Raw genomic sequence first — 72089 nt, 5'->3', positions numbered from 1 at the left:
GCTGAACAGTCTTCTGATTTCAAAGGTCGTATTGCGGCCGGGAATAAATCCTGCCTGATCGGCCAGCACCAGAGCGGGCATCAGCGGCATTAGTCTATTTGTGAGCACTTTTGCTAGGATTTTATTGTCGAGGTTGAGGAGAGATGTCTTTCATCGGGTCGAGCACTGTGTTCATATCTCCTCCCCAGATTATTTATGTCTGGTCTTGAGTGGAGAGGTGGGTCAACACCCAGTTGAAATTGTTGACGCCGTCTGCCTTGGGGCTGTAAGAATTGACGAAGGTAATTTTTTGGCCTGCCACGATACCACACACTGGAATGGATCTGCCTTCGGAGTCTTTCTCTGTGTGGACTAGACAGAAGTTGGTCTTTCTGTTCATTAGGATTGCAGTACCATACCATATTGGTGTTATTGTTGTAAAGCATCATGAACCGGACACATAAACAATAGTTACAAGAAACAATTCAATTCAATTATCACATATTGTATATAGGTAAAAATGCACACATCGCCACATATATAATATTTCACTTTTCAACAATTCAGCAATTCGCCATTGATTAAACCTTTTTATGATAAAAACAAAAAAGACAAAAAACAATGCGAAGACACGGGGTGTAGGCAACACAAAATGTAGATATTATTTGAAAACACTTTGTTTGAAACAAAATCCCACAGTCAGTGTAAATGGGTATTTCAGATGACTGTCAGCATGTTTCGGACATTTTTTGTTTCAGACACTATCTCTAGTGTCTTAACTTCTTTCTTTAAATCGGCCATCTTCAGGACAATATTTCTTCACAAAAAGTCAACAAAGACTTAGTACCCCAAGGGTTGATCAGCAAGACCAATCTGTTTCTGTTTTATATAAGGAGTATACAGGATTCCAGCATTGTTAAGTGCATATCTCAGAAGGTAAGGCACGGCTGAGTTGTTACACTTCTTCACATATTTTGTTTATGCATGTGGAAAGGGAAGGCGTAAATGTCCACAGTTCCCCTATTTGCATCCGCGATGCTCTCGAATTCTGGAAATGTGACGTTGGTCGCACAAATAGCAGTTGATTGAAGGGGTGTTCAACGCTGGTATCGTGCACACACCTCTCATCAGTGTCGTACGGTAAACGTTCCCTCGCAATATCAGTGAGTTTCGGGAGATACTTCTAAACAAGCCGCAATCCTGTGCACACCCCTATGCAAATAGGGGAACTGCGGACATTTACGCCTCCCCTTTCCACATGCATAAACAAAATAGGTGAAGAAGTGTAACCCAGCCATGACTTACCTTCTGATATATGCACTTAACAATGCTGGAATCCTATATACTCCTTATATAAAACAGAAACAGATTGGTCTTGCTGATCAACCCTTGGGGTACTAAGTCTTTTTTGACTTTTTGTGAAGAAATATTGTCCTGAAGATGGCCGATTTAAAGAAAGAAGTTAAAGACACTAGAGATAGTGTCTGAAACAAAAAATGGCCGAAACATGTCGACAATCATCTGAAATACCCATTTACAATGACTGTGGGATTTTGTTGCAAACAAAGTGTTTTCAAATAATATCTACATTTTGTGTTGCCTACACCCCGTGTCTTCTCATTGTTTTTTGTCTTTTTTTATCAAAAAAAGTTTTAATCAATGGCGAATTGCTGAATTGTTGAAAAGTGTAATATTATGTATGTGGCAATGTGTGCCTTTTTACCTATATACAATATGTGATAATTAAATTGAATTGTTTCTTGTAACTATTGTTTATGTGTCGGGTTCATGATGTTTTACAACAATAACATCAATATGGTACTTGTTTAATGGATAATTGTTGGTCATTTTGAAACATTTAGGTAAAGGAAAGGGGTAATTAGACTCACCTTATGTTTTTCTCAGAAATTCAGGGAGACATCATCTAAATAGTAATAACTTGCAAAAACTGACACCCACAACCCTATTTGCTATGTAACGAAGCTGTGTTGCCCAGAATGTGTAGAGTTCTTCTCCCTACCTCCTAGTTCCAGGCGCACATACTACACACACCAGTGGACACACTGTGCAGGCTCAGGGTGACTGTGATGCTGCAAGCACAGTTGCCAGGTGGGCAGAGGGGTTAGAGCAGCTCGTTAAATAGTGATTGATTGGGTACTTGCTGAGGGAGCTTAGAGGAAGTAGCAGAAGCTGAGGAGAGGGGTTACTCGGGCTTGGTTAATTGCAGCAAACTCATTGCAAAGCACTGAGAGGGAACCATAAAACGAGAGATAGCTTCTTGACAGGCCCTTGTCCACAGTAAATTACTGCCATTTTACAATGCGCCACCTCAACTGTGACAGAATTGCGGACACAATACCAACAGCTGTGATAGGACTGCGGTACAAATCGGCATGCACAACTGGCTTGCGTGGTAAACGCCCTACACGATGCCGCTGTTTGCCACGCAAAGCAGTGCCATTTTCGCAGCAAAGTGAATGAGGCATACGCTCAGCACTACCTTCTGATAATTGGAATCGTGACCTAAGGCTGGCACGCGCATACAAATGAAACATGCTACCCTTTGATAATCTGGCCCCTGGATACACAGACTAATTAGAGCATTATTCTTGCAAACAGCACCAGATAGGCGATTGACATGTGCAAAACTCTTGCACACACCACTTAAATCAAGAACACCTTGGAGATCGGAAACCAGTCTTGTCAGTAACTTATAAAATGCAACATAAGCCCTGAGGCATTATAATTCATTTTATTGTTCATTTATAACGCGCTTAATACCACAGAAAGTGGTTTCTAAGCGCAGGATTGGGATTCAAACCTGCATCGCGCCGCATTGCCTTGCTTCCAAGACAAACGCGTTGCCCCAGAGCTATCCTTACTCCCCATTTTGGCACCTAAGACTCTGACACCACACGCCACAATCGCTAGAAAATGGAACCCAGAACAGCAACAACACCTCTTCAAAATGTATAAGAACAAAAAGTGAAGTCTACTGACTAAGTATGACCCTCCAATTCTAATAGGACTCAGGTGCTCCAAAGCACCCGCCACTTCCCCGGCCTTTCAGTATATGAGCACCTTTAAACTACAAACAACGACTATAACACCCACAGCAGGTTTAGGCGTGCTAGCGCCATTCCAGCCACAGGAACCTTAGGGAGCAGCTTGGCGCTAAGCACACAACCTGCTACAAGATTTCCTCCATCCCTTACTCTGCTCTGCCAGGGGCTCTCCTATTGCTGGCCTCTACAAAAGTTTCTGTTTTTCTTTCTAACACCCCTCTTCTGTTTTAGCAAAACCATATGCCACAATGCCACCACAGGTTTCAGAGATGCACTACACAAGCCCAGTTTATATTATATTGCATTACTGTTAGTTTGGATAATTATAACACTTATTACAGCACTTAGATGAGGGTGGTGGCTGCAATGAAGCACTAGATAAAAATGAGCTGCTTATTATTGTTAAACTTGAAATAACGGAAAACTGTTAGGTTGCATATCGTTACAGTTTATCTGTACAAAATACTGGGTCGGCACATTAAGGAAGGCCATGTTGGCGCTGTAATATGTACGTTTGGCGAGGGAGCCAGTCTGTTAATTTGTTATGTACGTTTTCATTATATTTTTTAAAGCTAGAGCAGCAAATGATAAAATGTGTTCAATGAAATTCAGACAGTAAAAAACCTGTCATACTAAATGCCTTTGGGCGCGTTTTTGAGGGAATTTTTGCAATGTTGAACATGAGTATCTTTTTAGGGTGTGTATTACCTTGATTCAAAACTTTTATTATCCTAAATTTACTCCAAACTTTTTTAACCAGTTTAGTAAAGGAACCATTTACTTAGGTTGGCATGTTAGACTCTGATTTGATGTGCCATGTCCTTGGCCGCCTTGTTTTATGTGTGCCTCATTGTTTGCCAACGCCCTAATATTGATTTCTAGAGACGCCACTGATTGGGATGTAGAATTTTTGATTCAGTACTGTACCGCCTGCCGTTAAAAGCTGGACAATACGTGTCAAAAGATGAGGAATACGTGGGAGGACACAATCCATTCGAAGAACAAGTTACTTAGCCCTGAATTTGTAACATTCTCTTTCTTTTTCTTTTCAGCCAATAGGGGAGAGCTAATTTCCTTCACCAACATGGCTGCCACAAAACACCAGTAACACAGGCTACAACTGTGCACACATTAATAGAAAAAGAAACACCATGGAGGGGACTGTTGGATCACAGAAAAGTAAGTCTACACATATGATTTTGTGATTTGTGGGTTTTCTGTAAAGCTTGGCAAGCAGTTCCTAAGTCACCTTGGCACTGTATGTCTGGCAGGGACCTCCTGAACACACATAATAAGGCATGTGCCGGGGGTGGTTAACGCATGTGTTAAGTACAGGCCTCTTACATGGGATTGGCCTGCACTTAGACATTTCTAAGTCTGCGGCCAGCCAGTTTGACCCATAGGTTTGGTTTTGATCTTAAGAAAATTAAAGAACAACAGTGCTTTCCTGATTGAAATTCCACATTCTACATTTTGCAAAATGCACCCTTCTCTGGAGGGCTAGTGACCCCCCATGCCCATGATGAGAGAGGAATTGGGCACAGGAATGGCCAAGGTATTTGCTGGGATTGGGCTATTCGGGTTCAGGAATGCAACTGAGGTTTGATTGGCCTTCTCCCAGGCAGGGGCTGTGCTTGTCAGATGTGTGTGTGGCCTCCTTGAGGTGTACTGGTTGTCCCAGAGTTTCTTTACCCTCATGCCAGGCCTCCCTCCACAGCGATGGGATTCCTAATCTGTCACCTCACCTTCTACAGTCAAGGTTCTTTCTTTTTGCACTGGCAGTTCTAAACGGAAAGAAAAAAGAAAGAAAAGACAGAAATAAAGGAGAAAAGAAGGAACATTTTTACAAAACGGTTGCTAGCTAAGTATCAGAGCTTCTCGATTAAATACAACACAATGAAATACGACGTCACGTGCACTTTCATCGTCTTGTGCTGATGCCACGGACGCCCTTCAACTCAACATGTCCATGATGGCAACACCCTCCTGAGGCAGAGCCAGCTGCAGTTCACGAGGCGAGCTACCTTCTGACATCTTGGATGTGCTCTTTAACCTCCACAACATTGTCAAATAGTCTGCGACACGCAGGCACAGCCCAACGGTCTTTCAACAGAGACGGCCTGCCCACCCATTACTGAGGGGCTGAAATGATGTCCCCCGTCCACTATCACCCTGCCATGCCCCTCAGTGTTTTTAACCTCTTTCCACTTCGTGGCACTGTGGGCCGCCTTTCCTGATACTCGATGGAATACAGGTGTGTAATGAGGCGATATACAGCAAGGCGGCAGGCTGGCCCTGACGGTAACGAGCCAGTCCCTTAACATGGCCGACGGTGCCGTTCCCGGCAGGGTCGGTCCAAAGCCGAGGTGGTAATCGCCATTAGCACCCGTGAGCAACGCACGTGGGTGTTAAATGGTTTAACATAAATAAAACGTATTTACCTATAGTCATAACTGCGACGCTAACTGTGGAAGATGGGGTCGTTTTCTGTGTTGATCAACAAAGAAAACGACCCCCTCTCCCACAGATGAGTTGACTGAAGGTAAGTACGTTTCTTTTTAAAAAATTTTTTTAATTAAAGTTCCTTTTAGCACCTGCGTGTGTTTACTCAAGGTGCTGAAGGTGCCATTCGGAAGATGGGGAGAGCAAAGGAGGCACAGCACAAGGGGCATGCAGCCAATGGGGGAGCTCGGAACGTGGGCTTCTAACAGATCATATAGCCTGCGTTCTGAGCTCCCTGATTGGCGAGTGCCCCCACCCAGGGCGCTAATTGCACACCTGCAAGCTCGAATGCAGTGAGGCAGAGGTCGTTATTTTCTATCTAACAGACTTACTCTGCCAGTGGCGACTTTGGATGCTGAGGCTTGTGCCTCATCACTCCAAGTTCTCTTGGTGAGCATGCAGTCATGATTTTAAGGAACTTCTGGATTAGTGTTACTTTTGCACAGTTGAGTTGATTTCACAGGGGCAGCGCGGTGATGGGCCATGGGCCGCGGTGGAATGGATTTACAGAGAGGTCAGCAAGTTTCTTTATCAGAGATTCTGACCCATTTCCCAGCAGATCTTGTTGATGAGCTTTGTTAGATGTTCATCCAGCGTCCTGTGAAGGTCTCCCGGTCTTGTGAGCTGTGGATCATGAGCCACTATCATTAAGGCCTTGTTCTGCACTTTTTGAAGACATCACAGGCAGTTGCCCCACACTGCTGAGGTATATGTCTGGGTAGGTCTGATAATCCCCTTGATAAAGTACATTTTGGGAAAAGTCCAAAAAGACCAAATCCATTCGTACGAATGGTATAAAAGACCGAAAAAGGCCCGTACCATTCGTACGAATGGAAAAATATTGTGCATGAGGAGTGGGGGTTGCGGCGGTGTCCCCCACATAGGGGACACCCTCTAAATAAAAAAATAAAAAAAGAAGAAAAAAAAGAAAAAATAAAACAAAGAAAAGGACCCTGCGGCACTGGGTCACAGAGGGATGTTGGGGACAGCGGCACACAAGCAGGTAAGTAGGGGTGTGGGGGCAATGGCAAAGTCTGGAAAGTTCAGGGGAGAGAAGACCGAAAGTTATTTTCATAAAAATAATTTTCGGTCTTTTCTCTCTCGAACATTTAAGCTAACCCAATCCCAATTTTGCTCGTGATAGGGATGGTCTTTATCTTTGGCAGTGGATGCAATGCTGCCAGCTTAGCGGATGCCTTCTGTCTTCCCAATGTGCTTTCTCCAATTGAGCTTGCAATCTAGGACTACACCAAGCTAATAGCTACTGGTCTTCCACTTGATGGTCTTCCCCACTGAGGCTGATTTGCTGGTGCAGCATGATATTTGTAGCCCTGGCATTATTTGCGCAGTTGCCCAGTAGCTTGGACATCGCCACTAGACCAGGGTGGGTCTACTCTATGCCCCCTCTCCCACAGTCCAGCCAAAAGTAAAGCAAACATTAGGCAACGTGCAAAATGAAAGATGTTGTAGTTGTCATTCTATTACATGGGAGATGGGCTCTGTCCTGAGTTCTTCCTGGCCATACACTCCCAGTTGTTATCCTTGCGTGTAAAATGGCATCTGACACCAGGATTGGTGTTAAAGCCCAACCCGGGGCTTGTATTTGTTAGAAACATGACCTGTACAACGTATCACTTAAAACGAGATGCTCCCTGTTAGGAGGAATTCTCCGAAATGTACTAATTCCCTCCACCTTAGAGACCCCCAGCAACTTTGCTGGATTTTGAGGACTTGGTTTTTGTAACCTGGAGAGGGTGAGACCCTTTTTCCCACTCTCCCATGTATTTTAATATGATTTTTGAACTTTCTGTTTCTTTTGGTTATGGAGCCTGACAAACTCCATGGGCATAATCTTTTACATTGTGTCACACAGCACCTTCAGTGCAGTGGCACAGGGAAGTCTTCCAGGTTTTTCAAAGGTTTAAATAACTTCTCTGGGATAAATTGTTTCCCAGAGCAGTAAAGTGAAATTGAATTTACTTACATTTGTAACTTTCTAGACTCAGCAAACACTATTTTACAATAGGGTGCTGGAGGTGTTACTTAGTATCCCCTTTGTCTAGCTTCTCAAGTAGCATTTTTATGTTACCCCTTTCCTCACTGAATGGCTGGTGGCAGTGGTTTACTTTTAACTACCACAGTGTGCATATACTGCGTGCAGCGTTCGCAGCTGCAGTATAGCACCCAAGGGTGCCATTTTCGTTAAAATGACCCCGGTCTTCTTTTTTCACCATTTCTTTGTGGAAAGGTCCTTCTTGAGATTTACTCTGTGCACCAAACCAGGTTTGGTGACTTTGTTTGCTTTGCCTCTGGTGGGATTCACAATTGAAGCCTGCCTCTGGCTCCAGGGTGTCTGGCGGGGGCAGGAAGTGAGGGAGGTGCCCTAAACTCCCTGTGCTTAGTCTGCTAGTAGACCCAAATGCTCTCTGTGTTGATTGGCCAGCTGACTGCCCTGCTGGGTGACTGACAGCTGGGCTGGAATGAATTGGAGAAACCTGAATAAAAGGCAAGGCTTTTGGCTTGGAAGGCAGAGTCAACCACTGGACAAAGGAACCGAAGAAGAACCTGAAGAGGACGCCTGCTGCAACTCCTGGACCATTAGTTTGCCCAGTGAAGCCCTGCTACTGTGCTGAAACTCCAAATTCGTATCAACAGAGAAGCTCCTGCAAGGACAACTTTTCCCCTTGAGTTGGTGGGACCAATCAACTCCAAAGTAAACAACCTGGACATCATCTCGGTGCTGGTTGAATTTCCACAGAGTTGCTGCTGGAAACTTAATAGCCAGGGAGAGGATCACCAGATTATGTGCATTGCTTTTATGTTGGCCAAGAGCTCCAGGAAGATCCTCCGGACTCCCAGGAAGCAGGTCTGACCGATCAACAGAGTGTGGAACCCCAGAAGCAAGGAAAGCCGGGTACCGTGGTGTTGCTATTTGCGATACACGCGAGAAGCTGAAACACCAAAGTGCCACTTGTTTGAAGATTGCCGGTTGCGAGCGATGACCGTCCCATTGCAGTGCAGGAGTCCCCAGAAGTCCTCCCTCTTGTCCCCACAACTGAGGCCCAGGAACAGTGAGATCTGCAGAGCTGCAAAGGAACAGGAGTCATCTGCTGCACTTTTCTTCAATTCAAAGGTACTGTACAAAGTCTGAGAACTTACCTCTTGCTGTAGAGTTGTTTGCATCTTCTACCACTCACAAGTCTAACAGCTTGTGGCCCTGCATTGATTCTTCATTTCTTCAAAGGCTTCTAAAACATTGTGCAAATACTTTTCTACTTACCTACCAGAAGTGCTACAGCTCATATAGACTTTTGCCCATTGACTTTGGCTTAACCTGTTATACTGAATGACTCTGTTTAGGGGATCCAAAAGTATTTGCCTGCTTACGAATATTTGTGATCTCTTGTTTGTTCTAATAATCTTTTCCTTTGACCAATTCCTAAGAATGTTCTAAATGCTACAGTAAGATATTAATGTCACCAGCACCATAGCTATTGAAGTCACCTCACCTGAGGGTGTAGGTTGTGACTGTGGGCCATCCCAAAAGGTTCTTTACTGATTCAGAAACTAAGAGTGTGTAGTTTTGGAGTGTATTTGTGTGTTGCTTTTATATTGCGCCCTTCTGAAGAAGGCTTATTCTAACTGACTGATAAATACATTAATAATTGTTTATTCAAGAAACTTTGTGTTTAAGTGCTTATTTGAATATGTGTCACCGTGAATCTCTGTGTAACTCCCCTACAGCTCACATTGACCCCTTTTGAGATAATACTGGCTGCTCAACACACTACCAACCTGTGTAGTACAGACTTATACCAAAGGTTGGGTTCCTATTGCCAGGAGGTCAGGGTTGTTGTAGTGCACCCAAAGGTTACTGCATACAATCTTGTCTAACACTCTCGTAACCCTTCCAGCTGCAGCAGGCCCCTTCCCCGTGGTCCTGCTCCACCTACCCATGCCTGTGTCAGGAGAGAGTCAGAAATAGGACTCCCAGGGTGGGCAGCCAGCAGAGTCCCCCTTTTTCTGCCCCTCATAACACCTTCCCTCTTAAAAGTAGAGCAAGAGGGTAGCTCCTTTCAGGAGAACCCACAACTAAAGGGCCTTTGCTAGGCCACTCTTCACTTCTCTGCATCCCTCAACCATGCTACTTTACCAAGACCTTTACGGTCTGTCCCAAACACTCTGTCTTACCTGCTTCACAGGCCCTACAACATTAAGCTTTTACCCCTAATGTTCCTATGCATATAACTATTCTACAGGTGCACATCCTTGAAGCAATAACTGTAAACATATATGTACATTCAGTATTAACACATCTAATTAACCACTTCACTTAACTACCATTCAAATGCACCTACACAACTATGCATATAAGTATTCTTATGTGGCTGCTGCAAACCAAAACATGGCTCTTGTTCCTTCAGAGGGGCACAGGCAGCCCAATGCACATTACCTTGAATCTTTTATTTTCATTCTGTCCCCCTGGGGCTGGTCCGCATGCTCCCAGCAATCTCCTTGTCATTAAGACTCACTGCTGCGGCCCAGACATATCATGTGCTGTCGTCTGGGGCAGGTCCCACATATTTACTGCTGATTTTGAAGGGTGGTCTCCTCCCTGTGGGTGACCACAGCTGCTATCCTGATTTTGTTACCTCACTTTGTCCCCTTCACCTTCACCAGAGTGGCCAGGGGTGTCACCATCACGCCATTGACCTACAAAGACTCTCTATGACGTGTGTCCTTTGACCTGGTGGGGGCCTGCCTTCTCTGCCATGGCTAATGCCTTGTCTTCTTGCTGCACCCCTTGACCCAGGGTGTTGACGCCCATAGCCACCACCATGCCCTGGGCTGGTAGAATCATTGTCCACTCATGCCAGGAAACAGAGGAGTGGGTTCGTACCCACTCCTCATACTGAACCTGTGTGGGCCCACCCACTCCTCACGCTGAACCTGTGTGACGCGGTTGCCCCATTCTCCAGAGCACGATGTAGGTTGGGCAGCTGCCATGGCCACACACCCTCCTGGTCATATGGGCCACCCATGGAATGCGGCCCGGGTCTTAACACTTTACCGGATCACAAGGCTAGTCCTGCAGCGAACCAGCAGTGCCTGGCAGGCTGCAGCTTCCTATCTGGCGATGAGGCACATGCAGCCCCGGGGCGCCGGTCTACTGGGCCTGCCCTGACTGTCCATGGGCATGCCAATATGCCCACAGGCCACCACTTCACCCAGGCTGCATTGGTCGCGCTACACAGGACTTTGGATCCTCGCGGGGCAACTGGCATATGCAGCCGGGCTCCTTGGATCACTCCAGCCCTGTTGGACCATTCGAGGTGCCAGCCCCCCATTGAGTCCACCCATAGTGCATCTGCTCCTTCTTTCTGTCTCTCCCAACCTAACTTTTTTTAACTGTCTTTCTTTTTTGTCTCTTATCCCTTGAGGCCCGTCCATTCTCCCAGCCCAAAAAGTGGCCTGCCCATCAGTCCTTGGCCCAACACTCTAAGGCCTCCCCCATATGAAGGAGGTCTTGCTTTTTTCAGCACAAATGATAAGTGTTACAGGTAAGTGCGGGCCTCATTACTAGTTTGCCGGTCCGGAAACAACGGTACCGGTAAGCTTGCCAGTACCATTGTTTACGGACTGGCAAACTATGAGTTCTGTGAGCGGGTGCCTTTCAACCTTCCTGGACTGACCTGGCGGGCGAAACGGCACCCGCTCGCAGACCTTGAGGGATGCACCGGTACCATTCATGAATGGTGCTGGTGCATCCGTCCTCTCCATTCCAATTGAGTCCAAAGGGACTCAAATGGGAATGGGGAGTAATATTTTCCGACACCTGGGAATGGGCAATTAGCGGGTCCGCCGGAGCTGTAGTGCCCCGGGGTAATTGCCCATGAAAATTCATGACTCCGGCGGCAGCTCTGCCGGTATTTACCAGCACAGCTACCGCCAACCTCATAATGACCCCCATAGACACATATCCAATTAACTATTAGAAACGACCTGAGGTCCTGTGTTTTTATTTTAGAATCTACTCCCAGAGAGTATGTAACCTTACCTGACCGGGACCCGATTGGGCAAGGAGTTTCGTATTCATTTGTGGTCTTGCTAGTGTTCGATGCTATTTGCCAGTTGCTGTACCATGAAGCATGCTTAGCAAGGGACACTTGGAGGTTCTTAGCCACTTCTCTTTCACTGAAAGATCAATGCAGCATCATCTGCATAGAATGCCAAAACCATCTTGTTGAGATTTAGGTGGATGGCTGAAGTCATCTGCGAGGGTGTGAAAGTCCTAGATTTTTTTTTTGTATTGATATAAAATCATTGCAGGTCATTCTGTTTCTGAAAGTGAGTTCTGTTAATCAGACCACACTTTCAAAAATGCTCCATGCCAAACCTGTAATGCCCACATGTGCATTTGCTGAAACAGCTTTGTTGTGCCCTCAGCACCAGCTCTACAGTGGCACAGAGCAGGTCAAAGTTCACATGTGCATTCTGGCAACTGCACCTCTGATACAAAACGTAATAATAATTGTAAATCTGGCAGCACATACATCTTTCAATATAAGTCCTGCCTGTTTGTGGCATGGTGACTACTAAGAGCACAGAATTATACAGCCACAGCAATTTGATATTTCACTATTGTCAGATCTGTTATTGAATTGATATTGAATTAATATTTTATTTCTATCCCGCTCATACACAAGTGTTTCAGAGTGTGACAGAGCAAGGGAGGGGAACAGGGGAGAACAGAACAGCGATCTTACTAGGCCCAGTGACATTAAGAACGTGCAAGTGCATGTTAGCAGGCTATAACAGGACTGATGTGTATTGGTGCCTGGTATGACTGTCTCCACAACTACCATGTTGAACAATGGCCAGGATGCTGCCTCTTTGATCCCCTGGAGTAAGGCAGAGGAGAGCTCTGTCCCCTTAGCATAACCAGAGAACATTGATGGTGAACTGCTGTGGACCAATGTATCTCTGCTGGCTGCACTGGAACAATGATCCTATTCACTTAAGTTAGAGGATGCCCTGTATGTCCCAGCCAAGTCCCCTAGAGTGGTAGTGCAAAACAGGAGGTCCCATGTTGTCCTGGAGACCCTGAATTAGGCTTCCTTGCAAACTAGAAACAGATGGACTCTTGCTTCCCCACCTCGAGACACCCTTTAGCTAGATTGACCATGCTCAGCGCCATCAAGCTGCTAAAGGACCCACAGTGCTGCATTTGACACAAATTTGGAACTGCTTGCTGCACTTCTAGCCATCCAGATGCCAGTTCGAGCCATTGAAGCAGACCAACTTGTCTTGACCCGATCGTAGGCTTTGTGGGGGCAACTGACTTCAGCGCTGACTTGACAGCAGAAAGCCATCAAACTTGCCCATCTCCACCACCGACTCAACCCAGTAGAGCCATTGGCTTGCTGTCAACTTGACCGCTACCCCAAACAGTTGGAAGCCATCATCTTTTCATCTTGAATGCCGATTCGACCCATCGGGAAGTTACACCTCTAAACGGCCTCGATGCGACTGCCAGTGGTATACATAGATTTGAATATCTCAACAACAGCTCAACTGTAGCAAAAGTGCCTAGAAGCCAGGTTTAATGCTGTTAAGCACCAAAAACAAGAATGAAGGTACTGTGAAGAGGCCCTGTGTCCCTGGTCCAGTTTCCTATTGCCTGAATACCCCTGCTCATCTACCCAGAGTGACCTTTCATCAAAGTGTATTCTCTGTTTTTCTTTACAGGGGCAGGCTTTCCTGGTGCTGTCATGATGCCTACCCCCGGGCATCCGGACCCAGCCCAGCAGCCTCGGGAGCAGGCATCCAGACATTTATTGAGACCCCAGCAGCCCTGGCTGGGGGCTATCTGGGTTCAGTCCTGGCGCCTTAGGCACCAGACTCATAATAGACATCAGTCCTGGCGCCATAGGTGCCAGGCTCATAGTCATTACCTCCTGCAGACCATGCTGCAAATGAATCAAAGCCCATGTGAGGCCTGAATGGGACTATTTTATTACAGACTGTGGTTCTGGGGAACTTCTTACCTGGGACTACTTTGCAGGCTATTTAAACCACGCTGAACAGCAGCCCATGCTTCGCGTTATTCTGCACTTCAGCAGCGTGATGCTCACTGTGCCTGCAGCATCCAGTCCTCTGCCACGCCCGCCTTGAACCTGGACACCATCCTAGAAGAAAGAGAAGTAAGAACAAGAACGTACCTTTTAATCTTCATCTGTTCCCGAATTTGCCGCACTTCAGAATTGGAAAAGACACGTTGGAAATAAAAGCATTGCATCGCTAGCAGGCGTCGCGCCATACTTACCAGTCTGCATCTCCACGGTTCAGCGCTGCAGCCATCATTTTATCACTGCATCCGTGGAACCTGGAAGGGACAAAGAGAACAAGGTGAGCCGGGTGCTAACAAAGACAATCAAAGCAACCATATTATACTCACCAGAGTTATCGCTCCCCTAGGCATCTTTCATCGGCGTTCCACCTCTTTAACCCCGCACCTGTGGGAGGAAAGAACACTTGTTAAAGACATTTATTTCGCTTTTACCGGACAACGCTGGGTAATACAGACTCTTACCCACGCGCAACCGGCAGCACTTCAGGTGAACTCTTCTCAGATTAAGCTGCAATACAAAAGGGATAAAAACGAGTGAATAACAGACAATTGAACTCTATAGACACTATACTTACGGCTCCTTGCCATTTACCACGGAGACCAACACGTCTGGAACTCGCCCAAAATCTTCAAACCAGTGAAGCAACTGGGATTCTACGCGCCCCTGTGCTCGGTGCAGGTTGGAGAGCTCATCATTACAAACAATAAGGTGAGACAACAAAAGGGGAATATCGGGGTGCTTAGAGGGAACAAATTAAACAAGTGTTTCCTTGCATCCACTGGGTGGCTAATTCCCCTCCTTCTGCTTTTAGGAAACTACTTTTATGAATCAAGCAGACGAAGCTAGGAAGGCCGGTCCAGTCAGCTGTCTCTGCACTACGGATAACGCTGGTGGAGACCTTAGCAGTCCAGTTCCGATCGACGCCCCCATGAGAATCAGGTGAGCGTTACATTTCTCTGTTAAGTTGGTTGAAATTCATTAGAACCTCCATTTGATTGAACGCTCTTTAATTTTGGAGCCATTGTAGTTATCAGGGTTATTTTAAAACAAATGTTATGTACATGCAGAATCCACCACTCTCACCACTCCTCTCTCCTGGAGTGACCACTTACTCCTCTTCTCCCAGCTCACCCTCTCCATCCCTCAGGCCAAGCCACTTCCAGCACTGCCACCTACCTTCTCGGTTATCTGACCCATGAAGCGTTTGTCAGTTGAGGCTTTCACTGCCACCTTCTCACCCCCTCTCCATTTGGCTGACTTCCATACTGACACAGCCCTTTCTATGCTCCACTGTGCTTTATCTGATACTCTCGATGTTCTTGCCCCTGTCATGAGGATCCGCTTGAAGCACAAAGACAAGTGCAACTCCTGGTATGACTCATATCTCGTCACCCTTAAACGCAAGTGCAGGGTGGCTGAGAGGAAATGGCGTGCATCGGGCACATCCTCTGACAAAATGGCCTGTCGCCTGCTGCAAAGGCAATACCGGCTCTCTGTCCAAACCAAGAAGAGAGCCCACATCCAAGCCAGTGTCTCTGTGGCATCTAACAACTCAGCCAAACTCTTTACAATCTGCAAGGAGCTGCCCAATCCTGCTGCAGTCTCTACCTAGCCTGTCCCCTCCCAGGCCCTCTGCACAGCTCTGGCTTCTCACTGCATCTCTAAAACTCAGGACATCCTGTCCTCTCTCTCTTCCTCTGCACTCCTCCCTCTACCCCCTGCTCTTCCTCTGGCCCTTCTTCGACCACCTCTCCTCCCTCCTTCTCTGCCTTTCTTGTGTTCTCCCCAGACAAGGTTTCTAGACAAGTGCAATCTATGAGAGTCTCGTCAAAACAGGTTCACCCCTGTTCCTCCGAAACCCTCAAGGACCACATTGACACTCTGGCTGACTTCTCCAACCACTGCTTTGCCAATGGAATCTTCCTTTCCCCCCTGAAGCACCCCCTTGTGCACACTCTTCTTAAGAAACCTTCTGCTGACCCTTCTTGCCTGGCTATCACCCTTTCTCCATCATTCCTTTCCTGGGCAAATTCCTGGAAAAGCTGGCCATCTCCCAGCTTAATCTTCACACTGAATCTGTTGGTTGTCTCCATGGCCATCAGTCTGGCTTCAGAGCTGCCAGAAGCACGGAAACTGATCTCCTGAACATCCGTGAAGACCTGCTCTCAAACCTCGATTCCATCACCCCCTGTGTCCTCATCTTACATGATCTCTCTTCTGCCTTTGACAAGGTCAACCATGCCATCCTGCTCAATCATCTTCGTGATAGCCTGGGTATCACTAATCAGGCCCTGGCTTGGCTAACTTCTTTCCTCTCCGACTGAGCCTCCCAGGTACAACTTGGTTCCTTCCTCTCCCCCATCTCTAGCTCTACCTGTGGTGTTCCCCATGGGGTCTAACCTCTCTCCCTGGCCGTTTAACCAATACCTGGCACTTCTTGCCCACCGCATTGCCGCTCTCTGCCACAACTTTCAGTGCTATGCGGATGACACTCAGCTCATTTTCAGGCTCCCTTCAGCCACCTCTTCTCCTATTTCTGACTGTCTGTCTGCTATCCAGGAGTGATGTGCCGCCAATGATCTCTGCCTTAATGCCAGTAAGACTGAAATTATCCTCATCAGTACACCTGCTACCTCCTTTCCCGTCACTCTCTGGCTGGTCTCTCTTGGCCCTCCTCCTGCTTCCACCGGTGAGGCTAAAAACCTTGGGGTCATCTTCGTCTCTACACTCTCCTTCGCTCCTCACATCTCTGATATCTCCAAGAAGTCACACTGCCAGCTGCACCTCCTCAGAGGTATTCTTCATTTATTCTCCTTCCCACAGAAGCTCATTGTCTCCACAGCTCTGGTTCTCTCTAGGCTGGACTACCGCAATAGCCAGCTTCTTTCTAAATCTGCCTGCCTCTACTCTCTGCCCTCTGCAACTCATCCAAAACAGGACTGCAAGACTTGTCCTTGGCCTCAAGCCCAGGGATCGTATCTCTCCAGGACTGAAATCTCTGCACTGACTCCCAGTGGCTGCGAGGATTAAATTCAAAACACTCTGCATTGCCTACAAGGCCTTCTGGGGCCTAGGACCTCAATACCTTCAACTCTCTCCTCCTAAATATCTTCCTTCTCAAGCTCTTCTCTCATCTGTCTCCAACTCCCTCCGGGTCAGTCGCTTCTCCAAGCAACAAGTTGGTGGTAGATCTCTTTCTTCATCTGGGGCCTCCCTCTGCAACAGCCACCCTGCCTCTCTGAAACCTGAAGAGAACCATCTCCGGTTCTGGAAGCACCTCAAGACCTTCCTCTTTGTTTCTGCTTTCTCTCCTCCTCTCCCCTGTTGAACTCCTGGCTGAAAATAAAACTGCACTGGTCACCTGGCTACCAACTGTTCCCAGGCCCAGGTCCCCTCCCCGCCAGTTGCACACCTGCACTGCCCCACTGGCAACCCTTGCACTCAGGGGGTGTTTCTGTATCCCTACAGCCCCCTACCAGCACTTAACACCTGTGTCTGCACTTAACCTTGCACTTGCAACCAGCTGACCGCACTTCTTATTTATTGTTTTTTTTATTTATTCTGCTGTTATCCTATGTACTGCACTGCCCCTCCCCCTTTCCCCTCGCACTTTTCCCCTTCTCCCCTCCCCTGCACTTGCTCAATCTCAATGTCACCTGGCCTAGTAAGATTGTTGTCTCTGTCTTTCCTCTGTTCCCCCTCCCTTGCCTTGTCGCGCCTTGAAACACTTGTGTATAGGCGCATTATAAATGCCATATCATACCATATCATACCTATGTTAGCAATTACATACTGTGGGGTCCTTTGCATACATTTGTAAACATTTGCAAGACAGAGGGGAAAAGAATAGGGTAAAAGCAAGACAACTCCATTTTACGCTTTCATTTTCCCTCCATCTTGCAAAAAAGTAAACAATACTGGGAAATACGCTTTGCAGTTGACATTTACTAATTGAATCCTATGGAATCTGCTTGGTTTTGACCAAGTGCTAAACCAAGGTGGATTCCATAGCAATCCATTATTTTCACACCTGCATGAAAATGGCATGCAGGCGTGAACCGAAATGCAATGACAAGACAAAGTAGCATTGCATGGCAGAGATGTTATCTCCGCTTCGTGCCCTTCCTCTGCCTTGTCACTGCATCAAAATGGGGCAGAGAGGTAAATCAAGGTATAGAAACATTACAACTTGCTTTTAAGCAGTGATTTACCACACTTCCACTTTTAAAATAAGGCTGTAAGTTGTTTTGGCTGGTGCTGTTGCCCGCTCACACCCCTCCTGAAGATATAGGGCCTCATTACACGTAGGCGGTAGCCATGGCACTATTAGCGCCATGGCCACCCCCTTACCGCATTCCGGGTCCATGTTCCTGGAATGGGGACTTCTCAGGTCATTCCGACCTTGGCGGGACCGGTAAGTCCCCATTCCGGGAACCATTCCCCATTCCCATTTGAGCCCCCATAGGGCTCAATGGGAATAGGGAAGGAGCTAATAACGGTACTGCAATTTGCGATACCGTTATTAGCTCTGTAGTCCCTTAGTGGGTCCCTGACATAACGCCTGGGAAAACCAGGCGTTAGGGGAAGGACCCGCTAAGGGACCGCGTAGTAGGGCAGTAAGGGATTACCGGCACCGGTGCCCTTACCGGTGCCGGTAATCCCTTACCGCCTACCGTGTAATGAGGCCCATAGTCTGCTCAAGGCCTGCGCTACCAATTAAGGTGAAGGAGGTATACCTTTTGGGCTGTGGCTGTGTCACCTTTATGTTTGGGATCACCAATGGTTTAGTAGTAGTGTGAGTTTAGCCACTACTCCTGCAGGGCAGTAGTCATTTTGTCACAATGTGAACTGAACAGGATTGATCCAAGGTTGGATCCTTGTGGCACACCTGCTCAGATAGGATGTGTTGTTGAAAGAGCCTCCTACACATCCTTGTGAAAGATGTGTCTGGCCAAGTAGCTTGCTATCAGGTTAACCAGGTAGCTCAGAAAGTCAAGGTTGATCATCTTGTGGAGCAGTCCTTTGTGCCATATTCCATCATATGGTTTGGCTTTGAAGACTAGTCTGGCTCATTTGTGGATGTTGAATCCTTGGCTTATTCTGTCCAGAGCTCATCGCAACTGATGGTTGGTAGAGTACTTTTTTCGGAATCCAAGCTTTAACTTTAGAAGGCGGTTTCTGTCCAAGCCAAAGTCGCTGAGGTGGGCACATGCCACAGTGCGGCAGCCCTGCTCAACATGTATTCACAGTCAACGCGAGACAGGTTTTTTGCGCATATATTCATTGTTTTGTTAATGAAGCCATTTAACAGCTTTATTGGTGTATGGAACATTGGTATTTATCATGAAGCCCAGGAAATCCACGGATACTGATACCAGAGTAAGATGTAAGGTTTTTTATCAAGCACAAATTAGACATTAGAATGGTGCTTCGGTATTTGGTTCAAGATGGTTGTAACCTGAGAGTCATTGGGATCAGGGGCTCTATGTAAAAGGGGCAACACAAATCTTTCCACATAGTTCCAGGCAGACTGCTTAGTTCATTCTTGGGCTTAGTCCCTATTTTCCCCCCTTTAGTGGATCACAAGGCCTCAATGTTCCTGTCTGGAATTCAGGTTCCTCCTCTTTTCTGGTGTTAAAAAGTCCTACCCTTCTTGGAACTCTCCCTCTCTCCAACACTTACTCCACTCTACCGGGATCAAAGGATGTGAGAGTATTATTTGCTTTGCCTAATTTGTTCCAATTTATATTACATATAACAAGCATTTTGGCATGCATTTATGTGATTTGTAAAGTTCAAACCTAGCTGTGATGCAAATGAGTGGTGTTCAAATAGCCTGGGCTGAAATCCCAACTTGTCATCCTCCACAAATCACTACCTCAGGCCTTAATTTGCTTAACAGCCACAATTTGGATAATCTAGCAATGATTCGGTCCAACGTGGCCTGTAGAAGAAAAAGCAGTATAGCGTGATGCTTCATATTTAATGTTATTGGTGGCTTGCCATAATAGCGCTGCCCAATCAGCTGGTTAACCCCACAACCAGAATGGATTTCAGTTATGGCAATGTCCCTTGTGAGACATGTTCCTAACCTCGCAGAAAAGTGATATTTTTATTGTCATAATAAAAACAGAAAAATATTGATTAAGTGCATAAAAGAAATGGAATGTTCTCTTTATGCTTGAATAACAGCTATTACAGCAGACTAGGGATCCAGTGTGAATAACATTGCCCGTGATGCAAGAAAAGTATATGTGTGTAATGGGCTTGCAAACTTGATTGCGAACACTTGATCGCAGAAAGAGCCGCTTTCAAAATGATGCACTGGGCCCCATGCATCATTTTGAAAGCGGCTCCATCTCACTTTCAGCTTTACACGATGACACAAGACATACTAACATTTTTTGCAATCTTCCACGACTTTATTTGTGTTCACAATACCATGTGCAGAAGGGAAGTGACCAAGTGAGATTGGTATGCCCAGACGTGGGTCCCGTGCCTGCTGGCCCTAGAGAACCAAGCTACTCCTCACTGATGATGCCCAATGAGGCCGAAATAAGTCTGAGAATGCTTGTGGTCTTGTTCAGAAGGGACTTGACCAAGCATTTCAGACTGGACTGCTCCTTTTGGGGTGGGACCGAGCCTTAGTTGCGTATGGTCTTTCCCCTTTTGTAATGGCTTGGCATGCAAACAAAGATGTTATGGAGGGTTGCTGGAGCAATTTCCCGAATGACTGGGAGCACACCTATCTTCTTTCAACAGTTGTGTTTAGGTTTATAAATGCCGTGGGGTGCAAGGGAGATAAACCAAGCCTGACACTAGGTGGAATTAATACTAAAAGACAACAGATGTCCACAATCTTGTGGAACCCTCCAGTCCCCTGCACACCCGATGTGTGTTGGAAAAACAACCAATAATTCTCTATTTTCTTTCCTGAAAAAAAAAGTGATTCTGACTCCAATTTTGTTACCAGCGTTATGTTGCTCTGTTTATCTAACTGTATTCAGATGATGTTAAAAAAATAAAAATACAGATTAGCATTCCCTTGGATCCCAGTCCCTTTAATTCCCAGAATGTTATCTTGGTTAGCACTAGGGGCAATTTGGAGTTATACACATTGGGGTTTCTATACTTACATTTTAAATGTGACTTTATATTTTGGAGAATCATCTGGGACCTCCTCATTATGGAATTACTGCCTCAGCAAGGTCTTTTAGAGCTAGCTCTCTGGAACCCAATCTCCTATATGGCCTGATCATCTCTCTCTGAAAGGGCTTCTGTCACGAGACTTCCTGTGAACCAGTCATCCAGATGGTTTCAGCTCTGTTCCTCAGCCAAATCCTTCCAGTTGTATCCAGTAATTATATTCATAATCCATCTCCCAAAATGAGTCCCTCAATTCTGTGTGCATGGTGTTTTATAATCTTTGTCTCCTGCCCTCATAGTGTAGCTTTAAAGGAGGGGCTGTTCCCTCTGAGTACCATGACTGTCACTCCTAAACTAATGAAGAGGCATTTATTTTTTTAACATTTTTTTAAAACTTTTTTTACAACTCTTTTTATTGAATTTCACAAGAAAACAAACAGAACATTCCCTCCCCCCTCCTCCCTCTCCCTGCCCTCCGGCAAGGGGTTAAACCTTTTATCCGTCATCCTACGGGGCTGAAAATCTGCAGTCACTGCAAGTCCAACAATCTCAATCGCTGTGGGCACCACCTCACCTTAAAGTTATCTTTAAGAACGTTCAATAATTCCCTCCAGTCTGCCGCAAAGCGCTGTACTTTATTGTCCATGGCGTAAGTCGCCCATTCCAAGGCCACAATTTCCCACATCTCCCGGAGCCAGTCTTGACCCATAGGGACCTCTGGGCCCTTCCATCTCTGGGCTATTAACAGCATAGCCGCAAGAGTCATTATCACCTTAGCTTTCTCCCTTCCTCTAGGTTCACCTGCCTCTGGGTCATCCCGAATGCCTAAGAGGATTTGTGCTGGAGTTATTTCATCTCCCAGGCCGAAGGCTTGCTCCTGTGCCTTCCTTATTTCTCCCCAAAACGGTTCAATTTTTGGTCATTTCCACCAGATGTGCTCCGCAGAGCCCGCCATTCCACAGCCCCTCCAGCATTTCCCTGACACTGTTGGGTAAATCCTATGAAGCCGGGCAGGGGTATAATGCCACCCAAATAGAATCTTATACCATGCCTCCTGTAGGTGGGGTGCCTTGACCAGTTTAAGAATTCTCCTCCACAACCTTTCCAAATCCAACCTGCTAAACTCACGTCCTAGGACCCGTTCCCATTCCCGCATATAAGCCCATTGAACCCCTGCCTTTGTACTGTCCAGAATCTTATAGATGTTAGAAATGAGGCCCTTCAATCCATCATTAGTAAGTAGAAATTTTTCAAAAGGCGTTGGCTCCCTTATGGCCGCCGTTTTGACCCCTGGGTGTAGTACCCAATGGCGTATCTGCGCATAACTCAGCCTCTCCCCCTCTTGTACTGCGAAGTACCTCTTACAATCATTAAACGATAACAATTCCCCCCCACAAAACATATCGCATAATTTCCTACATCCTTCCTCTCACCAATTCATGAAAGTGCCTCTCTCCAGACCCGGGGAAAAGTCTCCATTGCCAAAGATGGGGGTGAAGGGGGACGGGAATGTGGTGATCCCTTTGGGGCCCGCCAACTTGTCCCAAGTATCAGCCATGAGTTCGGTAATGGAACTCTCATAGAGATGTCGAGGTCTATGTGGTTTTGGGAGCCACAATCCTTCTGCTAGGTCTCGGTGCGCTACCCCCCTATCCATCCGCACCCATAACTTGTCTTGTGTTCCTTCCTCCCCCTTTAACCATTCCCTGATACTGCGCAGTTGTGTCACTTCGTAGTACTGCCAAAAATTTGGCAATGCAAGGCCATCCTCGCTCTTTGATGCCATCAGGAGTCTGGCTCCCACCCTAGGTCTTTTCCCTTCCCAGATAAATCCCTTAGTCAGCGTTCCCAGCTCCTTGAAGAAGCTCGCCGGGACCGGCTGCAGGACCGCTTGGAATAAATACAATAGCCGTGGGAGTGTAACCATTTTAACCGTGGCTATCCGCCCCACCCATGAGACCCTTAGATCTCTCCACCTTTGGTAGTCCTTCTTGACTGCCTTAAGGAGCGGGGGAAAGTTTGCCATGTACCATCCTGCTAGAGTTGCTGTAATTCTCACCCCTAGGTAACAGATCCCTCCCGGGCTCCACTGAAAGCAAGTGTTCGCCCTCAGACTATCCCTTTCTGCTACTCCAAGCGTTAAGTTCAGAACCTCTGACTTGTTGGCATTGATTTTTAGCCCTGATGCTGCCCCGAAAGTTTTGAGGAGGGTCACACTAGCCTGTAATGATTCCTGTGGTGCCGTGAGCATGAGCAGCATATCATCAGCAAAGGCTGCTACCTTATGTTGCTCTCCGCCGAAGGGAATACCCTGAATCTCCATAGCCTCCCTGAAGGCCTGTAGTAGCGGTTCTAGATAGATTGCATAAAGTATTGTGGAAAGCGGGTAGCCCTGCTTTGTCCCTCTCTGCAGGGGTATCATTCTGGAAGCAACCCCATTCACCATCACTCTGATAGAGAGTGCCTGATAATTGGCCCTTACCATTGACATAAATTCCCCCCCAAAGCCCATCTTTTCCATTACCCGGAATAGGAAAGACCACTCCATGCAGTCAAAAGCCTTTTCTGCGTCTAAGGACACCAAGACCGCGGGTGTGTTCATTTTCTGCACTTTTTCAATTATATGGGCCACTCGTCTAATATTGTCTGCGGTTTGTCTGCCCCTAATAAATCCGGCCTGATCAGGGTGTATCAATTGCGGGAGGATGGAATCGAGCCTGTTCGTCAGGATCTTAGTATAAATCTTAGCGTCAATATTAATCAAAGCTATAGGGTGGTAAGAAGCTCTCTCTTCTGGATTTTTATTCGGTTTAAGGATGAGGGTAACTTTAGCCTCTTCCATGGAGGGGGCAATTCTACCTGAGAGACAAAAGGAATTGAATAGTGAGGTTAGATGCAGCGCTAGCTGCGAGCTGAACAACTTATACAAGGCAGCAGTATAGCCATCCGGGCCAGGGGCTTTGCCTGTTGCCAGAGCCCTTATCACCCCACGCACCTCCTCCTCCGAGATTTCGCGGTTTAAGGTTTCACTCGTCTCCCTGCTGATTTCCCCCAGCCGTACTTTTTGCAGGAAATTCTCCTACCTGTCACTTCAGGGATGTTGGGAGGCATAGAGGGACTCGTAATACCCAGCCAGAGCCTCCTGTACCTCCTCTTGCTTCGTGACCCGTTCCCCTGTGCCCAATCTCAATGCTGTTATCACGTTTCTCGCCCTTTTACCTCTTACTAATCGCGCCAAAAGGGAGCCAGCTCTATTAGCCTTTGCATGATATTGTTGCTGCACAGATAATAAGGCTCCCTCTGCCCTCTTGGTACGCCAGAGTTCCAACTGCCCCACCGCTTTCCTATATTCCCGCATTGCTCTCCGGGATGGGGTGCCACCCGCCGTCTGTCTAGCCGCCTCTACTTCTGCTTCTAATTGGGATTCCAGCGCTTGCAGTTGCTTCACTCGGTGGGGCGAGATCGCTATTAGTTCCCCCATAAGGGTGGCCTTGAATGCATCCCACCTTGTACCCTCCCCAGTGTCCTCCTTCTTATTAGTATCAAAAAAGAGCTTAATCTTCTCTTCAATGTCCCCCCTAATTACTGGGTCCCTCAGAATGGCCCCTGGGAGTTTCCAACCCCAAATTCCCCTTCTCCTCTGACCCATATCCATCACCAGAGAGACTATTTTGTGGTCCGCTATCCCTATCGACCCTGTACATACTTCCCGAATACCTCCCACAAGACCTACCGAAACCCATATATAATCAATTTTGGATTGTGATCCATGGACACCTGACAAAAAGGTGTGACCCTCCTCGTCCCCCTTTAGCACTCTCCAAACATCTCGTAGCCCCAACATACTAATTCTTTCCTTCAGGTCTGCAGACATTACACCCCCCCTCCCTCCAGCTCTGTCCCTCTCCCTGTACAATGCTATGCTATGTTAAGGTCCCCAAGAAGAACAATTTGTCCCCAAGAGCGCTTTTCTAACAATTTCAGAACCCGTTGCAGAAAAAGCTCCTGGCCGGTATTAGGTGCATACACCACAGCTATCGTATATGGGGCCCCTTAGTACTTCCCCCTGGCCACAATGTACCTCCCTTCCTTATCCCTAATCACCTCACAGAGTCTGAAATCTACCGTATTCCTAATAGCCAGGGCAACCCCCCTTGCTTTACAATGACCTGAGGCATGTAAAATCTGATCAAAACCGCACAGTTTCAATGTGCCCTGGTCTTTATGCAGCAAGTGTGTTTCCTGAAGCCCCATAATATCTGGCCTCTATTTTTGCGTAAAATGTTCCAGCTTTTTCCTTTTGAGAGGGGTGTTCAACCCCCTTACATTATGTGTTAGCCACTTGAGGGAATATCCATCAGAAAATAGTTGCCGCTATGCAGAAGTGCCTCTTCCTTCAACCCTCCCACCCTCTGCTCGTTGCCGCCCCCCCTTCGTATCCCTCTGTTGCCCCACCCCCTCCCACCCACCTCCCCCCCGAAGGCTAATACCTTCCCGCCCACTCATCCCACCAAACTCGGGCATCTACGCCCTTTCCGCTTCCAACATGGTTGCGCCTCCCATGACCCCTGAGCTTCTATGCACCTTGTAGAGGCCCACCACCCCTATCTGCACAGTGTCGGGTCAAGACTGCACCGAAGAGTTCGCTTCTTGCTTCATCGGATTTTCCATCGCTCCGCTGGATGTCTCCTCTTGGTCCCCTTTTTCTTTTCTCTCGAACCGTTGTCCACTCCCAGGGCCTCGATCTGGGTCGGCTGGTCAGGCCCGTATGACCTGCGCCTGAGGGGGTTTCCTCTAAGTCAATGCGAAGAAGATCAGCCCCTTCTTGAAGTGAGGTGATTCGCCTCTGGGACCCCTCCCATTCAAAGAGCAAACCAAACGGGAAGGTCCATTTATATCGGATCGCTCGTTCATTAAGGGCCTTTAACACTGGGCCCATTTGCCTCCTCTTCAGAAGAGTACTGCTCACCAAGTCTTGAAACAGAGCGATCTGCTGGCCCTCTAACATGATAGGTTCCCGTAGTCTTGCTGCTCTGAGTACCGCTTCCTTCTGGGCATATCTAGAGAATGCTGCCAAAACATCTCTCGGCCTCGCTGTCTGGCCTTTGGTCAGTCGCCCGGTTCTGTGTACTCGGTCTAACCCCACCAGCTCTGGACTGCCTTCTTCCAAGATGTCCGCAAAGATGCCCTGGAGTACTGCTTTCAAATTCTTATCGGGCACAGATTCTGGCAGCATTTTTACCCTTATATTAATCCTACAGGACCTGTGTTCCAAGTCCTCCACTTGGATTTCGAGATTTCTAGTGGCTATGTCCAGCCTCTCTATAGCTGCACTATTTGCTGCGTTGTCTTTATCCACTTCTTGGAGGCTTTTCTCCAGGATGTCGGTCCTCTCCCCCAGTTGTCGCATCTCTTGTTTCAGCTCCCCTATAGCTTCGTTCAGGTCTGAGCGCATCAACTGAAATTATTCTTGAAAAGTCTTTGCCAGGTTTGCTTGCAAAGCGTGCAGCTCACCAAGAAATTCCTGTCTGGGCATATTTGCCAAGTCTTCTGCTCCTCCTTGTGCGGGTTCCTCTCTTGGCCGACCCCTGGAAGCCTCGGGCCCCTTCTTCAGGTTCTGCGATGGCCACATTGCATGGAGGGTGCTCGGGTTGTCTCCAGGGGCCTGAGGAAGCTTCCCCCCTCCCCCCTTGGATTTCATAGTCATGCCGTTCACCTCTCCCCCAGTGGGCCCGCCCCGGGCTAACTGCACTTCTCTGGACTTCTCCTGGGACCAGAGTTGCAGGCAAGATGTGGACTTTAATAATCTTTTTTGGGCAGCAGGGTCTGCCTTCCGCCCCCTAGGTGAGCTGTACGGGAGTCCCGAGGAGACAGCCCACTCGCCTCCTCACGAGCTTCTCGGTATGAGGGCTTTGCCCGTGGGACGGACAGTACCTTCGTCGTAATTGTGTTGTTTAAGGAACCATTATTGTCCCCCTCTGGTGCGGGAAGGATCCGTCTTGCTCTCCTCCTCAGGCGCGGCCCCTCCAACGCTGTCCCGCCCCTCGGGTATGCCGTCGTTGTCCAGGTCTCTCTCCACTCCGCTGGGGGGAGCAGCCCCCGAGCTCCCCGACCGCGCGGTGTGGAGCCGATGTCTGACCGCGCCCCTATGATAAAGGGGCTCTCTGCCTCCCGCTATGTCCATATCAGCGTGGACCCGTCTCCGGCTGTGCCACGGGTCGCAGTCAGCAGAACGGGAGGTACCCAAAGCGGTTGACTCCTCTCCTGCTGCTCCCGGGCAGCCACCTTCAGGCCGTCAGCCTCCTTCTCACGGCTTCGAATACGGCCACAGACCACCAGCTGCCAGACCCACCACAAGTCTCACTACATCAAGGCCGCCTCTGCAGACTGTCAGGTCCTTTCAAGTAGGGTTCCGGGTCCTTAAGCGTCCCGGCCGTGCAGTGGTCCGCCAGCCGGGGGGGCGCCCTCGGCCGAGGCATCCCTCACGATGTCGGGCGGGCAGTGTTTCTCCCTAGCCCGCTCCCCGCAATGCGGTTCAGAACCAGGCAAACCTTCAGCGGCTCCCGCCGGGGCGACGGGCTGCTTCGCTTCTTTAGGGCGCGCTCCTCTCTTCGTATCACCCGCGAAAGCGAGCAGGGCCGCGACACTATCCTCCGTGGCTCTTCCTATCAGCGCCAGTCCCAGCGTTGTGCTTGTGGCTCAGTTCCTCCGGATCAGCACACTCCCCCGACACTCTCCTTCCCCCGTGAAGCCCACCGGGGACCGTCAGATGAGTATGACGGATCCGTTAATGGGGTGGTGGGCACCTTTACAACAAACGGGTCCGGGGAGCGCCATCGGCACGTCTACTCCGTGCCGGCGGCCATCTTGGAATTGAGGCATTTCTTTTTAATAGTGTAACTTTGGATGTGAATGTGCCAGTTTAATAAAGCAAAGATCATTATATCGTGTAGATCAGAAAAACACAATTGAAGAATTTGAATGTTCCTGCCTGATGTGTATTCACAGAGATTTTTCCTACTTTTTACATTTTTTTCTCATCATGAACAGGACAGATTTTATATAGGTTACAATATATCTTTTCCAACTGTAGGCATAATTCTGTCGCTCTTTCAGAAAGAGTTTCTATTGTCAGTGCACTTCATAAAAACTATAGTCACCATCCAGATGTTTGGGCCTTAGTATTTTTCTGCATGTGGCAATAGTTTCAACTACCATATGCATTTCATTAGCATTGACAAGCAAGTTTCTGGATTCCTTCAAAATGATTACAGTTAACTTTTGGGTGTGCTTGCAGTCATTTGTACCTCGCATTTCACAGAGACACGCTATTTCACCATGACAGCGAGCAACATGCGCAATTCAACAGAAGGCCTCATTTTGTGAACGGTGCCTCTCTCGCTCTTTCAGAAAGAATTTCTGTTTCTTTTGTCAGTTAACTTTAAGAAAACTATCTGCACTGCATTGTCTTCTACAATACAAATGCACATAAGCAGTCATGCACCCATACAGCCTCAGTAATTTGCACGGCACTGACCAGAACACTTAACTCACACAGATACAGGCATGCACCTACACATGCACACACGCAGTATGTGATGAATTGGCTTCTGCTCTGGAGGAGTACAAGGAAGAGTAGAGGTAAAATGGCCCACTCAGCCCTCACACTTCAACAAACCAAAAGCCAATGCAATAATAAAGGTAAAACAGGGACAATTAAGAGATATGCCTCCTTTGCCTTTTGTGGTAACTCGGGCAGAGGGAAAGCTATGCTCTTAAGAGGGGTGTGAATGTGATCCAGTAGTTACCCAAACAACACAGTAACACAGTTCAAGATAAAGGGAATATCCAGTCAAGGTCCTATACAAATATATATGCTTTAATCAAACACACCATCTGCAATAGAACAAAATTAGAAACTCTGTACAAAAACCCACCCCTGTGGAATACAGAGAGGAAGCAACATACTGGAGAAAGTAGCCCTCTGAGCACGAATACAGGAGTGATATGCAAATACCAACCATGAAAGGATATGTCTTAGGTGAAAGAAGGAGCTGAGGTAACTTAACCAGTCTGTAGGGTTCCAGTGGACCAAGGGGGCAGTTCCTGGTCAACAGTACCTGGTTGTGGTTGTTGATGGGTTGACGGATATGTAGAGGAGAAGGTGGCCACCTTTTCCTGGGTCCCTACCCCCTTAGCACCATCCCAGTGGAATGGCAGATGAAGAGCCACAATTGGGAATCCATGCATGAATCCTTGCAACATTCCTGTACCACATTTGAGTATATGAGAGACGATATACAGGCAACCATTTAGAGTGTACCCACAAGCTGACATAATGGAGGAAAGCTACCAAGAAGGATGCTCTTTGCCGAGCTGTCGAAATGCATTCATGAAAAGAATAGATGCACATTAAAACAAAGTTTGTCGACAGCAAAAGCATGCCATAAAGAAGATATAAGAACCTATGCTGAAACAATATGAAAATACTTAACAATAACAATGTAACTTGAACACAAAGAAGAATGAAGTGACTCACTCGTCAATAACTGTAAATATGCCGTAACGCAAGGTAGAAAGAACATATAGAAGCTTGCTTATAAGAGGTATATATTCAACGTTTAGGACGACCATTAGAAGAAGATGGATGACGGCTCATGTCAATCAACCCAGCTACCTAAAAATATGAGCCCAGGATCCTCCATTGAAAAGCCGATGAAGAGGCTGTTTTTCCCTTGCAAAATAAAGGACTACATTGGCCTAGGGCCAAGGATGTTATTTCGGGAGATGAAGGTAAAGTACGAAGGGAGTCCAACATGCATATCATGTGCGAAGGACACGTTTCTCAAGATTAGGAGGAACAAGAACATTTACAGATGCCAAGTATTGGACAATTAAAAGTGTATACATTTTATAGCGGATAGAGTGAGCAAATCTTTAAAGGCCAAGAGGAGCAACTGCACCCAGTATAATTTCATCAAAAAGAGTTAAATACACTGTCAAAATGGACAGATTTGTGTCTCTTAACACGTGACGAAGAGCTTGCAAACAGGGCTTTTCATTAGGCGTGAAACTACGATGATGGTGTGCCAACACTCCCTTAAATGTTCTGAGACAGTGCAGACTGGCAAGGTCAGTCTTCAAACAGAGATACTGGCATGAAGCCTACCAATGAGAGAGGTTAGACTAATTGGGAAAACAAGTGGAGAGCTAACACATCTCAAAGCACATGGGTTTCGTTTATATCTGCGTGTTGCTAGCAAGCCAAATGTCCAAGGTTGGATTTGGGTTGCCAAACCAATCAGAAAAGCCTGCCATGCACTTTTACATACAACATTGCAAGTATTATTCTGCTGCAATATTCTTTGCTGTAATCAGTACACTACGTATGTAGAAGTAGCTCAGGGCGTGTCCTACAGACAAGGGAACGCCATATGAGAGATTAACACTCATGCATTCTATATGAAGACATTTTCCCCTAATCCAATTCCACTCCTCGATAAATGTTTTCAATATGCCACGTAGGAATACATCATAGATGACACATCTAGCATTATACACAAACACACACACTTGAAAAATGAAATCTCTCTCACACACACCGCATACACTCTCACATACACAAAATGTTCTTTTTCTATTTTTAAAATCTTACCTGAGTAGGTCACAGCAATGGTCTTCTCTTGTTGGCCTGGGATTTTCCCTCTTCCTCCAAACGTCATCACATTGGAGGAAGAGGGTTAGGGATCAGGACAAAGCCTGCATCCCACCTCCTGCCTATTCTTGTATCAGGCAGAGGCAAGGGTGAGCATTCTTACCCTGCCCCCACCTGAGACTGACAGGGAGAGGTAGGGGCCTTCAGGATGCTTCAGGCACCGTATTTGCCAGAACTCTTGAAGGGCACAATGGCACCCATGGTCTCCCTGATGCCTTGGACAGAGCTTTACATGAGTGAAGGCATTGGCGTTTTATTCATGTAAGGTGCTGCATAAGGGGCACCGCCAGCCTTTGCAAAGAGTTTAAATGTGTTTGGATTGTTTGCAAATGCAAAGGCTACATGTGACTTCTTATGAAACGAGTTAAGATCACTTGCTTCATAATGCAAATGCATTTTTTTCTGGTCTGGTTTTCTTTAGGGCACCTGATGGTCCTGGAAATTCGGGGGGGGGGTGTCGTCCTATTGCCCCTATGCGCTGCCACACTGGATGATGGTGGAGAGGCAAAGAGGACTGTTGTTTGGAACCAAAATAGGCCCAAGAGGGGTGACGAATGTGAAGGGGCTGAGAGAGCTGTCAGTTGGCAGGTGGATGGTGCCCAGAGGGGCAAAGAGGGTGAGTGAGAAAAACGAGACAAGACGCAGTTTGATAGTGATATGATAGGTTATTTATAACGCGCTTAGTACCCAGATGATTCTAATCACGGAGCCGGGAATAGAACCCGTGGTGCTCCACAACGTCTTGCTTTCAAAGCGAGCACATTGCCCCTGAGCTATCCGCCCGAGACAATGGAGGAATGCTCATAGGCATGAAGAAGAGAAGACAAGCTAGCGATCAGCGAGATGGGGCACAAAGCTGAAATGGTCAGAGGTGAGTAAAGAAGAAGAGGGGGCTAGGAGAGAGGGGCCGGGAGCTTGTGCAAGAACTGATCTTGGAAATAGACTGCTGGGACATGAAGATAAGAACAGGCGAAGGAGGGCTAGTGGACAAAGCCAAACGAAAGTGGAGGACACAGGGAGCTGAGCCTTGTAATTGTAATTGGTTATTTATAACGCACGTAATGGCCAGAGGTTTCTAAGCGCGGACCCGGGGATCAAACCTGTGTTGCTCTGCGGCGCCTTGCTTCCAAGGCGAGCATGTTACCCCCTAGCTCTCCTCCCAAGACAAGGCAGAGGGGGTGACCAACTGAGCTTAGGGGCCGGACATGAAGGAAAGGCCTGTGGAGAGAGTAGCTGGTTGCAGTCTCTGCCCGCCTAAAGCTCCCAGCCTCCATTGTGGACCATTGTATGGCCAGCTCCCGACGTTGCCGCCCCCCCCTTGCCCAGGCAGTCCCAACTAGCTGCTGAGGGTCTTACAAGAAGTGACAAACCCAGCACGTCTCAATTTGGAGCTGAGGTTCCACCTTCAGAACAATCCACTAGTCTGAGGAATCATAAGGCGGGTTTAGGACCTCTCCTCCAACACGGCTCAAGGGAGAAAGGGTAAAGGAAACCCTTGAAATCCAAGTTGGGAGAGACCGTTGAAACTGCAGAGTCTTTGCTTCAAGAGACTTTCCTTTGGTGCGCCATTTTCCACATTCCAAGATGGGAACCTTGGCACTTCCTGAACCCCGAGAAACTTTTGATTATTCCTGCATTTTAGTTGAGTATCCTGACTCTTGTATGCCTTCATCTTTTGTGTTTGCCATATACCACCTTAAATATAACTGTGTGGGGGTTTCTGGTTTATTGATCCCTGTTACCTCGGTGACAGAGGCCATTAAAGGCCCAGCTCCACCCAGGGCTGCCTTTATGTTGCTGTGATAAGGGCATAGGCATATGCCATGACTATCTGCGTGGCAGACGCTGCCTGCCTTGCTTTGGAAGGCTGATAGCATGCACGCATTCCCTGGGGAAGCATTCGTTTCATAAACAAAAGGCACTGCCACTTTAAATGTGCATTTGCTGGCCCAACACAGACCTCTCTTATCATTGATGTGTTTGACACTTCTTTCAGCTCTTGGGTGTGGGGCAGTGAATGTGTTTGAGGTTCAATATATTGATTGTGCAATGAGATATGTGTTCTGGGAATACAAAACAGCACCATCTGAAATTGCCTGTACCCCCAAACAAAATATGTACCGTATTTTCCATTGTAATGTTGTATTTGAAAACCTGAAACTACAGTACGTTAAGTTAATACATGTTTTGTTAACATATGCAGGCCGGTCTTCTCATCTGTAGGCAATGGGGGTCCCAACCACCCCTTTGAAATTGCCCCCCAATCATTTGCAGAAACAGTACGAGCTTCCCTGACCCCACACACACACAACACACAGCCCCCGGAGGGTTGACATGCCCCTGCCCACAGAAATGGAATAAGGAACGGTTTTGTGGGAGAGGCCGAAATGGGCCATAGACCATATTTGGGGCCGAATCCAATAATTCTCTGTCAACGGCCTTAGTAGTGAAATTAACCAGGCAGGGTGGCCCAGAGAACTACAAAGGTGGCCTCACAGACACATATGTTTTAACTCCATTGCATACATTATGGCTGGATTAAAAGGCAGAAACATATTTTAAAATGTTTGGCATCTAATATAATTAATCAGTAGTCTAGAAGATGTACTGTAATAAGAAAATCAAACGAGGTCAATACATGGTATAGTTCCTGTTGAAATATGATTGTACATAGCAGGTCAGATCTGTCCATCTCAGTCATATACCTCAGGGGGTCAATGCACCTGCTGCAGAGATCTGTGCCCGACATGCTAAGCCCTGCCATTTCCGGCAAAACGAGAGCTGTGGCTCCAGTATCATTATTCAAGCCTAACCCCAAGTGCCAACAAAACAAAGTTTCATAAAAACAAAGGATTCCTTTTTATCAGGCCTCTGAAGTAGTCCGAGAGCTGTTCGTCTACTGGATTCCTTTTGAGAGTTGATGCTTCCAAGCCTTGATGGATAACCCCTGCTGTGGCAGAGGCAGCATGTGGCGCGAGCCGTAGAGGAATCTGCATTCGTGAACCCGCGTTAAGAGTACCATTCCCATGCGAGCCGGCCCCAGGGTAATCCTGCACCTGGGTAGAGCAGAAACAGCCGCGCATGCGCAGCAGACCAAGCGTTCCTTGTGCATATAAAGCGGGAGAAGTATAGGCGAAAGACACACACGCGGCTCCTTGCGCGCGCGCTCTCTCTCTCTCTCTCTCTCTCTCTCTCTCTCTCCCCCTCCCTCCCCACCACACTCCAAATAGCAGTAGTGGAAGATTACCTCACAACCAAATAAAGCACCGCAGCAACTTTGAACGCCCCCACGTTGTGCGGGCAATTGGAAAGTGAGTGGGTGCTCCATCTTAAGAGTGAGTAGCAGCATGCTTTCAAGCTGTCTTTGTGCCCCTTAATGAAATAACAAGATGTGCTGAAGGAGAATCTGAAGGAGGGGCTGAAGGAGGAGCTGTACTGCGTTGGTACAGCTGTGTGTGGGCCTCATCAGAATAGCAGTGGGCACTGGAGACCAGGGTTTGGGTGCACTGGCTGAGTTTTTTGTGGGGTGTTAGAAAGAAAAAACAACATTAGCTGTGCCAGGTGTATCATATGCCGATCTAGCATGCTGTCTTTCTCTTTGTCCCTCTCTGTGCTCCCCTTTTCTCTCTGTTTCTCTTTCTATCTCTGCCTCACTTTATGCTCTGTCTCACGCTATGTGGGTGAGAGTCATGTAGTGAGGATGGTGCTTGGCCGCGCAACTATCTGTTCTTAGCTATATGAGAGTGGAGTCCTTGTGCAAGTGGCGTAACACAAATTGTGAGGGTTCCCCCAAAACCCCTTGTGAGCCATGCTGGACCCCCACTCTTAGGCATGGCAAAAAGGCTCAGCTACGGCACACTCCGGGCCAGCCAGGACCACTATGCATGCACAATGTGCATGATAATCATGATGCCGCAGAGACACGCCCCACACTGTATTAGGTGTAAGATGTATGTATTTTTCAACAATGGGCTTCAATGTTCCTTTTTACCAACAACAGTGCACTTGACCATTGCCCAATGCATTTTCAGGATGCCTTTGTCCACAATATAAAAACATTTTCAACCAGGCTGTGCCCATACATGTGCATGATGGCTGCACCAATATAGACCAGTATTCCTATATAAGAACATACTCATGTTTGCTTTGCACATAATGCCAGTTATTATATTAAAGGGAAACATGTCCAGGCCTGCTCTGCCACAATATGGCAGTATCCCCACGTAAGGACACACTCCTTTTGGCTCTGCCATTAAAAGTGCTATGATCAGGCCAGGCACCTTTTTGAGAAATGAAGGCATAACGTTTAAAATGCTTTGTGGAAAGGGTGTTGCTGGTGCTGAGTGACTTCAACGTGGTGCTTAGACCGCCAATAGAGCAATTGAGAACAAAGGGAGCCCTGGCAGAGGGGGGCAGAGTGTCATATACTCCAGGAATAATCCTTCCTCACTCACAGCTTTGCATGCCCCTTCTCGAGATAGGGACGCCCAGACACCTAGCATAGCCCAAATGCCCTCTACAGAATCGCCTCCTCATTATGTCCTGTTACCTGTGGTGCGTAGGAAACGTCAGCCTACGTGGCCTAGTGTCAGCCGCAGGAAGCGGCTTAGTTTGTTTCCTCGTTTTCCTCATTTTCGCTGGAAGCTGCCGTGGAGGATACGAACGGGGTGGAGCAGCCAATCGCACCCGCTTCCTGATTTCGCGTCGGCATCCCGATCACGTGTCACAAAACCAAATCACGTGATAGGATGTTGACGGACATAAAAGCCGGGCGATTCAAACGCTCCTCGCTTCACAGTTTTTCTCTACACTGTTAGGCGTTTGCGTTACGGATACTTTTGTTCAAGACCTCGGCTCACGACACTCGGACTGGCTTTCTTGCTCCTCGAACTCTTCCTTGGATTTTGCTCGAACTTTGATACTTGGACTTTGGCTAAACGGAAACGGACTGGCTTTGGATATTCCCTTTTTCGATTTGTCAACCTGGACCTCGATCTTGGGAGCATTTTTTGCTGTCTGCTTTTGGATCCCTCGAACTACGTTTTGTCACAGTACTGCGAAAAACTCTAGTCTCTCAGGTGATTCTTCCAGAGTCAATGTTTCTTCATCTGGCTTTCAGGATCGCTGGCGTTCCCTCTCACCACAGCTTTGAACACCACAGCCCTTGACATTGAGTTTAGGTAAGCCTTATTCTAGTAATTATCACTGACTCAAGGTATTGTTATTGCTTGTGTTAACCTTGCCTTCCTTCCAACAGCTTTGGGGTTCTCGACACCGCTGATCCTGTGAAACACCATCCACCTGTGGTCCCAAAGCTCGCACAGGGAGTTCATTCTACCTCTCTGTGGGGAACTTGGGAACGGAGGTCCATACTCTCTTCACTACGTGGCAAGTCACGACACAGAGGAGGGGACTCTGTAAAGTTCCTGGAATTATGAAAACACAATAAAGTCCAGGTCTATAAATAGTACTGTCACAGTTACAAGCTAAAAATGTAACTATTCTTACCCTCCAACCTCCACTAACTATCCCTCCTGTGATGACTGGCCATAGTGTGCGCTGGTTCACCACTTATCTAGGGTGAGGGGATATAAAAAGAGAGACTAGCCCTAAGCTTTTAGGAAGCCACACTCTGGAACTAATTAATTGGCCATGTTAGCAATGGATCCAAGAATATTATAAAATCAGGAAAATGCCGGAATGGGAGTACAGAAGGAAGCCAACACAATTTTATTTCTCCCTATTCATCTGCCCCCTGGAGTTTAAAACCAATAGTTTCACCAAGGTGTCTAGTCAGTAATTAGACATCCCTCATTTCTGTGGTCGACCGGTTTCAGTGGGTTTTATCATTTCGTGTCTCCTACTTTCTTCAGGACCCAATGCACAATGTTATTTTTTATACCAAGAGTCACTTGCGTGCTTCATGAAGCTAGATTACAAAACTTCCCCCTCGTTATCTACCCGTAAATAAACAGAGAAAAAGCCAAAAGGAAAAGGAGAGAAAGGGGCATGAGTTTCCCATTTTGACTCTCCATTTTCTAAAAACTGATGCACAACAAATGTCAGTTGTTGAACACTCACCAATTTGTTGGCATTGTCTCCTTCATTTGGGCCAAATGGTCATCTCTTTCCAGGCTACTTGATTTGCCTAGAATTATTAATCATAATCCGAGTTGGTAAGGAACTCATTTCACCATCTCAATCTATGAGCAACAGGTTTATTATGATACTCAGTGGGCACTCACGACATTCATGGTATTATCATTCTCATAGGGGTTAAAGTCGCAGTCTCCATCTTGACTGCTGATTCAATCTGCAAAACAAGTAATGCAGAACCTGCAGTTGGAGCGGCCTGCAAAACAACACTGTTACACAAATTAATTATTTATTATTTATGCATTCATACCATGCCGGCAGCTTGCAGGGATCGGGCCGCAACCTCGATCGGATTCCTACCAGCAAGTATGAGCATCCTGTCTCATACACCCCCCTGTATCACTCCAGGAGATACAAACTTTCATTGTCTTGAGCGTGCATTAAGTGCCATCTTGGAAAGGGTGTGTGGCATATTTTCCACGTATACCCTTCTTACAAGCAGTTCGCACTAAGGAATCCGCCATTTGTAAATGGCACGAGTATCGATGGAAAACCTGGAAAAAAACGGACAAAACCCATTATAGACAACTTGTTGTTACACACTTTCCAAACTTCTACTTATGAGATGCCATAATTTGGCCATATTTACATGGCGCAGTTACTACTAATGTAATTTCGAAACATACATGCAACTTCACATATCACAAATCTATGGGCTTACGCTTTTCGAATATCTCGCCCAACAAAGGACATCTCTTGGATGGTGCCACTTGCTGAGGATAGTTACAATGCATGTTTTGGGAGTCTTGCATCCCTCCGATTGTGCAGGTTTCATACGGGTGTGTTCTGCCCTTGTGGACTCGGCCCACAATTATGTCAGTGTGCCAAGCTGCCATTGCTAAGCAGCAAATTTTCCTCATAGGAGTAAGATGCTTCCCAAATCTACCTTCCCTGAACATATTCTGCGACACACATGGAACGTTAAATACACATGAAAAAATAAATCTTGCGGAGTTAATAATTATGTGCATTACTGTATTGCCACCATTTCTTTCACGGCAAACGCCATTTTGAATGCACAGCATACTCAAATAGTTAGAAGTGCGGTCGAACAACTCCTTCTACATTTAGGATGCTGTTTACATATATAATAATTATTTACAGTTATTTTGGGGGAACCAGGGTACATTTATGAGATGTTCATGTCAAACGCTCAAACTTACAAAGCACTCATAAGATTATTACCACTTCGCATAAGTAACACTTGCAGTGAGTGTAGCGCTCCCTTGTAGTACCTTTATCAGCGCACACTATCATCTGGCAGACACTTATCTCCACTGCCTTGCTTCTACATCTCTCCGCCTACAGAGTCTTGAATAGCTCCGTGAAACAGCCAGAGATCCGGAAACAACGCCACAAAAGACCAAACAGTGAAAAAGAGTACGCAGGAACCGCCATACTACTGAAAAGGCTGACAAAACAGAAAATACCGTCCATCACAGACTGAAATACAAGTCACAGCATTTGCGACTGGGGAGAGACTCAATAACCCCGATATGAGACATGTTCCCCCACAAAATGTCGTTTCCTGAACCTGGTAGCCCCATGGAACATCCACCTAACATGCAGGCTACCACCCCCCACAAACGGGTGCTCTGGTACGTTGTTCTCTGAACACTAACACTCGTGAGTCTTATCCTGACACTGTTATGCCTTCTAACCAACTTAACACTGCAGCCTGAACTTGAGTTTGCCTTCACCATTCTTCCTTATTCTTAACCTCATCCCGTCTCCTTAATCATTTCTGTGGATGTTTTACCCCCATTTTTAATTGTTTTGCTGTGCTTCTGGAAATTCGGATTCTGGTGTGTTTTAACATCGTACACCCTGTTGGGTGGTGGGGGACTACCCAGGGCCCCCACCGGCACTCGCACGCACTCAGGCACACGCACACCAGGAACCACGCAGGACGCGTGTGTTCTGCTCGGGTCCCCTGCTCGAACTGCCGGAGGACCGTCTTTATTAACAACTGCGCATGTGCGAGCCTCGATCCCGCTCGCGCATGGGTATCAACCGGGTAGTCACTATGCAACATCCCTCCTTTTTCCCCACACAAGAAACCATAACAACTTATGCAATTAACAACAGTACTTCAAACTTTAACTGACAGTCTTACACCGGTTATGAGGCAGAGTCCATAATAAAGTCTTGGAACCTCTGCGGCGGCTTGCGCCCCGCCCGGCTCGGGTACCTGTGTGCCTCAGCTGGGGGCACCTCTGGTGTCCCTGGAGTCTTGGGCGGTCCATCGTCCCTCTGTGACGATCCGGCGTGCTGTTCGGGCTCCTGCATGACGCTCTCTTGCGAGTCTGGCGCCGCCTCTATGCGCTTGAAGAACAACACATTCCTCGTGATGGTTCCCTGTGCATTGGGCGCTGTGACCATGGACCCTTTGACGTGGGTCACCCACAGCTGCTGTGCCTCATAGGGCAACAACAGTTTTCCTTCCGGCCTCCTGTTTCGCACCAGCACAGTGTCCCCCACTGCAATCGCCTTCTCCGGTAATCTTCGCCGAGCAGTCACGCTCTCGTTCCGGGCAGCCCTTTCTGCTCGCACCCTGTTGTTGTCGGTCATCCCGGGACCCCGACCTTCCACTTCGGGCAACAGTCCTCGGGGTACCCGTTTAAAGAGGGCCTCGGCCGGCGCGACCCCAGTAGATTGATGTGGGGTCGTGCAGTACTCCCGCAGAAAGTCAAACAGGTTGCGCCGTAGGTCTTCCCCTCCATTCAGCGATATGCGGAAGATCTTGTTGAGCGTCCGCATGAAGTGTTCCACCTCCCCATTGGCCCTGGGCCAGAGCGGGGTGACTTTCCGGTGCTTTATCCCCCTTTCCTCACAGTAGCGAGCAAACTGCTGCCCTTGGAACGGCGACCCGTTATCCGAACAGATCTCCAGAGGGAAACCATGGGTGGCAAACATTTTCTCAATGGCCAGGATGGTGTGGTCACTCGCCGTGGACTGAACCAGCTCCACCTCGGGATAGCAGGACCACTGGTCCGTCACCGGCAGAAAGTACATTCCTCGGCCCGTGGACCCCAAGTCTGCATGCACAGTCCCCCACGGGTGTTCACTCCTCTCCATGGCTTGATTGGCCGGCCCTCTCTCCACCGGACTCGCCGCCTGGCATGGAACGCAAGCCCGCACAAATTCGTCCACCCTGCTCTCCAGATCCGGGAACCACACTTTAAAACGGAGACGTGCCTTCGTCTTTGCCGTCCCCTGGTGTCCCTTGTGGGACAAATGCAGCACTTTGCCCACCAGAGAACGCGGGATGACTATCTGGTGCCCCCTCAGCAGTAGACCGTCCTCGGCCACCGACAGCTCATAACACGTCTTCCAGAGTGCCCTCAAGTCCTTCTGTGCATCGTCGCCCCTTCTGGCATTGTTCATCAACACTTCGCGCCATTCCCCACTTGAAACGTCCTCCTTGATCCTCAAGAACACATTGTCAGCGTTTGATTCATCTGCAATCTCCTGGCGCGCTTCGGCGCCGGGCAGTGCTGCTTCCACCACCAGGTGCACCGCCTCAACAGAGTCCGCCACCTCTGCCGAGTCCCTGGGCCGCCCAGCGCCCGGGTGTCGGGACAAATAATCTGCTGGATTGTGCATGCCAGGACGACACATCAGCCTGACCCCGTACTCCATCAGCGAGAGCATCAATCTCTCGATGCGTGGTGGTGGTTTGGACGATGCCCCAGACATGATCGGGATCAGGGGCTTGTGATCCGTCACAACCACTACGGGCTTCCCCAGAATGTAAATACGAAAGTGTTTGCAGCGCCATAGGATAGCCAGGGCCTCGCGCTCGATCTGTGAATAGCACCTCTCGGTCTCGGTGAGGACCTTGCTGGCATATGCGATGGGCCGCATGGTCCCTTGGGGATCCGCCTGCATGAGAACCGCCCCCAGTCCAACCGGGCTGGTGTCCACCACGATCTCCGACTCCCGGTCCGGATTGATGTAGGCCATCGTCTCCTGCCCCGACAGGGCGTTCTTGATGGCGGCGAACGCCCTCTGTTCCTTCCCGGTCCAGTTCCAGGCCACATCATTTCTGGTCAGTGCCCGCAAGGGTTCCGACAGGGAGGCCAAGTCACGAATAAATCGTCCGCATTAGTTGATCATCCCCAGGAAACTCCTGACTTCCGCGGGTGACCCCGGCGGGGCGGCCTCCTGGATGTCCTTCACCTTCTCCGGATCTGGGGAGATGCCCCCCGCGTGGAACACAAATCCGAAGAATTCCAGCCGGTGTTTCAAAAACTCACATTTTTGTTTGTAGAGAGTCAGCCCAAGGTCGCAGAGCCTTTCCAGGGTGTTTTCCAGGTGCTTTAGGTGTTCCGCCTCCGACCTCGCGAACACCAGGATGTCGTCTGATATGTTGATCACTCCTTTGAGTCCCGACTGGGCTCCCCTGATGGCATTTTGGAAGACTTCCACTGCCGACGAGACCCGAAGCTGTGCCTCTTAAACTGATACAGCCCCTCGTGAGTCGTAAAGGTAGTAATGTATCTTGACTCGGGGTGAAGCTCCAGCTGATGGTAGCCAGACCTCAAGTCCTGTTTAGAGAACACTCTCGCCCCCTGCAGCTCGCCGACAATGTCATCCAGGGTGGGCGTGAGGTGACGTTCCCTTTTGATCGCCAGGTTGGGTAGCCTCATGTCCACGCAGATGCGGACTGCCCCAGGCTGTTTCGGCTTTGGGGCCACCACTATTGGCTAGACCCAAGGGGTGGGCCCTTCCACCCTCTCGATGATGTCTAAGTCGACCATTGTCTGAAGCTCCTTCTTCACCTGCGCCCTCAAATGGAACGGGATGCGGCAATGCTTGAGCGCTGTTGGCCTCACCGACCCGTTGATCTGTAGCCGTATGGGGTCAGCCTTTAGCTTCCCAATGCCACGGAAGATCATGTCAAAACGCTGCAGCAGGCGTTCCAGGTCAGTGTGATATACGGCAAACGTGAAGTGCACCAAGTTAAGTGCCTCCGAGGCAGCGCAACTTAGGAGGGAGTGCGGGCTCACGCTGGTGACGAAGAACCTCGCTTTTATCTTGCTCTGACCTTGGGACACCAGCGCCACGAACACCCCCTGAATGGGGAGTGGCGAGTCACCTCCAAATGCATATATTCGCGCTGTGGATTCTGCCAACTCGGGCGGGCCAGGGAGTGCTTCATAATGGTCAGTTGCTAACACACAAACCGACGCCCCCGTATCTATGAGGACTGGGGTGGGGACTTCCCCGATGTTTACCGTACATGTCGGTTGCCGGCTTCCTCCGGGGCCCTTGGCGATGCTTGAGATGAAGAAGATTTCTTCCTCCTCCTCCTCCTCCTCTGCAATGTTCAGGTCCTGCATGCCTTGCTCGACAGCCGACACGCCCCTCACCCTCCGAGTGTTGCTCCCGCCAACTCTCGCTGGTCCTCTCGAGGCTGCTACCTGCGCGGTAGCCCTGCACACCCTCGCATAATGTCCTGGTGTGTCACACTGGCCACAGACCCTCGACTTTGCCGGGCACTCCACCACGTGTGGCAGGTCATATCCGCAGTAGGGGCACGACTGAGCAGCCCCAGGCACTGGAGGGCCTGGGGCTGATCTAACTTCCCTGAACATATTCTGTGACACACATGGAACATTAAATACACATGAAAAAATAAATCTTGCGGAGTTAATAATTATGTGCATTACTGTATTGCCACCATTTCTTTCATGGCAAACGCCATTTTGAATGCACGGCATACTCAAATAGTTAGAAATGCGGTCGAACAACTCCTTCTACATTTAGGATGCTGTTTACATATATAATAATTATTTACAGTTATTTTGGGGGAACCAGGGTACATTTATGAGATGTTCATGTCAAACGCTCAAACTTACAAAGCACTCATAAGATTATTACCACTTCGCATAAGTAACACTTGCAGTGAGTGTAGCGCTCCCTTGTAGTACCTTTATCAGCGCACACTATCATCTGGCAGACACTTATCTCCACTGCCTTGCTTCTACATCTCTCCGCCTACAGAGTCTTGAATAGCTCCGTGAAACAGCCAGAGATCCGGAAACAACGCCACAAAAGACCAAACAGTGAAAAAGAGTACGCAGGAACCGCCATACTACTGAAAAGGCGGACAAAACAGAAAATACCGTCCATCACAGACTGAAATACAAGTCACAGCATTTGCGACTGGGGAGAGACTCAATAACCCCCATATGAGACATGTTCCCCCACAACATGTCGTTTCCTGAACCTGGTAGCCCCATGGAACATCCACCTAACATGCAGCCTACCCCCCCCCCCACAATCTGGTGCTCTGGTACGTTGTTCTCTGAACACTAACACTCGTGAGTCTTATCCTGACACTGTTATGCCTTCTAACCAACTTAACACTGCAGCCTGAACTTGAGTTTGCCTTCACCATTCTTCCTTATTCTTAACCTCATCCCGTCTCCTTAATCATTTCTGTGGATGTTTTACCCCCATTTTTAATTGTTTTGCTGTGCTTCTGGAAATTCGGATTCTGGTGTGTTTTAACATCTTACACCCTGTTGGATGGTGGGGGACTACACAGGGCCCCCACCAGCACTCGCACGCACTCAGGCACACGCACACCAGGAACCACGCAGGAAGTGTGTGTTCTGCTCAGGTCCCCGGCTCGAACTGCCAGAGGGCCGTCTTTATTAACAACTGCGCATGTGCGAGCCTCGATCCCGCTCGCGCATGCGTATCAACCGCATAGTCACTACGCAACATCCCTCCTTTTTCCCCACACAAGAAACTATAACAATTTATGCAATTAACAACAGTACTTCAAACTTTAACTGACAGTCTTACACCGGTTACGAGGCAGAGTCCATAATAAAGTCTTGGAACCTCTGCGGCGGCTTGCGCCCCGCCCGGCTCGGGTACCTGTGTGCCTCAGCTGGGGGCACCTCTGGTGTCCCTGGAGTCTTGGGCGGTCCATCGTCCCTCGGTGACGATCCGGCGTGCTGTTCGGGCTCCTGCATGACGCTCTCTTGCGAGTCTGGCACCGCCTCTATGCGCTTGAAGAACGACACATTCCTCGTGATGGTTCCCTGTGCATTGGCCGCAGTGACCATGGACCCTTTGACGTGGGTCACCCACAGCGGCTGTGCCTCATAGGGCAAAAACAGTTTTCCTTCCGGCCTCCTGTTTCGCACCAGCACAGTGTCCCCCACTGCAATCGCCTTCTCCGGTAATCTTCGCCGAGCAGTCACGCTCTCGTTCCGGGCAGCCCTTTCTGCTCGCACCCTGTTGTTGTCGATCACCCCAGGACCCCGACCTTCCACTTCGGGCAACAGTCCTCGGGGTACCCGTTTAAAGAGGGCCTCGGCCGGCGCGACCCCAGTAGATTGATGTGGGGTCGTGCGGTACTCCCGCAGAAAGTCAAACAGGTTGCGCCATAGGTCTTCCCCTCCATTCAGCGATATGCGGAAGATCTTGTTGAGCGTCCGCATGAAGTGTTCCACCTCCCCATTGGCCCTGGGCCAGAGCGGGGTGACTTTCCGGTGCTTTATCCCCCTTTCCTCACAGTAGCGAGCAAACTGCTGCCCTTGGAACGGCGACCCGTTATCCGAACAGATCTCCAGAGGGAAACCATGGGTGGCAAACATTTTCTCAATGGCCAGGATGGTGTGGTCACTCGCCGTGGACTGAACCAGCTCCACCTCGGGATAGCAGGACCACTGGTCCGTCACCGCCAGAAAGTACATTCCTCGGCCCGTGGACCCAAAGTCTGCATGCACAGTCCCCCACGGGTGTTCACTCCTCTCCATGGCTTGATTGGCCGGCCCTCTCTCCACCGGACTCGCCACCTGGCATGGAACGCAAGCCCGCACAAATTCGTCCACCCTGCTCTCCAGATCCGGGAACCACACTTTTAAACGGAGACGTGCCTTCGTCTTTGCCGTCCCCTGGTGTCCCTTGTGGGACAAATGCAGCACTTTGCCCACCAGAGAACGCGGGATGACTATCTGGTGCCCCCTCAGCAGTAGACCGTCCTCGGCCACCGACAGCTCATAACACATCTTCCAGAGTGCCCTCAAGTCCTTCTGTGCATCGTCGCCCCTTCTGGCATTGTTCATCAACACTTCGCGCCATTCCCCACTTGAAACGTCCTCCTTGATCCTCAAGAACACATCGTCAGCGTTTGATTCATCTGCAATCTCCTGGCGCGCTACGGCGCCGGGCAGCGCTGCCTCCACCACCAGGTGCACCGCCTCAACAGAGTCCGCCACCTCTGCCGAGTCCCTGGGCCGCCCAGCGCCCGGGTGTCGGGACAAATAATCCGCTGGATTGTGCATGCCAGGACGACACATCAGCCTGACCCCGTACTCCATCAGCGAGAGCATCAACCTCTCGATGCGTGGTGGTGGTTTGGACGATGCCCCGGACATGATCCGGATCAGGGGCTTGTGATCCGTCACGACCACTACGGGCTTCCCCAGAATGTAAATACGAAAGTGTTTGCAGCGCCATAGGATAGCCAGGGCCTCGCGCTCGATCTGTGAATAGCACCTCTCTGTCTCAGTGAGGACCTTGCTGGCATATGCGATGGGCCACATGGTCCCTTGGGGATCCGCCTGCATGAGAACCGCCCCCAGTCCAACCGGGCTGGTGTCCACCACGATCTCCGACTCCCGGTCCGGATTGATGTAGGCCATCGTCTCCTGCCCCGACAGGGCGTTCTTGATGGCGGCGAACGCCCTCTGTTCCTTCCCGGTCCAGTTCCGGGCCACATCATTTCTGGTCAGTGCCCGCAAGGGTTCCGACAGGGAGGCCAAGTCGTGAATAAATCGTCCACATTAGTTGATCATCCCCAGGAAACTCCTGACTTCCGCGGGTGACCCCGGCAGGGCGGCCTCCTGGATGTCCTTCACCTTCTCCGGATCCGGGGAGATGCCCCCCGCGTGGAACACAAATCTGAATAATTCCAGCCGGTCTTTCAAAAACTCACATTTTTGTTTGTGGAGAGTCAGCCCAAGGTCGCAGAGCCTTTCCAGGGTGTTTTCCAGGCGCTTTAGGTGTTCCGCCTCCGACCTCGCGAACACCAGGATGTCGTCTGATATGTTGATCACTCCTTTGAGTCCCGACTGGGCTCCCCTGATGGCATTTTGGAAGACTTCCGCTGCCGACGAGACCCGAAGCTGAGCCTCTTAAACTGATATAGTCCCTCGTGAGTCGTAAAGGTAGTAATGTATCTTGACTCGGGGTGAAGCTCCAGCTGATGGTAGCCAGACCTCAAGTCCTGTTTAGAGAACACTCTCGCCCCCTGCAGCTCGCCGACAATGTCATCCAGGGTGGGCGTGAGGTGACGTTCCCTTTTGATCGCCAGGTTGGGTAGCCTCATGTCCACGCAGATGCGGACTGCCCCAGGCTGTTTCGGCTTTGGGGCCACCACTATTGGCGAGAGCCAAGGGATGGGCCCTTCCACCCTCTCGATGATGTCTAAGTCGACCATTGTCTGAAGCTCCTTCTTCACCTGCGCCCTCAAATGGAACGGGATGCGCGATGCTTGAGCGCTGTTGGCCTCACCGACCCGTTGATGTGTAGCCGTATGGGGTCAGCCTTTAGCTTCCCAATGCCCCGGAAGATCATGTCAAAACGCTGCAGCAGGCGTTCCAGGTCAGTGTGATATACGGCAAACGTGAAGTGCACCAAGTTAAGTGCCTCCGAGGCAGCACAACTTAGGAGGGAGTGTGGGCTCACGCTGGTGACGAAGAACCTCGCTTTTATCTTGCTCTGCCCTTGGGACACTACCGCCACGAACACCCCCTGAATGGGGAGTGGCGAGTCACCTCCAAATGCATATATTCGCGCTGTGGATTCTGCCAACTCGGGCGGGCCAGGGAGTGCTTCATAATGGTCAGTTGCTAACACACAAACCGACGCCCCCGTATCTATGAGGACTGGGGTGGGGACTTCCCCGATGTTTACCGTACATGTCGGTTGCCGGCTTCCTCCGGGGCCCTTGGCGATGCTTGAGATGAAGAAGATTTCTTCCTCCTCCTCCTCTGCAATGTTCAGGTCCTGCATGCCTTGCTCGATAGCCGACACGCCCCTCACCCTCCGAGTGTTGCTCCCGCCAACTATCGCTGGTCCTCTCGAGGCTGCTACCGGCGCGGTAGCCCTGCACACCCTCGCATAATGTCCTGGTGTGTCACACCGGCCACAGACCCTCGACTTTGCCGGGTACTCCCCCACGTGTGGCTGGTCATATCCGCAGTAGGGGCACGACTGAGCAGCCCCAGGCACTGGAGGGCCATCTCCCTTCTTTGGTGTCCATCTCGCCCTCCTTGGGGCAGAACGTCCAATGGCAAACACCTCTTCGCCCTTGCTAGAGTGCGTGGCTGCGTCCATCTTCGCCCCCCTGGCCTCCGCCAGCTCGTAAGCTCTCCCTGTGTCCAGGATTTGCTGCAGGGTCAGACCAGGCTCTCTCAGTACTTGCCTTCTTAGCTTCCCAGAACTGCACCCTTGCAACAGCTGGTTACGGACCATCTCCTCCTCATTCACCCACCTGCAGGAGGTTGCCAGGTGTCTCAGCCGTGCACAGAACTGGTCCATCGATTCCTCTTCATGCTGCCTTTCCGCGCCCATGACAAATCTATCAAAGTCCACGTTGGCCATGGGCAGAAAATGTTCTCGTAGGGCTTGCTTCACCGCGTCATACGCGACCATCGGGATGTTGAGAGAGTCATAAATTCTGTGCACCTCGTGCCTGCAGAATACACCATGATGGCAATTTTGGCGTCGTCATCCTCTTCCCCAGAGGCCCTGAAAAACTTTTCAAGTTTCTTGGCCCTGCAGGAGCCATTTCGGCCCCAGTTTGGAGGGTGGGCCCGTGGTGTCAAATTCGGGCATAGGGGCTAGTGTGCTGTGCATTCTGCATGGGATGGGCGCAAGGGCACCCTCATCCTCTCCTTCTTCCCCCATGCTGGCGAGCAGGCAGAGTACTCACGATGGCACTTGATGGTGAAGGCGTGATCTCGGCACCAGAGGGGATGATGGTGCTCCAAACACTAGAGAAAGTTGCTGGGAGGCCTGTAGATGCCCAGCCTGTAGAGTCTTTGCACCTTTGTGACAGCTTCCAATCTCCTGCAAGGGGAAAAATTCACCTTTCTTTTCCCTCTCCTTTTTTTTTTGTTGAATCCACAGCCCTGCAGCGAGCTAGGGCTGTGGTAGGGTCCAAAATTGTACTTGAAGCACTGGGGATCGCAGCCGGTGCACGAGCACCCTCTCAGGCCGCAACCGCTGCAATCCCTGATGACACAAAATGGCCGCCGGCCGCACGTGTGAGTCCGAGATGACACGGAGCATCAATTCTCACTCCGATGCCTTTGGAGCGGGTACAGGATGCTCCTGAGCCTCCTCGTCACCAGTGTTGGATGGTGGGGGACTACCCAGGGCCCCCTCCGGCACCCGCACGCACTCAGGCACAGTCACACCAGGAACCACGCAGGACGCGTGTGTTCTGCTCGGGTCCCCGGCTCGAACTGCCGGAGGACCATCTTTATTAACAACTGCGCATGTGCGAGCCTCGATCCCGCTCGCGCATGCGTATCAACCGCGTAGTCACTATACAACACACCCCATTTAGCTTTGTTTTACTGGGCTTTTGGAAACTCGGATTCTGGTGTGTTTTAACATCGTACACCCCATTTTGCATTGCATTTTGTGTCTCTTGTGCAAATTCGAAGCCTGGTGTGTTTTTTAATATCCCTGCACCCATCTGCGTACTAAAGTATTCCCAGCGCATCTGTTTTCTTGCATCCCTTGGCTACTAGGCAGCCTGGTGAGTTTGTGCTTTTACTGTGCTGTGCAGCCCCTCCTCTTTCTTTCTTCCTCATATCCTACGCCGCCCCTATGACACTCCCCTATTTTATCTAATTGCTAGGCTATCACCTATCCTCCCTCTCTCACAAAGTCTGGAAGAAAAAAGCTTACAAATGACATCCTGACCACTAACCCTGGTTTACCTATCGCAGACACTTAGGTCAGCACAACTCCCAGAAAGATCTTCACTGATATCCTCTTCTATGTCCCCTCTCCAGATCTATGGACTCCTCATCTCATCTCTCCTCTCTCTCTTCTCACATCTTCATCCATTAATGGTGGCACTAGATGGGAAGTACTCTTGGCAGGCTTTGCATCATCCAGGTGTATCATTAATGTCTATCACACTGGCACCATCTTGGTTTCAGGGTCCTCAACCCAACCTCCTCCTCTTTGACTGGCACCTGCCATCCCTCATCAACTTCCTTCCCACACCCACTACTCTTTCTTCCACTCTCTCTGCCCCCCCTCCAACTGGTGTCCAACTCCTGTGTACCCCTCCTGGAAAAACCTTCAAAGGTGGTGACCTCTTGCATCTAGCCACGATTAATGCTCGTTCTGCCATCAAACACTCTGCTGACATCTGCCTCCTCCTTGAAGACTTTGACCTCGATATCCTTTCTCTTACCGAGGCATGTTTCAATGCCAGCTCAGTCACTGTCTTTGACTCCTTTCTCCCTGATGGCTATAAGATCATCTCCAAGCCTCGCCACAACCGTGCTGCCCCTGCGTGCCCCTGAGTGGGTCCCTTCTTCTCTTACACCCACCCAGCCTTACTCTTCCTCCGAGAGCCTGGTTTGCAAGCTGGTCATCTCTGCCACCTCCTCTCTGACCATTGCCACTATCTACAGGCCACCTGGCTCTACCACCCAGTTGCTCTCTGAATAGGCTGATTTCTCCTCCTCTCTCTTCACAACCACCTCTAAACTCCTTCTCCCGGGTGACTTTAACATCCACCTTGACTCCTCAATCACGGCATCCACTCTCTTCCGTGACCTCTGCACCTCGCTCTCCCTATCCATTCTCCCTTCTGGTCCTACCCACTCGGCTGTACACACTCTTGATGACTTCATCCACACTGATATTTCGCTCTCCCCCCCACTGATCACCCCACTCTTCTGGTCAGACCATTCTTTCCTCTCCTCTCCTCTCACCTGGGTCCTCTTGGACCTCTGACCGCACCTCTCGCAGCCCTGCCAACCTCGTTCACGAACATCCGTCTGATGAAACGAGTGTCAGCTGCTGCCTTTGCATCTACCTTCACCCCTCACTCTCCCCAATACAGGCTCTACCAATGATCTGCTTTCAACAACCTCCATCTTGCCATCACGAATACCCTTGACATGCTTGCCCCAGTCAGGAGGATCTGCCTGAAACATGCCTCCAAGCGTAACACCAGGTACGACTCCACACTTGCAGCCCTGAAACGCAAGAACAGAGCTGAGGAATGGAAGTGGCAGTCCTCAGGCTCACCCTCAGACAAACTGGCCTGTCTCCAAATGCAATACCAGCTCTCCATTCATTCCAAGAAAAGGGTCCACTTCCAGGCTCACGTCTCTGGTGCATCTAACAACACAGCTGAACTCTATAAATACTGCAAGGATCTAGCCAACCCTTCAGCAGTCTCCTCCTCACCTCTTCGCTTCCAGGCCCTCTGAAACGCACTGGCCACACACTTCACTGCAAAAACATCCTTGCTCCCTCTCCCCCTCCCCTTACTCCACCGCCCTGCCTCCTATGGCGTCCCATCCCCCCTCTGCTTTTCTCTCCTCCTTCTCTCATATAACACCTGATGAGGTCACCAGAGTTGTCTGCTCCATGCAGGTCTCCTCTAAATAGGTCTGCCCATGTTCCTCCAGAACCATTAAGGACAATATTGTCTCTCTTACCCTTGCACTTGCTGATTTCTGAAACTACTCACTTGCTGCTGGATTTTTCCCCTCCTCCCACGTGCGCCACCTCCTGAAAAAACCTTCTTCAGACCCGTCTTGTCCAGCCAACTAATGCCCCATATCTATCATCCGTTTCTTGGGGAAATCTTGTAGAAGCTGGTCCTCCCCCAACTGACCCAGCACACTGAACCTGTTGGTTGCCTACAAGACCATCAATCTGGATTTTGAGCATCCAGAGGGACGGAAACTGCTCTTCTGAATACCCGCAAGGAACTGCTTGCATCTCTTGACTCCAACTCTCCAGCTGTTCTCATTCTACTTAATCTCTCCTCTGCATTTGATACGGTCAAGCACTCCATCCTCATAAAACGGCTCCACAATACCCTAGGTATCTCGTAGAGGGCACTGGACTGGCTGACCTCCTTCCTCAGTGACCGTCCATCCCAGGTTATTCTGAGCTCTTTCTCATCCCCCACCTCTATCTCCACCTGTGGCATCCCACGGGGCTCCAACCTTGCTCCCTCACTCTTTAACACCTCCGCTTGCGCACCTCATTTCCACCTGCTCCTCTAACTTCCAGTGTTATGCAGATGACAGGCAACTCTGCTTCAAACTTCCCTCTGATCCTCTCCTTACTTCCTTCATCATTCCTGACTGCCTATCTGCCATTCAGTTATGGTGTACTTCCAATGATCTTTGCCTAAATGTCAGCAAGACTGAGATCCTTCCTATTGGGATTCCTGCTCCCTCACTCTGGCCATCTTCTATGGGCTCTCCCCCTTCTCCTTCATCTGAAGCCAGAAACCTTGAAGTCATCTTCAACTCTTCTCTTTCCTTCCTCCCTCACATTCAGGACCTTGCCAAGAAGGCCCACTTTCATCTACACCTCCTCAAAGGAATTATTTCTTTCCTCCCCCAGAAGCTCAATTTCTCTAGTGCTCTGGTCTCTCTCAGCTAGACTACTGCAATAGCCTTTTCCTTAATCTATCCTCTTCTTCTCTACAACCCCTCCAGCTAATCCAGAATAGAGCTCATTGGCCTCAAGCCCAGGGACCGCATTTCGCCAACCCTAATATATCTCCACTGGCTCCCAGTTGCTGCAAGGATCAAATTCAAATCCCTCTGCATCATCCATAAGGCTGTCTGGGGCCAGGGACCACAGTATCTACAACTGGCTCTCACAAAATACTCTCCCTCCAGATCTCTACATTCCTCAGCACCAACCCTCTGTGTGTCAAGCGTTTCGCTAAGCAGTAAGCTCGTGGCTAAATCTCTTTCCTCAGCAGGCTCCCTCCTCTTTGACTTGAGCCGCATCTCCTCAAATTCCGGAAGCTCCTCAAGACCTTCATTTTCACCTCCTCCTTCCCTTCCTCCCTCCTCTGCTAAAACCCACATTTGCTGAGATTGGTGACCAGGGCCCTCATGTGTCCTCTTGGGGTTGGGCCTCCCACACCCAAATCACCTTCTGCCTCAGCCCGTTGCCAGCACTTGCCTTGGCACCTACTGGCCTATGCCACCACACGCCTGCATTTACTTATTTATTGGCAGCTGACCACTCTCACCAAGTCACTTAACAGCTGCTTACTCCCTAGCACTTCCCTCTTTGGTACAACTAGCACTTACCCCCTTTGGTACACTAGCACTTACCTCCCCCCCACTCCCTCATCCCTTCTCTCTCTCTGCACTTGCACGTTCTGAATGCTCACAAGGCCTAGTAGGTCCACCCCTATCTTTCATTGTTATATCTGCTTTTCATTCCCATGTTTCTCCCTGTTGCCATGTGGGCGCTTTGAAACACAATTTACTTGACGTATAAGCGCCTTACAAATGCACAATAAATAAATAAAATCAGAAAATTACGGGAGAGGATGGGTTCATGGTTTGACTTTATCAAATGTTTCGGATAGTGTTGGCCCCTACGTTGGCAAAGCTTTTTAATGAGGTGTTGTTAGGAAAACCGCTCCCCCAAACGATGCTGCGAGCGATCATTACGGTTATCCGCAAGGAGGAGAAGGATCCGATGAGATGCCCATCATATAGACCCATTTCCCTCCTTAACACTGATGTCAAGGTCCTGGCGAAGATTCTGGGGAACAGCATAGATTGGTTTGCTCTGCAGCTGATACATGGGGACCAGGTTGGTTTTATTAGAGGTAGACAAGGGTCCGACCACATTAGTAAGAAAGTAAATCTTATATACTGTTCCCAGAAACAAAAGAAGGAGGAGTATTTGGTATCTCTTGATGTGGAAAAAGCATTTGATCAGGTGGAATGGGTCTATTTGAGGGAGGTACTTACTAAATTCAGGTTTGGAGAGCACTTTCGGGCATGGGTGGCGTCACTTTATCATGAGCCATCGGTCAAGGTGACGGTAAATGGGGTTCTTTCGGAGGGCTTCCTGTGATTCAGAGGCACGAGACAGGGGTGCCCTTTGTCCTCCCTCCTTTTGATGCTGGTGATCGAGCCCTTGGCAGGGGCAATTAGGACCAATCCAGGGATACACGTTATTGAATGCGAAGGGGTGGAATTTAAGACCTCGCAATTTGCAGATGATATGTTGTGCTATGTGACCGATCCTGGAGGCTCTTTGATGGAGCTGATGAGAACGCTGAAGAATTATGGTGTTTTAGCAGGCCTTAAAATTGACCACACAAAGTCTTATTTTCTTCTGGTGGGAACACCTGCAAAGTCACCTAGTCCTACACAAGACTGGTATGGGGTGACCTCACTAGAGGAGACTATAACTTATCTGGGTGTCAGGATCGCAAGGTGCTTTACGGATTTGCATAGGCTTCATTTTGGCCCTCTTTTAGGGGAGTTGAAGCTAGACTTGAAGAAATGGGCCGACCTCATGCTCCCTTGTGTCGGGAGAATGACAGTGGTTAGAATAAATATACTCCCTTGCTTGTTGTTCCTATTTACGATGCCCCCACACAACTACCGGATACGTTTTAAGGAGGTTGGCCACATGTGTCTTAGCTTTGTGTGTCAGAATAAAAGGGCTTGTAAAGCATGGAGGATGTTGGTGCTCCCCAAGGGAGAGGGTTTTGGATTCCCTGACTTCTTATATTATAAGGCAGCACAGCTTAGGGTGATGCTGGAACACATTTTGGAGGATCTGAGGGGTTATTTGACATGTCTGGAAGATTGTGTTACATACCAGAGAAAGGTGAGGGACCTCTTGTGGGCACCTATAAGAACTGTCCCCTGGGAGATAAGGGAGCACCTGACGCGGGGAATCCTGTGGCTACTGTGGAAAAACAATGGGAGGAACAGGGGTTTATCCACATGGCCTTCCCCCTTGAGCTTGCTGTGGAGGTCGCCATTTCAGCTTGGCCAAATAGGGGCCAAGAGGACCCAGAAGTGGTCAGATATAGGTCTGAAGAGGGTGGGTCATCTTCTGGTCGATGGAAAATCTAAGGACTTCAGTGAGGTCCAGGAGATGTTGGGGAAGGAGAATATTTGAATATTTGAATACCTTAGACCCGAAGGGCTGCTCCTGGACTCAGGGATGGGGGAGGTATTGCTCCGGGAACTCACCCAATTCAAGATGGTGCTGGAAAAGGCTCAATTGAGGAAAGGGATTGTTTCCAAACTTTATAACGTTATGGTGCTAAGCACGATGGAGGGGAGTCCGAAATGTCAAACTTATTGGGACCAGGGACCAGGGGTTGGGAGACCCTCAATAAGGTACCATGAGAGAAAATATATAGGGTCACATTTCATGGAAACCTTTCCACACACTGCGATGGAACATCATTTTAAGATCCTACACAGGTGGTACAGGGACCCTCTGAGAGTCTCTAAGATGTTTTTGGGGTCATCACCGCTGTGCCCCAGGTGATGTGGGGAGATTGGGAACTCTATTCATATGTGATGGACATGTCCTAGGGTGCAATTCTCTTGGACTGAACTGTTGAGCTGGATTAAGGACATAACTAGAGCATCCCTGCAAATGGAACTGCTCACACACAATCTGGGGATTCCGCCCAGAGACTACGATTCCCTAGAATGTGGGAGACCCTTACACGTGCAGGGAGAATAGCTTTAGTGCAAATGTGGAGGAAACCCTCGATCCCAGAACAGTGTGACCGGCTACAAAAATTGTGGGAGTAATATTTGATGGAATAGCTAACATACTTGCGACGGGATGATCTTTCCACCTACATGGAGGAATGGGGTGTTTTTACAAGGAAACACAGGGTTGGTGGGGGTTGGGGGTCCCCTCTCTGTGAGAAGTCCGGAGACTGATAGACCACCTTTTATGACGTGAGGAATTGGATGGGTAAGGATATATAGACCCCCCCTTTCCTTTTGTGGAACAAGGCCTCCCCAGCATGTAGGGCTACAGGCAGGAAGGTGTATTCTTTGCTGCAGTGGTTAGTTTTTAATATAAGTGCTCTCTCCTAGACTGTTCTCTTTTGTTTCTTGTATTGTCTTGCCCTATGTTATTGTTATGAAGGGTCTCCGAGCAGTAGGGTTTTGGGATTGGGGTCAGATTGAAATGATTATGCATAACCCTGATGCTGTCGAAATGGAGATCTTGGAAAATCAACATTGGGGGCCTGTAATGTCTGCTTTGTGAGTAAGTCTGGGTTTATTTTTCCCCACAGTGAGTGTATTGGTTACTGTTTATTTGTATTTTTGAATAATACAATAAAAACAGATTGACAAAAAAAGTGATATGACACATGAAGAAAACATGTCCAAACTGGCCACATCAATGCAATGCCACTGTAACAAATAGCTAGACAGGCTGCATTAAAATGGCAGTCTATCCACACAGTAACACTTATCATGGTTGCTTTATCATAGATGCCGAATAGAAAATGCCATTTCAAAGTAAGAAATGGCTAGACTGGCTGCAGCCAAATGGCAGTTTAACCAAGTAATAACATTTGTCATGCTTGCATTGCATGCATGCTTGAAAAACCCTGCTAAATCCCATGCATAATGGAAGAATGCTTATCATGATTGCTTTATCATAGATGCCCAGTAAAATATGTCCAGGAACAGTAAGAAATGGGTAGACTGGTTGCACGGAAATGCCAGTCTAGCCATGTAATAGCACATACCATGCTTGCTTTATCATTGTTGAACGCCCAGTAAAAATGGCATGCCACAGGAAGAAATGGCTAGTCTGGAGGCGCCAAGATGCCAGTGTATCCACATATTAACACTTATTATGCTGCCTAATTATAAAGGCCCAGTAAGATATGTCGTGCCACAGTAATACATGGATAGACTGGATGCCCCAAAATGCCACCCTAGACACTTAATAGCAATTATTATATTTGTTTGATCATGTCTGGAAAATGAAATTTCACCCCCCCCACCCTCCACCCACTATTTGCTTCTTGGGGCCAGCCCAGAGCAAACACATGTGCACACACATTCACACAACATTCACTCACTCATTTACCCACACCATTCACTTGCGCTTTAACATGTGCACCCATAAACCATAAACTTGCTTATTCAAACATGCACCCAGCCGTCCACGCTCACTCATTCACGCACACATTACACAATATATAAAACACTCTTGCATGCACGCGTACATTGCATAGATACAAACATACATCATAAACATCCAAAACACATGCACACACACTTACAACAAATATTTTATTTTCCGTAACTTCTGTCCAGAATTCATCTTCCCCAAAGGACTCCAGGCCTCTGGCTCCTGCGCTCCGCCACGTCATACAGAAACTAGAAAGCTGAGAGGCTCCTGGTTCCTGACCTGCGCAGTGGAGCGTAGGGAACCAGAGGCCTCCATCCCGTGGCGCCGGAACTGGAAAACATCTTTTTGGATTCGGAGTGCTTCCGCTCTGACATTAGAGGGAAATGCTCTGACATCTGAAGCTGGACAGACACCCACCACGTCATGGTGCGGCAAGGTTCCTCGCTCTGCAGGGTCTGCGGGGGCCCCTGCTACGCCAGTGCTTTGCCATATGGATGGATGAGGGCCTGACTGTAAAATCACCCTTTCTTCTTCAGGTCCCTCTCTTTCCCACTTGAAGATTAGATTCCTGCACCCGCACAAAGGATCTGCTGGACCACTGCTCTTCGCCCCCATCAAAGCAGCAGTAGCTGCTGGTTGTGGTGGGTGGCGTGCCCTTGACATCCGGCAGGCCCCCCATAGTGCTATACTCATCGGCACATGACAGGCCCAGTGCCTGTGGGGTTTGGGGCCTGCCCTGGTCCTCCGGCAGGCCCCATGGTGCTAGGTAAAACCAGCACCATCGGGGGTGGGAGCAGCGCCTGCCGTGCTCCTGACCATGTGGACCTCTGCCACCGTGCTGGCACAAGGGTCCCACGGCATCAGGGCACGCAGGCCGGTGCCCCCACGTGTAGGCCTGAAGCCTACATGGAATGAGACACAGACTCAGGAGTTCCTCTTCTAGAGTCTGCAGCCGTTCTGTCTCACGTGCCTGCAGGGCTCCCCTTTATTACCTTGGGCCATGACACAGTCTAGGCCCATCTTAAAAGGGCAAAACTGTTGGGAGGGACACATCCCCTTAAAGGGGCAACACACACCTGGGAAAGTTCACTACACAACATCCCTCCAAACAACTGGTAATACCAAATAACTGATTTTTCCCCCCTCCCATTACAGAACGACATTACTTCAGAGTAGTGGGACCACATTCACACAGGATGTGCTATTGACACACATATGGTCCCACATTCCTATATACATAACACCTACCCACCCATCACTATCAGGTGATGGTCACAGGGGCACGCCCCCGGTGGATGGTTGGCAGATGGACCACTAGTTACAAACCCTTTATTAACCTGCGGTATGGGATTGCCACCATTGCATGATGCTCACGGATAGCCACTTGTACCATATAGAGCACCCCCTCCAACTGCAGGAGCACAGCTTCACATCACTGTTCTTCACTGAGACCACTTTAAGCATGTAAATACTATGCAGGTTCTCAGCATCAAAACGCACGTTTATTGAGTCCTCTTCAAGCAATGGCAGGACTGCAGGAGACCAGTTAATCCTCCATCAGCGTCTGTCCAGGAGTCACTACCCCGGGACCAGGTCCATTGATTGTACAGTTCAACACCGGAAAAACTGCGCCTAGCAGGTGATGCCAGGGGCCACCTCGGCATAGTCCCTTGATGTTGTGGGCAGTCCGCGCAGGAGTCACTTGCCCCAGGTCCAAGTCTGGGAAATGGACATATGAACTAGAGAAAATGACAGGGGGAAACACGTTGGCCATAGGAGACATAAAAGGTCTATTGGCAGCTATTCTTGGAGAGAGAACTGATGACATTTGGAGACAAGCGGGATATGCGGGTGTGACAGCACAAAATACAGCGCATGATGGAGCGCCATTTAATTCAGGGCAGATGTTTTTAGAGCTCTCAGGGTACGGTATCCTGATACATCAGATATGGGTGCAAATATGACACAAAAAATGAAAGAAGATGAAGACCCTATTGCTTATATTCAGGATATCCAAGAGAAATGGTAGCTTGAAACGCGTGAACCATGGGAAAAAAACAGTGGCCCTATTTTATCATAAATGTGTCAAGGATTGCGAGAACCGGTACAGAGACAAATGAAAATACAAGTAGAAATGGAAGAAAAAACATGGGCTGAGATACAGTTAACTATTGTGCATCATTTTCGGTTATTGCAAGAGAAGAACAAAAAGAAAGATGAGAACAGAAAGATTGAGGAAGCTAAGTTAGTTCAGAAGAAATGTGCAAAGTTTGTTACCGAAGGGATAGTTTTGACAAGTGAAGAACGAGTAGGAACGCAAGAAATAATGGGTACAACACAGGTGAATAATGCACACCCAATGGATCAAAGTGGGTATGGGTTTTGGCCACAAGGTAGAGGTGTAAGCTTCAGAGGAAGAGGAGGCAGATTTCTGAACGCCCAAGGCGGATTTCAGAATGCCCAGAATGAAAGTCAGAATACTCAAGGGGGGTTTTCAGAGGGCCACCTCCAGTATGTTAGAATTGTGGGATGACAGGGCAAACACACAACAAAATGGACAACCTTGGGGGGGACAGCTTATCTACCGCCATACAGCACATAAACGTGAGAGGGCTTTGCCCAGGATCACCCATCTTAACAGAGGTTGGTGCTTCAAGCACAGCAGGCACTGCAACAGGGGTCAGTGTAAATGCACCCACCACAAGGACAATCACAACAATCACCTATACAAACACAACAGAACGCAAACACTAGGCAAATACTAACACCTAGGATTGGGGATGTCACTGTGGTAGGAGGGAAACCTTTCACGGGAACGGGGATGTATTTGTACCCTCAATAGGACATCTCACAGGGTGACTTGATGTGTTCAGTACTATCAGTAACACCAGACCCCCCAGAGCACCTACGATCGATGTGACGATAGGAGGCACATCCTTTTTTTTTCTTGTGGACACTGGAGCGACTAGCTCTTGTATAAGAGAGGGAAATTATCCAATGTCAGGTATTGCCATGAATGCTCAAGTGTTCTCTGGAGCTACAAATCTAGTTCCTTTTACTGATAAATTACCTGTTTCTATAAGGGAATGCGATCTGTCTGTCCCCTTTTTCACGATAGACGCCAGTTAACATCCTGTGAAGAGATTTAATGATGAAACATAATATGACGATTTTATTCACTGATCAAGGAATAGTGTGCTCCACTCTAGGAATACACGATTTAAATGCGGGAGAGTTTATACAGGCATTTACAGGGTAAGTGGCTCTACGAGGAGTCCCGGTAGATCCGGAAGTCTCAAGTATGGGGTGAGCATTTTATTAACATAGCTACCTGGATTAGTAGGAAAGAGTGTGAGGATACCTGATGAGTTCTTATTCAGACCACAAATACCTATGGATGAGGAAGAATGACAGACTATTCTGATAGAATTGGAAGCAGCTATAGTATGAGGAGAAATAGCAATGCATGAAGGAGTAGATTACGAAGGCAGAGCATGGAGGACAGTGATAGCTCTTGAGGAGGGATACAGATTGACTGACATAACAGATGAAGCGCCGGCACTTCAGGGACCAGCCATTCTTTGCCGGTCCCACCAGCCTGTTCTAAGAACAGGTAAGCCGCTATGACTATTTCAGGGATTCTATCACAGGTGTTTCACGGCCAGTCCGCACCACCGCACCTTCACTATTATTGCCCACAGGCCAGCTGGAAAAGGAAAAAAGAATTTGCATTAATTATTGTCCCCTGTTACATCTTGAGTGAAATTAGCATTGTGTAGGATTACACATTGTGCTCATTGTTTTGTGTGCCTAGTGATCATTGCAGAGAGAAAAAGTACTCTCCTGGTACTTTAGAATGTAACTGAATTGAAAACTGCATCGGGTTCCTTGCAGCCCTTAGTACCTCCAGGAAGACTTCATTTCCCAGAAGTCCCTGCCATTATTTAGCGAAACGTCAGGTGCTTCAGCATTGTAAGTTATACTTGCTTTTAGCTCAAGTTAATCCTTGAGCTTCTGCGCTACACCTGTTACACAGCTCATACTTAGCAAACACTATGGGTGTGCAGTGGAAAATGACACGCTTCTTAATGTACTAAAAATAAACAGACAGGTATACTTTCAAAACTACATCCAACAGAAACTGAACCCGCCAGAATTGTTTTATGAGCTTCCACAGTTGCCAGATAATTCCCCCGGGGATCAATATCTTACTGAGACGGGATCTTAGGATATCACGGCTAACACCAAGCTATGGAAAATAACACCTCCCAAAACCACAATACACAACCAGCCTGAGGGGCCACTACAGAGGACCACCTCAACTAATAAAGAGGTATTTAGGACTTCCAACCAATGCCCCCCAATGGTAATACCCTATGCTCAAATTACCTCCCAAAAGAGTCTTAAAATAGCCCCCCTGAATATGAGGTCATAATACCCTAGGCTCAAATTACCTCCCAAAAGAGTCTTAAAATAGCCCCCATGAATATGAGGTCATTAAATAGCCATGCCCAGAACATACATGATCTAATCTCCTTGAATGAACTGGACATGCTGTGTATCACGGAAACCTGCGCCACAGACGCTAGTCGCTCATTTTTCAACTTCGCCACCCCCAAACGATATTCCCTTTTTAATATGAACAGGGAGTCAGGTAGAGGTGGGGGGGTAGCTATTATTGCTAAAACAGAACTCAAACTGTACCCCTCCCCTTGCAGCTGCACAGGCTGTGAAATAGTTCATCTCAAAATGACACCCTCTGCTAACTCTTGTGTCAATGTCCTTTTGATTTACCGACCTCCTAAAACTATGCCAGATTTCAATGAAGAAATCTCTAAAATTTTGGGCAAATTCAATGGGCTTAACACTGCCACACTCTTCTTAGGTGACGTTAATCTATGGCGAAGTGATACTTCAGACAAAAACGCGTTGGATCTAGAGAAGTCCCTTGTCAATATGGAGTACCAGATCCTAAATAACTACACTGGGTGGTCACAAAGAATATGGTAGCTCACAACATCCAGACTACCCACATTATCTGGTCACTTTTTCCATTAATCTCGAGACCCAATTAGAAAAACCTTCCAATTCCAGTAAAAGGGTCATGAGTCGGAATTTTAACAAATTTCCTCTGGAGACATTGAGTCATGCCTACACTTGTTCATGTCGACCTCCTCTGACAATGACCACGTAGATATTCTTCTGGAAAAATTGACCAAAGATTTTCAAACTATGGTCGATCACGTCGCCCCCATTAGACCCAAAATTGTCAGCGATAATCATAGACATCAGGACTGGTTCACACCTGAACTATCTGCCCTCAAGAGGTCTAAACGATCACTGGAAGTCAAATTGCTAAAATAAACATGTAAAGAAAGCAAACAATTATGGAAAGCCATGGACACACTATACAGAGCCAAGATAGTAGACATCAAAGGGAATGTCTTTAATACGCAAATAGAAGACGCCCCAAACAAACAGGACACCTCTTCCAAATCCTAAAGTCTTTAGACAAATCTATTGCACTAGCCACACCCAACGTGCCCTCAGAGGACGATTGTAAGATGGTCCAGGTGGCATTTGAAGACAAAATCATAAAGACAATCAAATTGTCATTACTGAAAATATCCCAGTCCCCCCAAGTGCCTCAGGACACCCCTTACAGACTTCTCAAGCTCCCCTAAATTTGCCCTAAAATTGATCTTGCTTCCTGAGGTGTAGAGAATACTATCCAGCATGAAGCCCACTTCATGTGCTGAAAATGTGTTGCCACCTAAAATCATTCTAGAGCATAGCACTCTCTTCGCCCCTTTTCTGACTCAGTTTCTTAACTCATCTTTTCCGGACAAATGCATTTCCAATGCTATTAAGGTTGTTACGGTCAAACCCTTCCCAAAAAGATAGGCCATAATCCCAGAGATCCTGGGAATCTCAGGCCTATAAAAAACAGTAATTTCCTTCTTAAGATCCTTGATAAAGTCGGCACATCGCAGTTACAATCCCATGTCGAGGCCACAATATCTTACATGGAGGACAGTCAGGCCTTAGGCCAGCCCATAGCACTGAAACGACTCTATTCGTCCTTCAGTCATTAATGCTATGGATTATGTAGAAGGACAAAGCAAGCCTTCTGGTCCTGCTGGACCTCTTGGTGGCTTTTGACTTGCTAGACCATCAGCATCTCTTACACACCCTAGAAGCTACAAAATGGTTTAAATCTTTCCTGACCCACCGTGTCTCCAGAGTACACTGGGGTGATGCCCTCTCTCCAACTTCAACCATTCTCTGTGGGGTCCCGGAGGGAGCCAGTCTGTGGCCCGTACTGTTTAACAAATACATACAGCCTCTCTGCACTGTACTGGAGAGCACGGGCAAATACTTTACCAACTATGCGGACAACACACAGGTAGTCATGGATCTCAGCAGGCACTAGCCCAAAGACGCAGCTAAATATCTCTCGATATTCAACCAGGTCGCGTTATGGATGAATGAAAACTGATGTGTATTAATGGGGGGAAAACAGAGCTGCTCATTATTGGCTCCTATTAAGCCAGGAGTAAGCTCTCCACCAGCTACGAAGCTTTCCTCATTAATCATACCAGAATATCTACCCAGATGAAGGTTAAAACCCTGGGAGTTACCCTGGAAGCCTCCCTAAATTCAGAAGAACAGACTAAAATGATTAGTAAAAATTGCAACTACCACCTTCGCCTCCTTAGGAACATTCAACCTTTCCTCACTGAAGAAAATGCAGCTAGAATAGCCCTTGCAATCATATTGCCAAGGCTGGACTGCTGTAATGCTTTGCTCCTGTGGGTTGACATTTCCAGCCGAAAAAGATGCCAGCGGATCAAAAACAATGTGGTATGCATCGTCAAAAGGGTCTTCTGGAGGGAGCATATATCGACACACTGGAGAGACCTGCACTGGCTGTCCATAAATATACACCATCATTCACCGCTGCCTTTACAGCAACGCCCCCTCCTACCTGAAAACTGCAGTAACTCACTATGCCCCAGGCAGAGTCTTAAGCCCAATGGACAAGGCCCTGGCCTCCTGCCCTGTTTCTAAACGGACAAGAGGCATGGGTAGACCATTCCCAGTTCATGCATCCCAGCTCTGGAACTCCCTTCCGGAGGACCTGAGACAGGAAAAGAATCTCCTAAAGGAAAAACATAAAGACAGCACTATTTATCTAATTGCCCTTACATACCTCTTTCATGGCCCTTGTTGTCCTGTTCTCTCACTTGTTGTCTGTGAACCCTTATGGTTCTTTTTTATTAAGGTAACACATCGTACGATGGACAGGATGCAGAATAACTCACACCAATATGAAGACCAACTCAGGAAGTTGTCAAAATGTCTCTGTTTTATTCTCAATGATCTAAAACAGCGGACATCAACGGACATCGCACAGCATAGACTAGAAGCATTTCATAAAAAACAACACTTTTATAGCAGAAATTCATCATACGTGATGTCATATTACGTGACAAGCTAAGAAAACCTATGCACGATTGTGATAGGACTAAAGGGAGTATCTAAGTATACATTCTATAAGGGATTGGAATGTTATTGGGTCTCTATAGTCAGGTGGGCAACTTAGGCCCTCCCTTAGTGCAAGTGATCTTGAACAGTTACAACAGAAACACAATACATCATTGGCTCTAAAACCTTAAGGCCTTTCATTATATGGCCCTCTACAATCAGTTGGCACGCTTGCACCCTTCTGGAACATTCGATCCTCTAGCAGCATGTAAGCTGGTACCCCAGGTGCTGGTGGGTGGAGTTGGCCATACCTCCCCACCCAATTAACATCTCTTATTGCTCATGCCTTCTGCCATTTAGATTGTCTTTGAACTTGGCCTTGTAGTTGTTTTTCTTCTCTGGGAATATAAAAGAGTGTGAGCATGTTCATATCAAGGTCCAGGTCTCCATGCCCACTTCTGTTTCCATCTTGGACACACATGACAGAAGACCGTGAATCAGCCCATTTTATAGCATTTCATTGTCTTGAATAAAGCAACTTGGCACTCATGCTGTTCTCTCTTTGCAACTTAACAAGGGATGCCTCGGCATCTCACATTCACTGTTCTTCAAGGGCTGATAACCAGTTTTGGCTGCCTTAGCCTTTGACACCAGGCTAAGCAGCCTTTCTTTTTTCCATCTTGGAGCTCTTGCTTATTTCATTGCTGCAACACAAACTCAGATATTAATCCTCTTTTCTCCACGGGATGAATTTACTAAAATTGTGACATAGAATGTCCAGATTTTACATACATATATATGTTGGCGGCACCGCCTGCAGTCTATTTACTACGTATAGCCAGCATTCACAACTACTTGCGTTACAGCATCTGTACAGTTATAAAATGGTTTGCATGTTTTGCAGTGCTTCTCGCACGTGCAATCTTCATTCCGCACTTTACTTCGCCATCATATTCTTTAAGGTCTATGCCTTCTCTACTTTGGTCATCCTTCTTAGTGCCTCACGTCCATTTCTTTTGATGTCACTAGCCTCTCCTTTTTATATCTTCATACTTCTTCAGGGAACTCCCTCAGGAGACCGTATTCTCGTCAGTGATATATCACATAGGGTTTCTCGGTAGATGCCTTGTCTCAAAGGCTTTTCATGTAATCATCACCATCACTGGCGTTGCACAGGTCGCAATCTGTTTGCAACATATAGGCAGAATAGGGGCTGCTCCTCTACATTCCCCCCTCTGGTTGATTTATCGACGACTCCTTCACCAGTTTCCACATCTTGATATCCTCTCTTGAAAAGGTGCTTCTTTGGAGTCCAGACCTTTACCACTCCCTTCAGGAATCCTGCTGATTTTACATGTTCATCAACGCTCCAGGTCATGTGGCTGCATTGTGCATTCGGATTACAGTAGATCCATTGTCCCATGTACTTCCTGGGATTTCTTGGATGTAGGTACTTCATTCCCGCAGGTGCTGAAATGCTGGCCTTTAAATATTTTCTGATTTCTTCATCTGTCAACTCCTTGGTTCCAAACCCTGACTCGACATTGATCATGATCTTCATTCCTACTGCCTTCTTTGCTGTCTTCTGAAACTGTGTGATTATACTTTTTTCTTAATTTTTTTTAGCATTTCGTTTTAGAACCTTACGCTTTTATCAAAAGGAACACAGAAAATACATTTATCAAAATGAGTAAACAAAATACATACAACTATACAAAGAAACAAGAAAAAAGAAAACAGAAAAAGGCGAAAAGTAGGAAAAGAAAGAGTGAAAATACAGGAAAAGAAAAATGAAAAGCAATAAAAATTACCAAAAGATTGTTCAAGTTTACCATGAAAACAAACAGAATGACCATTCATGATATTGTTAAAGCCAAAGTATGAAAGGCATAGCAGTTTTCTGTAAGTCCCAAGACTTGAACTGTCATTGAACTGTCATTTGCATTAGTCTTCCCAATTTGTTTGTCTCTTTAAATATAGTGTAATGGCTTTTTCTGTATCCTTGCAAACACTTCTTTCAAATATGACAGGAGAGCAAGCGTCAGGGAAATTCTTTCCCCTTGCAAAAGCTGTGACCACCATTCCTCTTTTGATTTCAGCGTGTATTGTACAAAAAATGTTCCCAACCATCGACTTCTCTCTAGTATTAGATTGGGGCATTGTATGGTTAGGTGGTACAGAGTCTCTCTCTGCCCTTTACATAGTCTGCATGTGTAATCTCTCTCTGCTATAACTTTTCTTGCTTCCAAGAGTTCTTTTGTGGGCATCAAGTACATAAAAAATCTCATGAAGTCCCTGCTGCGTTGGTAGCATGGGAACCGTTTCAGATACTGGCACGGATTTCCTCTTCCTCTATGTGCAGCATCTTTATGATCATATAGTTTAAGACTTCTTACCTTCTATCTAGTGATGATCCAATCCTGGTCTAGAAGTTTTCTTTTGATCTTATCAGGGTGGATCAACAGAGATTCCTCTGTCGCATTTACTTCTTCCAGAATATTTACACATGATAATCTCCAGGTCCTTAACGTTTTTATTTTAGATGTCTTATAGAGCCTTCTTAAGTACTTTAAAACCCCCCTTTGGATTTTTCAAAAGGCATTTTTGAAAAAAGGCCAATGACTTCCATTGCACAGATGCATGTAATGACGTTAACCCCATCTCTTCTCGTATTAGTACAATGGGCGTAGATGTTGGAAGTAGCTGCACCTGTCTCCAAAACTGTCCTTCCAGTTTTGGCCATAAGTCTTTTGGAATAAGGTTTGTAGATTCTGAACCGTAGGTGATTATTGGTACCACTTTTAATTTGTAAAAGTCAATTATTGGTTGCAGGGTAAATTAGCAGTATTTCCTTGCAATTATTTTTCCCTGTGACGTCAAGTTTCTCATTTTCGTTTTCAGCCTAGCTACTTGGGGAGCCTCAATTATACTGTTATGAATACAAACTCCTAAGTATATCAGGCTAGTCACTCCTGGAATGTTCTCACCTTTCAAGAACCATGTTTGATTTGTAGATGTTTTATGTGCAATTTTTCCACCCAACATTTTTGATTTTGATGCGTTGGCAATCAGACCGTTTTCATCCAGATATTTCGATGTTACATCAAGTTGTCTGTGCAAACCGACTATTGTCTGCTTTAGCAGTATTAGGTCGTCTACATATAGCAGACGTCCTACTGCTTCCGCGCCAGCCTCAGGGAACATTTTGATGTTATCAAAGGCATTAGGGATGCTGGAAATTAATTGGTTGAACATCGTAGGCACCAGAGTACACCCTTGTTTGAGGCCTATTGTTGTTTTCATTGGAATTGTGCAGAGGCCTTTTTTATCTAGTTTTATCTCCACATTGGTATTTGAATGAAGAGCCATCAGTACTTCTCTGAAATCATTGAGACAATTCCAGAGTTTTAGTTTTTCCCACAATTTGGTTCTGTAAGTCAAGTCAAAGGCTTTGGCAAGATCGCTTGATGCCAGATATATCCTGCTTCCGGACTTGGCTTTTGTAGCTGCTTTGATGTGATTGATTATAAATAAATTCAGAGCCGTTCCAATGCCCTTCTCAAAGCCTGCCTACCATTTGTCGTAATGACCTGAGTTCTTTCTCCAGATGTGCGACAGGTCTGTAATTGGCCGGTTCCGACCTGACGCCCTTCTTGAAAATTGACACAATTATTGAAGAGGTCCATGATATTGGGATTAATTTTGTTTTTTTAACTTCATTGAACAGGTCAAACATTACTTTGGCCCATCCATCCGGATCCTCTTTTAGTCTACAATTAGTCAAGACATCGGGTCCTGGTGCCCTTGAGTTTCTTGCGGCTAAGATCAGAGCTTTGATGTCCTCTCTTTTTGTCGGAAAGGACCAAGCTATATTGGAAAGCTGTGTCTTCTTTTCTAACACCTGATCTGATTTAAACAATGTTTGAATGTAGTCTCTCCATCATTCTGCTGATACTCCATTCGACACTAGGGAGTTTTGGGGTGTATTTAAAGCATTTAAAATTATCCATATTCCCATAGTATGTTTAGTATAAATCAGTCTTAAGATCTCCTCTGCGTCTCGCTGATGTAAGAGCCATTTGTGGTTCTTTAGCCAATTTTTATATTGTTTTAATTTATTGATAAACACATGGCCCTTTAAATCTTTTTTGGCTTGAAGTATTTCAGATCTTAAAGTCTTCTTCTTTGTCCTTATCGCTATATCAAACACATTATTTTTCTTAAAGCCACCTTTTGAGGATCCAGCATTCATAGCCGTATAAGTTTCTAAGTTTTTACCTATGTGAGTTTTTTTCTTAGCTCCATAACTGATTTGAATTCTGTTACATCCTTACTCAACAAGTAGGTCAATAGTATCTTCAGTCAGATCACAGTATGGCCAGTCACAAATGCTTACAGTCATGATATCATGGTCGTTTGCTTCAGATTCCTTAATGTTCAGGTCTATTAAATTTGCAAACAATTTTTCAGAAACAAACAGGTAATCAAGGTTTTGTCGATCTTTGCCACTTCCCCAGGTGGCTTTAGGAGGAACATCACCCTGTATTGACCCATTTCCCATGTTAATGTTTCTCTCTCCAATCTCCTTTCTCCAAGAGAGACCGCTAAGAACTTGTGGTGTTGAATTTATGTAGTGGTTTTTTATGATATTACCTTTAACATTAAAGCAGTGAATATTTAAACAGCCACATATGAGAAACTGCAATCCAACTATTCATTCGGTTGCATCGTCCATTGTTCTTAATATAAGTTTCACAAAATCATCATCTATTTTTTCGCCAGCTTTCCAGTATAGGTTTAAGAGTAGTAGATTTCTGATCTGGTTCAGGTTTCCTGTCTTAATTTCAATCAGGAGGGCTTGAACCAAAGGCGATGGGCAATAGTCTTCAATTACCTGGCTTTTTATGTTCTTTTTTAAGGCCGTTAGTAACACCGCGGTCGGGCAACCCTTTTCCCTTTCACTGCGGGAAGTAGTGAATACTCCAATATTGGACGTTCCCGCAGCCAAGCCTCTTGGAGACAAATAATTTCGAAGTTTTCAAATTGAACTTCACCAGGGCTGAAAAGATTAGCAAATCCACACGTGTTCCATGAGGCTAGTGATATTGTCTTGCTCCGTTTTGAACAATAGCCCTCCTCTTTATATTTTGCTGGCTATGAATTTATTTTCTAGCCTGCCAAAACTACGGCCAACCATGATCAGTTTTCCTCCAAAGCCATCTTTTTCCCTTGTACAATCCTTCCTGATAAGGCATTATTTCTTCTGTTGTTACTCACTGTTACTTGCAGATGAAAGTCCTTATCGTCACGATCTTTGTCATTATTTTCATTGCTCTTACAGAGGTTTTTCTCTGATGTGTGTTGTCTGCCATCCTCGGTGGCCTCAAATTCCCTTTCTGCCTTTTGCATAATTTCTCATCTATTGGTTCATCATTGTCGTATTCATATAATCGGAAACCCATAGAGGGGAGTTTTCCTGCTGCTTTTAAAATGTGATTTTTCTTTTCCCTGGATGTGACATAAATGATTACTCTCTCCAGTCTTTCATCTTTAGGGAATTCAATTAGATGGAGATCAGTAGTTTTGATATTTTTTTGGGAGGTAATACAATGCAACAATCGTAGACTATTGGCACGGTTTAGCACCAGATTGTCTTTTATCCTCAGAACTCTTTCTAACAGAAGAAGATATGTGCCAGTGTCATTATTTCTTAAGCCATAAGGCTGACTAATACAAGCCAGACTTTCATCTTTTTTGCACAAATGTGTAATCTCTTCTGCTTATTTTAGGGTGTTTGTGTAACATCTCTCTTTTTTTCATCCATTTTTATACTCCTTGTTAACTTCAAGGGTACAAATTTAGAAGGCGGTTCGTCGTCATCCGAATCGGATTCCATGAGTGCTTGTTTCCTTTTATCAGCATGTCTTCGTAGATAAATATTTTGTTTGAGTTTTTCCCAGCATCTTTAATGATTTAAATGTCACTAATTTCTTCACAGGGAAAGATTCATCTTGTTCCTCCATCAAGCTATGTTCTTGGTTTCTCAGCCTGACTGTAAGTCAGTGGTCTGTGGTTCTATCCAAATTACTCTGATCCATGATAGAGACTTGTCTATGCGAAAAAGTTTGTACCAGTGAACTCTCATTGACTGAATCCGGATCTGCAGTTGAGAGATCCTTCGGTTGACTGCTTCTCCCCGCCTGTTATCCTTTCCTTCATTCCGAGGCTATAGTGGAATTTTCATCTTCAGAGGTTGTGTACGTCAATAAGTTCATAAGCATTTCTCGTCGATCTTCCTCATTCATTTCATTTTGTGTATCTTTTTTATTGCAGGATATTTTCCGTGTTTCATTCTCTAGCAGATCTTTGTTTACCATAACGTCGGGTAATAGAGCATCTCTTTCCACGTTACTTGGTGCAATCTCTTTGCCTGAGTGTGCCGAGGATTTTACAAAATGCAAGCCTTTTTGGTTTTTCTTGATCCTGTTGAGAGAGTCAGATATCACAGCTTGAGTTATTTGCTGATTTTTTTTCCTTCAACAAGGCTGCTTTTAAAAGTCCTCTTTTGGTGTTTGGTGATTTTAATTTTTGATCAGTCACCTTTAATTTTGTAAAGATGCTATACCTCCTTTTACCTAAAGGACTAATCTTCCGGTCATTGTCATCCTCCACTATGCTTGTGCATTTCATCTTAGTGCTGACTATCACCCTTTGTTCATTACTTGGGTTACGTTCTTTTCTTTTCATATCAACAAGATTCTGCAGTCTCTTAGTTGAAGACTCTGTCTCAGCTGTTAAATCTTTAATCACTTCCGGAGAAGCCTTATCTAGATTGGTATTTATTTGATTGGAATTCACGGCTTCAGCTCTCTGTTTGTTTCTTTCAAGTAGGATAGGGTCTATTATCCTGTGCAAGATGTTAGTAATCTCTTCAGTATTCTTCTGAGGGTTAGTTTGAATGGCTGTCACAAAGCAGTTTAGAGGGAAGTATGGCGATTAGAGTCAATTGATCCCTGATCTGATCGTTTAGCGTCTCATGGAGTTTCATATACGGTGTTAGTGATATTGTAAATGCCGCTATCAATTCAGGGTCAAGAGCCAATTTGTTTATCAAAGGTGCTTTGACGATACTAGGCAATTCAGATGCTGCTAATAATTCCTCATCTGTGGGTTGCAAATCAACTGCTTCTTTCTCTCTCCTAGGTCCCCTCTGATTTTTTAAAGAGTCTACCTTCTCCTTGTTAAAGCAGGGGAAACCTTCATCACATGCTTCTGCTTTATCTCATCTGACTCTCTGTTTTGGCCCGTTATGTTCATATGAACCAAAGAGCTTTCCTGTTCTCTCGATGTCTTTGAACTGTGTAATATTTCTTTATTTGGAGGCAGGTTTGAAATCTCCTGGAGACTTGCATTTCAAAGGTTAATGTTGCCGGTTTCCAAGCAACTTTACTTTTGGTTGGAGCTGTATTCTTTGCTGGAGTGTCCAAAGTGTTATTTCTTCTGCTGAATTTGTATACTTACGGGGAAGAAGCCCCTGAAAAGGATAGACAATGTTCTTCCGAGGGGCTTCCTAGATCCGCAAACCATTTTGGCATCCTCGAATGCAGATGTATTTAAGGACTCTGCCAGACCAATATGTGGCATGATCGTTTGTGACTGACAAGAGTCCTTTGGGTTTATTTCATTCCGGGGTCTACTTCTGGTACTCTTATCAGGGGAGATGGCATCCATAAACCTTTGTAGAATGTTCTCCAGCGAAGTAGTCGTGGAGCCAATCTCTACCCTGATGTCAATTGGACATATATTTTGACCCGCCATTGGGCCTTGCACCCACCTTATGTCCCCAGACTCTTCTGATTCACTGGGCCAGTTCTTAGTTGCTTAGGGGACTCCGGTCCTCAGACACTCCCTATCTTGTAAAGCTTGAATTTTTCTTACTGTATGTTTCTCATTTAACTCCATCTCATTGCCCACTGCCTGTAACACGTCTGTGCTAGTTAGCAGCATTTGTAACTGATTGTAAACCCCTTGTTGTTAGCAGCAGCTTGAAGCAATTTAAGCTAGTTAGCAGGATAATTACATTCTGTTCAATCTATTAGATCAAACTCCTGCCTGCTGAAGAACAGTACAACCGAAGAACAGTAGAAATACTTCCTTCACACGCCTCCTTCATGCCTCCTTTACACGTTAGTGTGTTTGTTCTATATTAGGGGGGGAGTTAGATGCTTCAATTCCACGTATAGAGGTATAATCCGTGCAACAAAAAAAATAAGTAATCCAAGGTCCAGGATCAAAGGGGACTATGACCCTGCAGTCTCCTGAACAATTAACCATTCAGTTATTTGGGTTAGTAAGCGATGTTGCTTGTATGCGGCCACTTACCCTCACCGCAGCTCACCAGGTCACCCGGTCGAGTTGAAATGAGCAGATAGCAAATCAAAAGACAGTCAGAAGGTCGTGGGATGGGTAGGGCAGAGTGCGCAGTAGAGAGCTGAGAGCTGATGTAATCCTACAGCGAACCTACAGCAGAACACTCGGGCCAACACTCAGCCCACGCTCTGCTGTAGGTGGTGGTTTTGTAGCTGCAGCTCTTCCTTGGCAACGTGCAGTTCCTGCAAGGACAGACTGCCACACACGCGCTCCAGTAGAACGTTTTCACAGTATGAAAAGACGGTGGCCCACATTCGGCCCACGCTCCGGTGTAGGCAG

This window comes from Ambystoma mexicanum, chromosome 3p, assembly GCF_040938575.1.
Source record: "Ambystoma mexicanum isolate Mex_15411 chromosome 3p, UKY_AmexF1_1, whole genome shotgun sequence".
Classification (NCBI taxonomy): domain Eukaryota; kingdom Metazoa; phylum Chordata; class Amphibia; order Caudata; family Ambystomatidae; genus Ambystoma; species Ambystoma mexicanum.
Note: the sequence above shows the minus strand (reverse complement) of the source record.